We start from the raw sequence: 72,089 nt of genomic DNA, 5'->3' as shown, positions 1-72,089 counted from the left end.
TATAGTCCAACAGCTTGATTTGAAGTCACAAGTTTTCAGAGTACTGCTCCTTCATCAGATGTAGTGTGAGCAATCATACAGTTGTTATCAGGCAGAAGTGGTGAGATGATGGTCTAATGGTATTATTGCTGGACTGTTAATCCAGAGTCCCAGGTCATGTTCTGGGAACCTGGGTTTGAATCCTGTCACAGCCGATGGTGGAATTCGAATTCAACAAAATTTGGAATTAAGAGCTTAATGATGTTCATGAATCCATTGTCGATTGTTGGAAAAACCCATCTGATTCACTAATGTCTTTCAAGGAATGAAATTGCCATCCTTACCTGGTCTGGCCAACATGTGACTCCAGACGCACAGCAATGTGGTTGACTCTTAACTGCTCCTGGGCAATTAGGGATGGGCAATAAATGCTGGCCTAGCCAGCAACATTCTCATCCCATGAATAAGAAAAGTAAAAGAAGGTTTTTGTCACTGGTTACCACTCCACAGATCAGTTATCTACTTGTTGCATCCCCTACCCTCCCCACGCTGCCACTTTGCCTACAATAAACAGCACCATCCCTCTGGAACCCTCAAACTGGGCCTCTTCTGGAGTAGTGTGTAGTTCTGGCCACCCTGCTATAAGGACACTTAAATTTGCAAGGTTCAGAAACCATTTCCAGGATTTTGCCAGGAATGGAGGATTTGAATTATAAAAAATAGGCTTTTTATAACAGATGAACTTTTGCCAGTGGTGCACTGGAGATTGAGGGGTGACTGTATAGAGTTTTGTAAAATCATGAAGGTCATAGATAAGATGAATAGCACAGGTATTTTCCCTTGGATGGGGGAGTTCAAAACTAGGAGGACTGTTTTCAAGGTGAGAGGAGAAAGATTTAAAAAGGACATGAGGGAAAATGTTTTTTGCACAGACAGTGGTTCGTGTGTCGAATGACCTGCCAGAGGAAGTAGTATAGAATATACTGTATTGTCACATATACTCCAGTACAGGAGTACAGTGAAAAGATTTTACAACGGCTGCCTTTTGCTGGCGCCATCTTAGGTATAGATATTACTGAGTAAAAACAAATGTTATATACAGAGATTTTGAAGGGGAGCAGAAGCATTACTTACAATGAATAAAAATGTGGTAGGTACAACATTATGAAGAGGATAGATATTGCAGCCAGGAAAGAAACAGCAATAGTTCCGCACGCAGCACTAAGTCCAAGTCTACCAATTGTCGTGACTCCGGCACTCAGCAGCATTAGGACAGGTCCGTGCCGCGCAAGTGCAGTACAATGTCCTAGGCTGACGTGATGGGGAGTTCCTCAACCGTGGGGACTGCTGGGTAAAATTACTGCCATTGACATCCGTATAGATTGATTGTAATTTTCTTCTTGTTATGAAGTAGGATAGTTAAATAATTATTTATAGAAATAACTTACCATGACGCCCATCTCAAACTGATGTGACAATTCAACACACAACTTCCTTCGTTGAAATCTTCCAGCATTTCCACAACACAATTCCAGCTGGTGACAAAGCAGGTGATAATTGTTGCAAACTGATGAGGAGAAGTTATTGGATAAGCTATTGTTTCTCCAAGTTGAGGAGATACCAGGACCAGATAAGTTGTAACCAATGATAGTCAATGAAGCGAAAGAGGAAATTGTGGAGTCGTTGGACTCTCAGCCCTCCCTTAACTCAAGAGAAGAACCAAAACAATGGAGAGAGAGAGAGACAGAGAGACTATGTGTGTGTATATCGGGTGGCAGAGTGGCTCAGTGGTTAGGACTGCTGTGTCACAGCGCTAGGGATCTATTCAATTCCACTGTCAGGAAACTGTGTGCAGTTTGCACATTCTCCCCGTGTTTGCATGGGTTTCCTTTGGTGTTCCAGTTTCCTCCCACAGTCCAAAAACACGCAGGTCAAGTTGATTTGTGAGCTAATTCAGGCATAATCCTGCATTTCCTATGTTCTGGGTAGGTGGATGATCCAAGGGAAATGCAGAATGACAGGGATAGAGTAGGGCATGCATCTGAATGGTATGCTCTTCAGAGGGTCAGTGTGGACTCAATGGGACAAATTACCTGTTTCCACACAGTAGGGATTCTGAGAGTGCGTGAGATCGTGTGTACATGAGTTGTGTGTTTGTGTGTGTATAGGTATAGGAGAGTCTGTTTGTGTGTGTGTATTTGTGTGTCTGAGAGTTTATGTGTGTGTTTCTCAGAGTATGTATGTATGTGTTTACATGAGCATGTTTGTGTGTTTTGAGTGTCTGCATGCATCTGTCTTTCTGTGTGCATGCATAAGAGAGAAAATATGTTTATGTGTGAGAGTGTGTGTGCTGGAGTGTGCAAACTTTATGTACGTGAGCATGTGTGAGAAAGTGTATGTACACAAGTGTGTATGCTGTGTGTGTGTGTAGATGAGTATATGTGTACATGTATGTGAGTAAGAATATGTGTGTGTGTACATTAATGTTTGTGTGTTGTATGTATAATACTGTATATTTTGCATGTACATGAGTGGGTGTTGTGTGTATTGTTTGCATGTGTATAGATGGTTATGCATGTAATGTATGTTTTTGTTGCTTGTGTAAATGATTGTGTGTATTGCTCGTAAATAGATCAGTCTGTGCATTGTGTGGGTGGATGGTGCGGGAGTAAATGGGTCTCTCTGTACTACACCTAGTTATCCTTGCTTCTTCGGATTGCATGCAAGGAGATAGACAAAATAAAATGAAGACACGGGATCAAGATAACTGAACTGAGAGACCAGCAAGCAATGCATTTCATTTTCCTTCTCAAGTAGAATGTGCTCTCATTCACTTAAATTTCATTGTTCTGAGAGGCAGATTGCTTATTCACTGTGACAGGTTTTTGTCAGGCAATATCAGGCTGTGTGTTGGATGGGAAATACAGGCTCATTTTCGTGGAATCCATTAAATGTTGTAATTTAAGAGAACAGGGTCGTAAATTTGATTGGAGCAAATTCAAATCTTCCAGGAACAGGGCAGAAAATATGAGAATTAAATTCCTCACTAATTTTCCATCAGTGAAATGACAATGAGAATAGATTGCTAGCAGTAATGCATTAGAAATCAGGACACCCCTCAGTTCTCCTTAAGTGATACATTACTGTGTAAATTTTGGAGGCTATAAAACATTATATTTGGAAAAGACATTGTTGACCCTGTTAAGAGCTCAAACTATGAAGAAGAATCAGGTATAAAGTTGCTGACAGTTTATAAATATCGATCAAATAATGTGCAATGTTAACTGGCCATTTAAAACTCAAAGGTTTCAACTTTACTTCTTTTAGTCAGAGAGAGTGTGTTCAAGATTTACCTCATTATGGTTAGGTTTGATGTTGTATGAAATCAGTTAAATACCAAAATACATATCAAGGCCATTTGTGATCATAGCATAGCAGGAACACATTTTTGAATAGAAATCCTGAATGTTACTGAAGCTCGATCAAAATCATACCAATCTCACTGACGATCATAAAAACCTCATACAGAAGCAGCAGTTACTAAGGTTATTTACAGGAAAGTAAAACAGGCACATACAGTTTGGAAAGAAAAATGTTTTGAGGTCTCTTTAATAAACTGCAAACGAGTCAGGGAAAATTCTGAGGAATCTTGCTTTGCCTCCCTCTTGTCTTACAGCCCAGACTGACAGATTCCACAGTCCCTCAATAAAATAAACAAATCTTGGGTGATAATCTAGGAGGGTGTCAGAGACTGTAACACATTGAGGGGTACTGCGGAAACCTTCTGAGAGACCTTACAAGCTGTTCTAGAAATTGTCATCCTTCAGCATATTTTTCAATATTTCTCACATTATAAACAGATAAAAAAAAAGTTGTTAATTAATTAATACCTAATACAGTTTATGTTATATTATATTAGATTCCCCATAGTATGGAAACAGCCCTTTTGCCCAACAAGTCCACACTGACCCTCCAAAGAGTAACCCACTCAGACCCATTCCCCTACCCGACACTATGGGCAATTTTGGCATGGCCAATTCACCTGACCTGCACATCTTTGGATTGTGTGAGGAAGCCAGAACACCTGGAGGAAAACCACACAGATATGGGGAGAATATGCAAACTCCACACAGGCCCGAGGCACCCGAGGTGAGATAGTTTTCATAATCAACACAGGACATATTGTGTAGTCAAATCTAATTACAGGTCAGAGCAGAATTATACTGAAGCTGTTCTTTTGGAGACTTTTGTTGAATGATTCCTTTAGCACTGTGTGAATACTGGAAGAAACTAATTTTTATTAGGAAGATGAACAAATGTATCTATGGAGCCAATCAAGCATTCACCATTGACCACAGACTGTCTATTTACTCTATATATTTACCTGCCCTGGGGTTTTTTGTTAATCTGTGTAAGGACTGTGTGAGGAACATGGACAAATAGCATTACATTATAAGTGGCACAACACTTATCATGGAACCCAGTAAGTGTGATACTTCACAAAGATTAATGTCTCAAACCTAATCAATAGAAATTAAAGTACTACGATGGCATTATGCAGAAAGTATAACCAATAGATTATTCAGTATCTCTGCATGATTGAAAAGATAGAAGGGATAAAAGAATAGTTTTAGCAGTGGTACATGGGAAGCTAGTATTGAACTGAATTAGCTGTATTGGCACTGTCTTCATTGTCACCACTCTCTGGATGAAGGCATTTCTTCTCAAAGACCATTTGAGATGGACAAGTGCAGGCCCAGCCAGTGATAGCCACACCCCAAGAATGAATGAAACAAAACAGACAGAGACAGGAAAATTTCAGGCTTTTGCCCGAAATGTCAATTTTCCTGCTCCTTGGATGCTGCCTGACCTGCTGAGCTTTTCCAGCACCACTCTAATCTTGCCTCCGATCTCTAGCATCTGCAGTACTCACTTTCACTTAGGAACAGGAGAATGTTAAATACAACACTGAGAACAAACAAGATGGAGAAACAGTAAGATAGAGAGAAGAGAAAGAGTTTGAGATTAAAGAACTGGTCCAAGAGGAGAAATAGGATTAAAGTGGTGCTGGAAAAGCAGGCAGCATCCAAGGAGCAAGAAAATCGATGTTTTGGGCAGGAGCCCTTCATTAGGCATGAGGCTGGAAGCCTAGGTCATGAGAATGGAGCTGGGCTGGAAGTTTGGAACTGGGGTAAGGTGAGGGGAAGGGAAATGAGGAAACTGGTGAAGTCCACATTGATGCCCTGGAGTTGAGGGTTCTGAGGTGCAATTTGAGGGGTACTTCCTCCAGGCATCGAATGGTGAGGGACTGGCAGTGGAGGGGGTCGAGGACCTGCATGTCCTTGGCAGAGTGGGGGGAGGAATTGAAATACTCAGCCATGGGGTGGTGGGGTTGATTGGTGCAGGTCTCCTGGAGATGTTCTCTGAAGTGCACTGTGAGAAGGTGCCCAGTCTCCCCAATGGAAAGGAGACTGCATCGGGAGCAACGGATACAATAAATTACATTGGTGGAAGTGTAGGCGAACCTTTGATGGATGTGGAAGGCTGCTTTGGGGCCTTGGATGGAGGTGAGGGAGGAGGTGTGGGCGCAGGTTTTGCAATTCCTGCGGTGGCAGGGGAAGGTGCCAGGAAGAGAGGGTGGGTTGTTGGGTGGCTTGGACCTGACCAGGCATTTACAGAGAATGGTCTTTACGGAAGCCAGATAGCGGTGGGGAGGGAAATATATCCCTGGTGGTAGGGTCCATTTGTAGGTGGCGGAAATGTCGGCGGATGAGGCGGTTTATGTGGAGGTTGGTAGGGTGGAAGGTGAAGACTGGGGGATTCTGTTCTTGTTGCGGTTGGAGGGGTGGTGTTTGAGGGTGGAGGTGCAGGATGAGGATGAAATGCATTGGAGGGCATCTTCAACTATGTTGGAGGGGAAATTATGGTCTTTAAAAAAGGAGGCCACCTGGTGTGTTCTGTGGTGGAACTGGTCTTCCCGGGAGATAAGACAGAGGCGGAGGAATTGGGAATACGGGATAGCATTTTTAGAGGAGGTAGGGTGGGAGGAGGTGTAATCCAGGTAGCTGTGGCAGTTGGTGGGTTTGTAAAGAGTTGAGTCGATCTCCCATCCTCAGCTTGCAACCGCATAGTTTGGGAACCCTGCAAGATCTCCCATCCATAGCTTCCAACCTCATACTTCAGGATCCCTGCACCACCTGATTCTACCTCCTTTCCAAGATTCACAAGCCTAACTACCCCGGCTGACCCATCGTCTCAGCCTGCTCCTGCCCTACCAATCTCATCTCCACCTACCTTGATACTGTCCTATACCCCCATGGTCCAGGAACTCCCCACATATGTTCAGGACACATCCCATGACCTCCAACTCCTCCAAGACTTCTGATTCCCTGGCCCCTAATGCCTCATTTTCACCATGGATATCCAATCCCTCTACACCTCCATCCACCATGGCCATGGCCTCCAAGCCTTCCATTTCTTCATCTCCCGACGTCCCCACCAGTACCCTTCTACTGACACTCTCATTCGTTTGGCTGAACTGGTCCTCACCCTCAACAATTTCTCTTTAGAATCCTCCCACTTCCTCCAAATGAAAGGGGTAGTCATGGGCCCCAGCTATGTCTGCCTCTTTGTTGGCTTCATAGAATAGTCCATCTTCCATAGTTACACCGACACCACTCCCACCTCTTGCTCCACTACATTGATTACTGCATTGGCACCACCTCGTGCTCCCGTGAGGTGGTTGAGCAGTTCATCACTTTCACTAACACATTCCACCCCGACCTTAAATTCACATGGACCATCTCAGACACATCCCTCCCCTTCCTGGACCTCTCCATCTCCATCAATGATGACCGACTCAACACCAACACCTTTTACAAACCACTGACTCTTACAGCTACCTGGATTACGCCTCCTCCCACCCTGCCTCCTACAAAAATGATATCCCGTATTTCCAATTCCCCTGCCTCACCATATCTGCTCCTAGGAAGACCAGCTCCACCACAGAACACACCAGATGGCCTCCTTCTTTAAAGACCGTAATTACCCCTCCCACATAGCTGAAAATGCTCTCCAACACATCTCATCCACGTCCCGCACCATCGCCCTCAAACACCACCCCTCCAACTGCAACAAGGACAGACCCCCCTGGTTCTCACCTTCCATCCCACCAATCTCCACATAAACCACATCATCTGCTGATATTTCTGCTACCTTCAAATGGACCCCATCACCAGGGATACATTTCCCTTTCCACCCCTATCCACTTTCCACAAAGACCGTTCCCTCTGTAACTACCTGATCAGGTCCACGACCCCTACAACCCAACCTCTCTTCCTGGCACCTTCCCCTGCCACCGCAGGAATTGCAAAACTTGCACCCACACTTCCCCCCTCACCTCCATCCAAGGCCCCAAAGCAGCCTTCCACATCCATCAAAGTTTCACCTGCACTTCCACAAATGTCATTTATTGTATCCGGTCTTCCCGAGCATTCTCCTTTCCATTTAGGAGACTGGACGCCTTCTCGCAGAACACTTCAGGGAACAACTGCAGGTCACTCGCACCAATCAACCCCACCACCCCGTGGCCCAACATTTCAACTCCTCCTCCCACTCTGCTGAGTATATGGAGAATCTGGGCTCCCTCCACTGCCACTTCCTCACCACCTGATGCCTGGAGGAAGAATGCCTCATCTAACGTCTTGGAACCCTTCAACCCCAGGGCATCAATGTGGACTGCACTAGTTTCCTCATTTCCTCTTCCCCCCACCTTACCCCAGTTCCAGCTCAGCACCATCCTCATGACCTGTCCCACCTGTCAATCTTACTCCCACCTATCCGCTCCACCTTCCTCTCCGACCTATCACCTTTACCCCTTCCTCCATCCACCTATTGCAATCCCAACTGCTTTCTCCCCAGCCCCACCTGCTCCCATTTATTACTCCACTCCTGAGGCTTCCAGCCTCATTCCTGACTAACGGATCCTACCCGAAACATTGATTTTCCTGCTACTCGGATGCTGCCTGACCTGCTGTGCTTTTCCAACACCACTCTAATCTTGACTCTAATCGCCAGCATCCCCAGTCCTCACTTTCGCCAAGAGGTGAAACAGTTTTTTTCTATTTGTGAAGAAAAAAAGAGACAGTAACTGTTTTAATTTCATGTTGAGCTCTCTGCTCTCTTTTTTGCCAGAGGAATTTAATACATTCGCCGCTCCAGTAAATCCACGTGGTTATTGTGTCAGATTATTGTAAGGCAAACAGGACTTACTCATTACCGTCAGCTGGATTCTATTCCCACTGATATCTCCCCACACATTACAGTCATAGACCTCAGTGAAACTGGGCTGCACGTTTCTGATGGTCAGACTGAAGCTGTTGTTCAAGGGGCCCCTGGAAGCTTGGAATCACTCAAAAAATCCTGGGCTCCATTGTATGATGCTCCTCACATCATGTGTTAAAACCCAGAACAATGTAACCTGTTTTTGAATGTGCTACCAGTGAACATCAGTGTGTGTCACTGCAGCATTCCTCATGGTGCACGGTAACCAGGCAGCATGAACCTTGGTGACCTATTCCAGGATCAGAGACTGGAGAAGAACTGGGACATTTGGACCTTCAGAATAAAAAATAACAATAAATTAATATCAGTCTTTGATTGTTCGGTCTTTCCCCCGAACTTCTGGGTGACTGAGGGAAATGGGGTAAACTCGGGCAGATTGGAGACAAATGTGAGGGTCACAAGGTGTAGAGGGCATGGAGCCAGTGGGTAGAGGGCATGGAGCCAGTGATGGTCCCACGATCAGGCCGAGGGAACTTCAGTTCAGTTAATGAGTCAGGGTGGGTCCCACTGGAAGGTTGTGTCCCCTTGTCCAGCAATATTCCATCCCACTTCAGAGGAAATGGAGGAGGAGATGCAGCACAAATTTTAAGGAACACCATTCTGGGTGAAGAATGAAAGACTCCAGCACAGCAATCTCTGATTCTGGATGGAAGATCAATTTGGTGATGGTACCAAGATAAGGAGGAAAGTGAGATATCAAGAGGAGACGGAGTGTCTGCAGAGAGAGAGAGAGAGACATGTGAATTGGGCAATTAATGGCAAATGGAGTATAATTAGATTAGATTAGATTACTTTACAGTGTGGAAACAGGCCCTTCAGCCCAACAAGTCCACACCGACCCGCCGAAGCGCAAACCACCCATACCCCTACATTTACCCCTTACCTAACACTACGGACAATTTAGCATGGCCAATTCACCTGACCTACACATCTTTTGGACTGTGGGAGGAAACTGGAGCACCCGGAGGAAACCCACGCAGACACAGGGAGAATGTGCAAACTCCACACAGTCAGTCACCTGAGGCGGGAATTGAACCCGGGACTCTGGCGCTGTGAGGCAGCAGTGCTAACCACCGTGCCACCATGCCGCTTGGAAAATGCAAAACTGCCTATTTTTCAGGAAGAGTAGAAATAATTGAATAGGTTGACCATAAGAATTACATTAGTGGGAACAGGAGTAGGTCATTCAGTAGGTTCATGGCTGAGCTGACATTACTCACATCTACTTTCCTACCCTTTCCTGGCAGCTGATCAAGAGTCTATCGATCTCAGCCTTAAATATACACAAGGACGCTGCTCCCACAGCTCTCTTTGGCAAGGAATCGACTGACTCCCAACTCTCTGAAAGAAGAAATTCTTCCTCTTCTCAGTCTTCAATTGGTGCTCCTTTGTTCTGAGACTGTGCTCTCTGGTCGTAGACTCTCCCATGATGGGAAATGTTCTCTCAGCATTTACCCGATCAGGCCCCTTCAGAGTCCTGTATGTTTCAATTAGATCACTTCTCATTCTTCTAAATTCCATTGAGTAGAGTCCCAAACTGTTCAGCCTTCACTCATAAGCCAATCCTTCCATCCCACAGATGATCCTTGTGAACAATCCCTGAACTGTCTCCAATGAAACAATGTCCTTCTTTAAATATTGGAACAAAAACCGCTGACAGTACTGCAGATGTGGCATCACCAGCACATGTTACAGATGCAGTAAGAATTCCCTTCTCTTATAGTACAACTCCCTTGAAATAAGGGCCAACATATCATTTGTCTTCCTGATTAGTTGCTGCTCCTGTCTGCTAGCTTTTATATTACCTGCACAAATTTCCTGAAGTCCCTTTGTATTGTAGCTTTCTGCAATTTTAAATAAGAACCTTTTTTTTTGGTTCTCCCTTCCAAAATGAGCAACTTCACTTTTTCCCAGATTATACTCGACCAGATTCTTTTTCCCAATTTCTTAAATTACCAAATCTCTCCATAAAATGTTTCTGTCTTTCACACAAAATGCCACTTCATGTATTTTCATAATTTGGAAATATTTCTGCAGTACATTCACTTTCTCTTAGTCATTAATATAAATTGTAAACAGTTGAGGTCCCTGCACTGATCCCTGTGGAACCCCCACTGATCATGGGTCACCAGCCTGAAAAAGAGCCCTTACTCTCCTTCACTGTTTCCTGTCCATAAGCCAATTCTGAAGCCATGCCAATATACACCTTCAATTATTATCCAAGCACAACAGATTTCCCCACTATCCACTCTTGTTGAAACTTTCTTGAAAAACTAATGAATTAGTCAAACATGATATTTCTTTTATAAAGCCACACTGACTCTGCTTGATCAGATTATGTTTTCCAAGTGTTCTGCTGATAATAACTGATAACAATAATTTTCCAACTATAAATGTAAGGCTAATTGCATGATGTGTACGCAGCTTTATTCTCCCTCCAAAGGAACAGAGACATGTCCTGACTGTATTTTAGAATGAAAAGAAGATTTGAAACCTATCAGCCTCGTTGGGCCTTGATAGGGTGAATACAAAGAGGAGGTTGTTTCCCCTTCGGGGAGACTCTGGGACCAGACGGTGAAATCTCAGAAGGATGAGTGTCCGATTTAAGATGGGATGAGGAGGAATTTCTTCTCCCTGAGAAAGTGAATCTATGGAATTCTTTACTGCAGAGGGCTGTTGATGCTGGGTCATGAAGTATATACAAGTTTGAGAGAAACAAATTTTTAATGAGTAACAGAATTAAGAGTTATGGGGAAAAGGCAGGAAAGCGGAGATGGGGTTTAGCAGAACAGCCACGATCTCTTTCAATGATGGAGCAGGTTTAAGGGGCTGAATGGCCGAATCCTCCTCCTTTATCTTCTGGTTTTAAGGTCCAATTGAGGCATTTAACAGGGGACTGGATGATTATTTAAACAGAAAGAATGTGCTGAATTGTTGATGGCCCTGTTTGAACATCAAAATCTCTCAGGTCAATCCTCCCAGAGATTGGTGCCGGTCAAACTAGCTTCCTGGAATCTGCCCCAAATCCCTCATGACTGCCCCTTGGATTGATCCATGCAGCAACATTCATTCAGCAAACTCTGAGTCAGGTGGTGACCCCACATAGTCAGATCTGGCAAACAGTTCAACCTGAGTCCCATCACCAGTGAGTCTGCTTCTGTCCTCCCCAAGCATGCACCTCCCAGGATGTGACAGTGGATAAAACAAAGAAATTAAAGAGCATTCAGGAAGATTGTGATTGGGGTCACTTTAAGCAACATTGCGCAGAGATCGAAACTGAGAGCCTTTGTTGGTTTCACTCAAATCCACATCAACACTCAGTGAACCTTTAAAAAGAAATGCTTTCTTAAATGTCTGTGTGGGTGTCAAATGATTGAACCAGGTTTGTGTTGGTGTTTCCCTCTGCAGGACAACGGGAGATGGGAATGGGGCAGAGCTGCCTGTTAGATGAAGCTGCAGCTCATGTTGCAGCTGGATAGAACTTTAGTTCAGTCACATTTGGAATATTGTATACATACTCAGTGAACCTTTAAAAAGAAATGCTTTCTTAAATGTCTGTGTGGGTGTCAAATGATTGAACCAGGTTTGTGTTGGTGTTTCCCTCTGCAGGACAACGGGAGATGGAAATGGGGCAGAGCTGCCTGTTAGATGAAGCTGCAGCTCATGTTGCAGATGGATAGAACTTTAGTTCAGTCACATTTGGAATATTGTATACTTTTCTGGTCAGCACACTACCAGAAGGATGTGAAGGCTTTGGAGAGGGCATGTAGGTGCAGGACTCGATCTCAGATTCAGAAACATAAAGTGTATTAAAACTGATTGCATTGGGTTCAGAGGTCTGTGCTTTTATTGTTTCACTCTGTAAATAAATAACACTGAGTAAAGGTTCCCTGCAGTTTAATAATGGGGTTGGTGAGGTTGGAAACTGAATAGTGGGGCTTATTAGACATCTGGCTCAAAGAGTTGATATTGTCACAATGGGCCAAAGGGCCGCCTTCTGTGCTGTATTGTTTGATGGTTGAACATATTCTTTCTTTCTGTCTGAGACAGGTTCCTGTCCCATTCTCACTTCATTTCATTATTTGTCTTCTCAGCCCCGGGGGGTGGGTGGGGGGAGCGGGGAAGGGTAGCATGGAGCACGGGCTTGACCCTAAACCTGAGCATTGTACTCATGCTGGGATTGGAGCCCCAACTAGCTGGGGAAGGGGGAAGGGGGAGGGGGAAAGGCTGGAGTAGGAGGGTCAAGTTGGAATGGGTCATCGCAGAGTATGCCATTGGGCACAGGGTACTCCCAAAGCAGATTTGACACATCCCATCCTCAATTAGGAGCTAGAATAGAAGGCAAAGGGCAGGGACTCCATTTTATTTATTGTGTAACTGCCCCAACTTTAAATATTACACAGTGGCAGGGCCTTATAAAACCCACTCCTTGTGAAGGAGGCACAATTGAAATAATTGAATATTTTGAAGGACTAAAGTAAGAAAAGAAATATTCCAGATGTACTCAGAGAAAAAGTGGTGAAGATGCAAATTTTAGGGGTGACAGACATTGTTTCCCCAAAGCCTGATCAAGAACACCTTTTGCTCTGTGTTCAGTCGGGGGAGGAGCTTGTTCACGGTCGCTGAGTAACATTCCCTTTGACCCGGGTTTGTTAATCTGCCCTTGAGAGTGTTGATGTTAGTCTGATCAAGCTTGCTACATCGTAGTTAAATAAATTACACATAACATGGAACATAGAACGTCACAGTGCAGTACAGACCCTTTGGCCCTCGATGTTGCATCGACCTATGGAACCAATCTGAAACCCACTTAAGCTACACTATTCCATTCTCATTGATATGCCTATCTAATAACAATTTAAATGCTCTTAAAGTTGGCAAGTCTACTACTGTTGAAGGCAGGGCGTTCCATACCCCTACTACTCTCTGAGTAAAGAAACTACCTCTGACATCTGTCCTATGTCTATCACCCCTCAATTTAAAACTATGTCCCCTCATGCTAGCCATTGCCATCAGAGGAAAAAGGCTCCAAACCTATCTAGCCCTCTGATCATTTTATATGTCTCAATTAAGTTGCCTCTCAACCTTTTTCTCTCTAATGAAAACAGCCTCAAATCCCTGAGCCTTTCCTCATAAGACCTTCCGTCCATACCAGGCAACACCCTAGTAAATCTCTTCTGAACCCTTTCCAATGCTTCCACATCCTTCCTGTAATGCGGTGACCAGAACTGTACGCAATACTCCAAATGTGGCCACACCAGAGTTTTGTACAGCTACAGCCTGACCTCATGGTTCTGAAACTCAATCCTCCTACCAATAAAAGCTAACGCTGTATGCCTTCTGAACAAACCTATCAACCTGGGTGGCAACTTTCAAGGATCTGTGTACCTGGACACCGAGAAGTCTCTGCTCACCTACACTCCCAAAAATCTTACCATCAGCCCTGTACTCTGTCTCCCTGTTTATCCTTTCAAAGTGAATCACCTCACACTTTTCTGCATTAAACTCCATGTGCTACCTTTCAGCCCAGCTCTGCAGCTTATCTATGTCTCTCTGTAACCTTCAACATCCTTCATCACTATCCATAACTCTACCGACCTTAGTATCATCTGCAAATTTTACTAACTCATCCTTCTATGTCCTCATCCAGATCATTTATATAAATGACAAACAACAGTGGGCCCAAAACATATCCTTGCGGTATCCCCTGAGTATCTGAACTCCAGGATGAATATTTCTCAACAACCACCACTCTCTGTTTTCTTTCAGCTAGCCAAACTGCTATATTCCTGAAGAAGGGCTTATGCCTGAAACGTCGATTCTCCTGTTCCTTGGATACTGCCTGACCTGCTGCACGTTTCCAGCAATACATTTTCAGCTCAAATTGCTATATCACCCTCAATCTCCTGCCTCCACATTTTGTGCAATAGCCTACCATGTGGAACCTTATCAAACGCCTCACTGAAATCCATTTATACCACATCAACTGCTTTACCCCAATCCACCTATTTGGTCACCTTTTCAAAGAACTCAATAAGACTTGTGAGGCACAACTTAGCCTTCACAAAATCATGTTGACTAATCAACTTAGTCTTCCGTAGATGATTATAAATCCTATATCTTGTAACTCTTTCCAACACTTTACCTACAACTGAAGTAAGGCTCACAGTTCGAGAATTTCCAGGGTTGTTTCTACTCCCCTTCTTGAACAAGAGAACAACATTTGCTATTCTCCAGTCTTCTGGCACTATTCCTGTAGACAATGACAACTTAAAGATCAAAGCCAAAGTCTCGACAATCTCCTCCTCCCAGAGAATCTAAGGATGAATCCCATCCAGCCCAGAGGACTTATCTATCTTTAACTTCCAGAATTGTTAACATGTCCTCCTTATGCACCTCAATCCCATCTAGTCTCGTTGCCTGTATCTCAGTTTTTTCCTCGACAACATTGTCTTTTTTTAATGTGAATACTGATGGAAAGTATTCATTTAGCACTTCCCCTATCTCCTCTGACTCCACGCACAACTTCCCACTACTATGCTCGATTGCCCCGAATCTTACTGTAGTCATTCTTTTATTCCTGATATAGCTATAGAAAGCCTTAGGTTTTTCCTTAATCCAATCCACCAATGACTTCTCATGTCCCCTCCTGGCTGTTCTTAGCTCTTTCTTTCAGTCTTTCCTGGCTAACTTGTAACTCTCAGGTGCCCTAACTGAGCCATCACATCTCATCCTAACATAAGCCTTCTTCTTCATCTACACAAGAGATTCAACTTTCTTAGTAAACCACGCTGCCCCCGCACCCCCCCCGACGCTCGACAACTTCCTCCCTGCCTGACATGTACAAACTTCTCAAGGACCACAGCAGCTATTCCTTGAATAAGCTCCACATTTCAAATGTGCCCACCCCCTGCAGTTTCCTTCCCCATCCTGAGCATCCTAAATCTAGCTGAATCGTATTGTAATTGCCTTTCCCTCAGCTATAACTTTTGCCCTAGGGTGTATACCTATCCCTTTCCATCACCAAGGTAAACATAACCAAATTGTAGTCACTATCAACAAAGTGCTCACCTACCTCTAAATCTGACAGCTGGCCGAGTTCATTACCCAGTACCAAATCTAATTAAAGTGTTCGGCCACGGGAAAGTGTGGTAGTTTGGTGCATGTGTCCCAGAGATTTTCTCTGAAATGGTTCACAAGTAGGTGTTCTCTCTCCCCAATGTAGAGGAGTCCACATCGGGAGCAGCAGGTAGAGTAGGTGACGTGTGTGAAAGTGCAGGTAAATCTCTGCTGAATGTGGAAGGATCCTTTGAGGCCTTGGATGGAGGTTAAGGGGGAGGTGTGGGTGAAGGTTTTGCACTACTTGTGGTGGCAAGGGAAGGTACCGGGAGTGGGGGGTGGGTTGTTTTGGGGCACAGAAAGGGAATCACAGAAGGAATGTTCTCCCTGGAACACAGATTGGGGTGGGGACGGATTTATATCCCTGGTGATGGGGTATGTTTGTAGGTTGTGGAAATGGTGGAGGATGACACGATATATCCGGAGTTTGAGGGTGTGGAAGGTGAGGAGTAGGGGATCGAGCATATGGGAGGGGATATTGTGGTCTTTGAAGAAGGAAGCCATCTGGGATGTTCTACTGTGGAATTTGTCCTCCTGGGAGCAGGTGTGGCAGAGGCGGAGGAATTGGGAATAAGGGATAGTGATTTTACAGAGGGCAGGCTGGGAGTAATCCAGGTAGTTGTGGGTGTCATTGGGTTTGTACTGTACGTCCATGTTGAGTCGGTCACCGGAAATGGTACTGGAGAGGTCCAGAAGGGGAGGAAGGTATCTGAAATGGTCCAGGTGAGCTTGAGGTCGGGGTGGAAGGTTTTAGTGAAGTTGATGAAATGCTCAACCTCCTCATGGGATCACATTGTGGTGCCGGTACAGTCATCGATGTAACGGAGGAAAAGGTGGGGAATAGTGCTGGTATAGCTACGGAAGATAGACTGTTCCACGTAGCCGATGAAGAGGCAGGCATAGCTGGGACCCATGTGGTTGCCCAGTGTACTCTTTTGGTCTGGAGGTAGTGGGAGGATTCAAAGGAGAAGTTGTTGAGTGTGAGGACCAGTTCAGTCAATTGGATGAGAATGTCAGTGAAAGAGGACTGGTTAGATTGGTGTGAGATTAGATTACTTACAGTGTGGAAACAGGCTCTTCAGCCCAACAAGTCCACACTGACCCTCCGAAGAGCTACCCACCCAGACCCATTCCCCTACATTTACCCCTTCACCTAATACTACAGGCAATTTAGCATGGCCAATTCACCTAACCTGCACATATTTGGACTGTGGGAGGAAACTGGAGCACCTGGAGAAAACCCACGCAGACACGGGGAGAATATGCAAACTCCACACAGACAGTTGTCTGAGGTGGGAATTGAACCCGGGTCTCTGGCACTGTGAGATATCAGTGCTAACCACTGTGCCACCATGCTGCCCAGGGTTCCCGGATGATGTGGTTGGAGCCTGTGGGTGGGAGGTCCCCTGAGGTGATTGGGTTTGTGGATGGTCTGGGAGTTAATGGTTTGGTGATGGGAGATGAGGGTGTGTTTGTGAGAGGAAGTAGCGGAGAGCTTGGAGGCCTTTGTCAAGGCGGATGGATGTGTACCGGGACTGGATGTCTATGGTGAAGGTGAGGCACTGGGGCCAGGGAAATTAAAGTCATGGAGGAGTTGGAGTGTGTGGGTGATGTCCCCAACATAGGTGGGGCGTGTCTGTACCAAGGGGGAACAGGGTGTTGTCAAGGTATGCATGGATGTGTTCAGCAGGGAAGGAGCAGGCTGAGACAACTGGTCAACCGGGGCAGTCAGGTTTGTGAAGTTTTGGATAGAAGGTAGACCCAGGCAGTGCAGGGTTCCCGGATGATGCGGTTGGAGCCTGTGGGTGGGAGATCCCCTGAAGTGATTGGGTTTGTGGATGGTCTGGAAGTTAATGGTTTGGTGATGGGAGATGAGGTTGTGCTTGAGGGGGCAACAGGAGGAGGAGTCCATGAATTGGCGCTTGGCTTCACGGTGTAGAGGTCAGTGCACCAAACTACCACTGTACTCCTTTTCTCTGCTGGTTTGATGGTGAGATTGAGGTTGGAGTGAAGGGAGTGGAGGACTGCACATTGGGAGGGTGAAAGGTTGGACTGGGTGAGGTGAGCAGACAGGTTGATGCAGTCAATGTCCAGGCTGCAGTTGGAAATGAAGAGATCAAGGGCAGGTAAGAGATCAGCATGGGGAGTCAAGGTGGGTGGGTTGCTTTGGAGGTGGGAGAAGGGGGTCCTTGGAGGGTGGGTGGGAGTCCTGATGGAAAATGTAATCATGGAGTCAGAAGTGGAGGCAGTGGAATTGTTCGATTTTGCAACGTGTGTACAATTCATTGAACCAGGAGCATAGGGGGAATGAAGGTGAGGCCTTTACTGAGGAATGATCATTCATGGTCAGTGAGGAAGTGGACAGGGGGATGGTGAGATGGGAGATAGTTCATGGTGTGGGGCTGGAGGTGAGAGGTGTGACCTTGTGTGGGCTGGAGCTGAGAGTGGGGGTGGAGACTCTCTCAAGAGTGGGTGTGGTTATAGCATCATGGGTGATGTCACCAACAGAAATGATGCTCACCCTGAGGTTCAGGGAGTTGGAAGTGGTGCCTTCAGTGGCATCCACAGGGGGCGGAAGTGACATCGCATATGACACATGTGATGCCATCATTGATATTCAGGTGAGTGACGTCGATGGAGGTGGAAGTGGCTGTGGTGGCGTCAGCTACAGGGGCAGAAGTTAAGGAACGTGTGGCGTACGTGATATCATCTTTAAACATCCCAACAAAAGGAAATAAGCTTGATACCATCCAGGACAAAGCAACCGCTTGAATGACACCTTTGAATGTCATCTCCTCCCTCCACCACCGATGCTCAGTAACAGCAGTGTGTACTAGATACAAGATGCATTGCAGAAATTCACCAGATGTCCTTAGACAGCATCTTCTAAACTCACGACCACTTCCATCTAGAAGCACAAGGGGAGCAGATATATGCGAATACCACCCTCTGCAAGTTCTCTTCCAAGTCAGTAATAAAGCCAAGAAAATAGCAAAGAGGAGAAAATGTTCAAATCCATGACCAAGGCTGTTATAGCAAGAGACTTTGAAATCTCAGTGCAGACAGACAGAGTCACCAAGGTTTTGTGAAAATGAAAGTATTAATGACACATTGATTATCTTGTTGACAAAACAACAAGCAATGAGGAGAAAGGGCGATCTATCGATGTGGTACATTTTTATTTCTAAAGCACATCAGAGGTTATGCTGTCCAACAACAGCTCACATTGAAGGGAGGATCATTTTATCATGAATAGAGGATAGATTTACAACAACAAGCAGCAATGATAAATGAGTTGTTTCGGGCTGTAACTAGCGAAGCCTACCTTTCACTTGTTCATGGATATTGGGCATTAATAACGAGCCAGCATTTGTTGGCCATTCCAAAGTGCCCAGAGAGGAGACATACATTAATCAAATTAAACTGTGCTTCTGGAGTCAGAGACTGTCACAGGGTCAGTGCTGAGGCCTCAACTATTTACAATTTCTATCAATGAGTGTGTATAGTCTGGGAACAGTGTCCCGCAGTCAGCATCTGATAATCCTTATGTTCCAGGACCCAGGTATTGCACAGAAAGATTGATTCTGTAGTTTAGGTTTCAGGAGTTCCTTTAGGGCCTGTCAAATAACATTGAAAATATTATTAATTTCCAAAATTAATCTTTCATCAAATGCAGCAACAAAAGATAATTTCACATGTACTGGGTTATTTCAGGAGATAACTCAGTGATTCGTGCCTGGGAGCTCCCAGCCTTGTCTCACTAGCCAGTGGGGAATGTATATATCCCAGAGACAATGTCAGTCAAGGCTGCAGTTGGTCACAACACCTCAGGGTTATGAAGGGAAAATTGGAAAAGTATGTGTGTGTGTGTGTGTATGTGTGTCTCAGACATGACCACTAATGACCTGTGATCACATTGCACTCACTGCCCACTGTCAGTTCATACCATCACCAGGGTAACAAAAGATGGTCAATAAAAGCTGGTGCAGACAACCACACCCACATCCCCAGAATGATTACAATAAACACAGGGCCATGTTGAGTGATGGTTTATTTTTTATTCATTCATGGGATGTGGATGTCACTGACTGGGCCAGCATTCATGACCCATTCCTGAATTGCCCCTTGAACTGACTGTCTTGTTAGTGCCATTTCAGCGGGTTGTTTAGACTCAATTACATTGCTGTGGTTCTGGAGTCACATATAGACCAGCCCAGTTATAAGCAACAGGCTTTTCTCCCTGACAGATGCGTTCATTAAATGGGAAGTCATCGATAACCACTGACCAGGTTTCAATGGTCACCACGACGCTGGATTTTTAATTCCACTTCATTGGTTGTTGTGTTCAGTCACACAGTTAGTGGGTCAGGGGAGGTGTATGAGATATGGAGGACTCAATGAATGACAGGACACAAGGAATCTCAGGGGGATAGAGGGAGCTTGGGGAGTTTGTCCATAGTTAAAAGGAGTGGCTGGACAGGCTGGGAGTTTTTCACTGGAGCGTAAGACATTGAGGGGGTGACCTTAAAAATCAGGAGGAACATAGATAGGGTGAAGAGCAAAGATTGTTTCCTGAGGGTAAGGGATGCAAAACTAAGGCGCATATTTTTAAGGTGACTGGAGCAAGATTTAAAAGGGACCTGTGGAGCAATATATTCACACGGAGGGTGGTTCATAAGTGGAATGAACTGCCAGAGGAAATGGGAGATGCAGGTACAATTGCAACATTTAAAAGACATTTGGATAGGTACATGAACAGGAAAGATTTTATTGGAGATGGGCCAAACACACACAAATTGGACGAGATTAGTCTGGGAAAGTGGTTGGAATGAACGAGTTAGATCGAAGGTCTATTTCTGTGCTGTATGATTCCATGAATCTGTGGAAGGCCGGAGGTTTAGAGGGGATTTGACGAAAGGTGAGAATATAGAATTCACTGCCTGGGAGAGTAGTTGAGGTGAGAAACCTCAACCTTCAAAACTAAGTTGGATAAGCAATTGCAATGATGTAATATTCAAGGCTGTGAACGTAGTGGTTGAAGTTTGGACTAGTGGACGTTTAGTGTAATGATTGATGGAACAGACTCGATGGGCTGAAGGGTCTCTTTTGGACTGAATGATTCCATGATTTCATATGGTGATGACATCATCATTGCATCATAGCCTGTGACCTGAGAGTACAAAGATCTCTGACTCCATCTTGTATCAGATCACATGAAGCATGGGATTTACTGGAAATAATCCTGCTCTGTGTATCCCAATTGCTAATGTTAATCTGGACATTGACAAGACTGAGGAAGGTCATGTTTGCATATAACATGAGTCTCCTCCAATTTTTCCAGCAGCTGTACATAATAGTAGCGTTCAGACTCATGAATAACAAAATCCCCACACCCAGATTCTCATGTTCTTGGAGACAGTATAAACATTGCTGCATCAGGTAAACAACCCTGTCAGAGGCAAAACTAGAAACATACCTTAAAGCTCACTGTAAATAGAGCGATCCCATTGCTGCAATGGCTAACAGGAAAAAGAGAAATGTTAAAACCAGTGATGGCTTATTTAGAAATATTTCACATTCGAACAATATTTACTGCTCATGGGCAAAAGGGATTTCCATCCCTGGAACCAGATCCATGTTAACAGCCTCCTTCATTCATTGGTGTCAGCTCAGTGGAAAAACATTTGTTTTTGAGACTGGAGAGTTTGGATTGAAAGTGGAGTCCTGAGATGTGATTGTACCATCCAGGCTGCTCCCTCAGTACAGTACAGAGGCAGTGCAGCACTGTCAGCAGGACAGGCTTTTCAATGAGATGTCACACTGAAACCCTGTCTTCCCGAGCAGGAATACAAATGATCTTTTTGGTAGAATCCACTTTCCTAAAAGGGTTGTTAATCTGTGGAATTCTCTCTCCAAAAAAGTTGATGATGTTCCATCACTGACAGCATTTCAGGTTGGAATGGACAGACCTTTGGTTTCTCTGAGAATGTCTGGAATATGAGGAGCAGGTGGGAAAGTGGATTTGGGACAGATTATTCACCAGGACGTGTATTCAATGGTGGAGCAGCTTGGAGGAGCTGTCGGCTGTACACTTGCTCTTATTTCTTATGTTCTTATATTCTAAAGCAACATTGTTCTCCAGTGACCTTGCTGTGTTTATATCAGTTGCTCTCTTTCTGATAACAGTGACCACACCTCAAAGGCACTTCAGTCATTGTAACGACTCCTCAGCCATGCTGGGGTTGTGAGTGGAGTAATATAAATGGAAGAACTTTTTTCTTCTGAGAATTGTTGAATGCAGTGATGACAATAGTTGGCTCCTGAGGTTGGCAGTGACTGAGGAGACCAGTGATTGGCTTTGAGGGAAGAAGTGATAGCAGGGAGCCAGTAGGGCCAAGTGGCAGAGAATGAGACTTGAACTTGGAGGGTCCAGGAGGGGCTCAGTGTCTGGTGGTCTGACCCTGGGATTGGAAAGCAATGAGCTCAGAGAGTGGAGAACAGAAAAATCTCAGTAATCGAGTTGGGAATCCAATATGGTGAACATTCCTATTTGCTAGAAACTGAGCCCATTCCCACTGATGATGATTGGTGAATAGAAATGACAGTCAAATGAAGGGACCAATGGAAACTCAGAAGGAGAGCTCTTTGGGAATAGGGTGAATATTGTAAAGCCAAACGTTAATTGCAGTACTAGATATTTACCATGTAGGTTGAGTCAGAATCTGCTGGAGAATCCTTCACATTCTGTAATAAGAAGGAAACAATAAATATTGTGTTCAGTAATCATTATAAAATGAGAGATGACTGAATGCTGATTAGACAGAGGCAGGAATTAGTCTTGAAACATATCTATTTTCATGAAGGTGACTGATTTGGCAAACAGTTTCTGTCAGTGGACAGCTGACAATACAGCTGAGTGGAAGAGGAATATAGCTCCCAGAGAGAAGTACATTCCAGAAGGAAAATCAGGAATACTTGGACCTTAACATCCCGGTCAGACTCAACCTTGATTCTGAATTACACAAAGCAAGTTGGACCAGTATGTCTCATTTGGTAATTTGAGTGATTTAGTTTTCCTGCTGAAGGATCAGTTGCTGGTCACCATGAGGGATAATTGGCGATGAGCCATGTTAAGTTGCTCTCCAATAACCCCTTATGAGTGTCTGAGAGATGATGTAGGGATCTGGAATCAGTTGTCCTGGTTTCTCTCTGGAGACATGAGCTGTCAAGGAGTGGAAATGTTTTTATGTTTTGTATTTTTAAGTGTGGACTGAAATGGAAAATTAACTGGTTTAGAATCCAGAGATTGTTAATGGATTCCTGCATTTTATGAAATCAAGTAACCTGACTCTCATTGTAAGTGTTGTTTACACAGCTTCCTATTGGGGCAGTAGTGGGAGAGGGTTTACAGAGGAGGTCGGGCAGGAGTGTGGAGAGAGAGAGGGAGTCAGGATGGGAGGGAGGGGATGGGGCAGGAGGACAAGTAATAGTGGAGTTCAAACCAACAGCATGTAGCTGATTAGTCTGTGAACCCATGACCAGGTATTTATAACAAAAGACTTCTGCATTCCAATAACAATGTGAGTAGCTCACAGTGAGCTGAACAGGTTTGAGACTGTTACAAGATACAGAGAATTCATCAGATCTCCACCAGGTCAGGAGCTGTCTCTCTGTTCTCTGCAGTAAACAACCCTTTAACCCTGAAGAAAGGCAGCTGATTTCTCCTTCAGCAATTCCTGTTGGCTGCAATGTCTAATGAATCAGTCAGCGAGCTGCTGTGGGTTGAGAAATTGTGAAATATATTGTCACATGTATGTCAATATAAAATACGGTGAAATGTGTGTGCCATTGCTATATATAAGTGCTGTTCACATTAACTTCAAATAAAAATAAAGAAAAGAGAACTTTAAAAAGACCACAAACTTTGCTTCACTAATGCTACAGCATGCTGTCAAGAGTGTCCCCCTCCAGGCTTCCCAACCCACACTGCACCCCTGAGAGTGTCCTGCTCCAGGCTTCCCAACCCACACTGCACCCCCGAGAGTGTCCTGCTCCAGGCTTCCCAACCCACACTGCACCGCCAAGAGAGTCCCACTCCAGGCTTCCCAACCCACACTGCACCGCCAAGAGTGTCCCACTCCAGGATTCCCAACCCACACTGCACCGCCAAGAGTGTCTTGCTCAGGGCTTTCCAACCCAAACTACACCCCCTAAAGTGTCCCACTCCAGGCTTCCCAACCCACCCTGCACTCCCTAGAGTGTCCCACTCCAGGCTTCCCAACCCACCCTGCACCCCCTAGAGTATCCCCTCCAGGATTCCCAACCCACACTGCACCTCCAAGAGTTTCCTGCTCAGGGCTTCCCAATCCACACTGTACCCCCGAGAGTGTCCCGTTCCAGGCTTCCCCACCCACACTGCACCCCCGAGAGTGTCCCGCTCTGGGCTTCCCAACCCAAACTGCACCCACTAGAGCGTCCCACTACGGGTTTCTCCACCCACACTGCTCTCCCTAGAGTGTTCCCGCTCCAGACTACCCAACCCACACTTCACCCCCTAGAGTGTCCCACTCTGGGCTTCCCAACCCACATTGCACCCCCTACAGTGTTGCGCTCCAGGCTTCCCAACCCACACCGTGACTCCCAGAGTATTCCATTCTGGTCTTCCCAACCCATGCTGCACATCTTGGAGAGTCCCATTCTGGGCTTCCCCACTACACTATGCTGCCAAGAGGACTCCAGTACTTGCACGCTTTTCATGTGAACTGAAGAATTTGCATCAATTACAAGAGATTCCACTTTCTCATCGTGCAGTTGGTGTGGGACCAGGTAGTAGCACATCATGTGGGTTTATGCATATCATCCTCAGAAGAAAATATCTGAAAAGTAAGGTAGGAGGAAGATGAAGGGTTCTCACCAGAGCGTAGACTGTGTGAATCAGTGTGAATCAGTCAGGGAGCCGCTGTCAGTGTGAATCAGTCAGGGAGTCACTGTCAGTGTGAATCAGTCAGGGAGTCACTATCAGTGTGAATCAGTCAGGGAGCTGCTGTCAGTGTGAATCAGTCAGGGAGTCACTGTCAGTGTGAATCAGTCAGGGAGTCACTGTCAGTGTGAATCAGTCAGGGAGCTGCTGTCAGTGTGAATCTGTTCCCCCGTGCCTCCTGTAAATAAGCAAAAGCATCTGGAGAAGGAAGATTGAGAAATAGCATCTGAGCAGCAGAAGAATCAAGTTAGAAATCCATGTGGACCCAATCTTTCCCTCGGTCCATAATACCAATGTTTTTTTTATCTGTCTCTGTCATTCTGTGTGTGTGAAAGAGGGAGTTTATTTGAGGGTATGAGTTTTAACTGGAAGGTTATATGTCATTGTTTCCCTGTAACTAGATTCTATTGCTGTGTAAGAAATAGGTACTCGTGTTAAGGAGAGAAACCTGGTCTGTGCATTCTGTCACCCTGGGTCTAAAGGATAGGAAAATGAGGGACTTGCATGTGGTTTGTAAAAATTTTTAAAGTTTGTGACTAGTCCATTAATAGCTGGCCTCCATTTCCAGCGTGTTACCTCAGTGATGTGTAACAAAGGGCTTAAGACAAAAGGTTGGCTGTGTAGGAGAAATTGATTTGGAATCATAAGTTGAACATGACACCATGGGCGGCACGGTGGCACAGTGGTTAGCACTGCTGCCTCACAGCGTCAGAGACCCGGGTTCAATTCCCGCCTCAGGCGACTGACTGTGTGGAGTTTGCACGTTCTCCCCGTGTCTGCGTGGGTTTCCTCCGGGTGCTCCGGTTTCCTCCCACAGTCCAAAAGATGTGCAGGTTAGGTGAATTGGCCATACTAAATTGCCCGTTAGTGTTAGGTAAGGGGTAAATGTAAGGGTATGGGTGGGTTGCGCTTCGGCGGGGCGGTGTGGACTTGTTGGGCCGAAGGGCCTGTTTCCACACTGTAAGTAATCTAATCTAATCTAATCACCAGTTCCTCCTTGTTCCAGAAACATGTACAATGAAGAACAGTGAAGCTCACCCATCTGTGTCCTGTTGAAGGAGGGTTTCTGTAAGCTCCAGGGCGACACTGGTCACCAGCTGCTGTCAGTGAGTCTGTGAGACAAATAATCAAATATCACAAATAGGCAGCTGGGATGTTGTGGAGAACATTCCCCATAATGACCACATCTTTATAATTGTCTTTATTGTGGATTGGGGAACAAAATCAGAAAAGGATATTACTTTAAATGAAGGAAACTACAGAAGGAGATGGAAAAGACTGGCACCTGGCTTTCTCGAAGAGTGTGGAGCTGGAAAAGCACAGCTGGTTAGACAGCATCCAAAGAGTAGGAGAATTGATGTTTCAAGAATAAGACCTTTATCAGGAATGAGGCTTGTGGGCCAAGGAGGCTGAGAGATAAATGGGAGGCCAGTGGGGTTGGGGTGAAAGGAGCTGGGAATGCGAAAGGTAATTGAAGATGGGGTAAAGATGATCGGTTGGAGAGGAGGGTGGAGCAGATAGGTGGGAAGGCAGATGGATGGGTAGGTCTGTTCAAGAGGGCAATGCCCAGTTGGAAGGTTGGGACTAGGATTAGGCTGAGGGAGGGGAAATGTGGAAACTTGTGAAATCCACATTGATCCTTTGTGGTTGGAAGGTGCCAAGGTGGAAGATGAGGCATTCTTCCTGCAGGTGCTGGGTGGCTAGGGTTTGGTGATGGAGGAGGCCAGGACCTGCATGTCCTTGGTGGAGTGGGAAGGGGAGTTAAAGTATTTGGCCACAGGGTGGTGGGGTTGTTCAGTGTGGGGGCCCCAGAGATGTTCAGGGGAAACCACATCGGGTGCAAGAGATGCAGTAAATGACATTTGTGGAAGTACAGGTATGAGGAAGGATCCTTTTGGGCCTTGGGCGAAGGTGAGGGGGGAGGTGTGGGCACAGTTTTTGCACTTCTTGGTTTGGCAGTGAAAGATGCCGGGAGAGGAGGGTGGTTTAGTGGGGTGCATGGGCCTAACAAGGGAGTCGGGGAGAGAATGGTCTCACCGAAATGCAGATAATGATGGGGACGGAAATATATCCCTGGTGGTGGGGTCTGTTTGTAGGTGGTGGAAAAGACGGGGAATGATGCAATGTATCCAGAGATTGGTGAAGTGGAAGGTGAGGATCAGGGGGGTTTTGTCCTTATTGCAATTGGATGGGTGGGTTTCAAGGACAGAGGTGTAGGCAGTGGAGAAGATGCACTAGAGAGTATCATCAATCATGTGAGAGGGGAAATTTTGGTCTTTGAAGAGGGAGGCCGTCTGGTTGGAGCAAGGACAGAACCTCCCTGCTCTTCACCTTCCACCCCACCAACCTCTGGATACATCACATCATGCTTTGCCATTTCCGCCACTCACAAACAGACCCCATCAGAGTTATATTTCCCTCCCCACCACTGTCTGCAACTCTGAGACATCATTCCCTCCACAACTCCCTTGTTAGGTGCATGGCCCCCACCAATCGACCCTTCCCTCCCAGCAACTTCCCCTGCTATTGCAAGAAGTGCAAAATCTGTACCCACACCTTGTCCCCCACCTCCATTCAAGGCCCCAAAGGATCCTGCCATATCTGACAGAGATTTACCTGTACTTCCAAGCACATCATCTATTTCATCCGTTGCACACAATGTGGTCTCTTCTACTTCGGGGAGACAGGACACCAAATTTCAGATCATTTCAGAGAAAAGCAATGGGAGACCCATACTGACCAATCCCACCAAAGGACATGCAGATCCTGGGCCTCCTCCATTACTAAAACCTAACGACCTGATACCTGGAGGAAGAACGCTGTGGGATCCGCCAACCACACAGAATCACGATGGATTTCACAGTTTCTCCATTTCCTCTCCCCCACTGTATCCCAGACCCCACTTTCCAATTCAGCACCACTATTTTGAATGGTCCTACCTGTCCATCTTTCTTCCCACCTATCTGCTCCACCCTCCTCTCCAACCTGTTACCTTCACACCCCACGTTCATCTATCTATTGCATTCCTGTTATCTTCCCCCCAACCTCACCCCCCTCCCATTTATCTCTCAGACGCCCTGTCCACAAGCCTCATTCCTGATGAAGGGCTTATGCATGAAACATCGACTCTCCTGCTCCTCAGATGCTGCCTGACCTGCTGTGCTTTTCCAGCACCACACTCTTCGACTCTGATCTCCAGCATTTGTAGTCCTCAATTTCTCTCACCTCAATTTCTGTCCCACCATCTGGCTTCAGAATACATTAATATTCTGTGATTTAATCTGGTCAAGCAAAATCTAATCAAGTTGAGTCCGCATTGCTTCATGAAAGGAAAACTGTGTCTAATTCATTACAGTTTTAACAGGAAGTCCCACTAGAATGGATGGACATTAGCTCCACACTTCAGGCTCTCTGTCTGTATTCCTGATGAAGGGCTTTTGCCCGAAACGTCGATTTTACTGCTCCTCGGATGCTGCCTGAACGGCTGTGCTCTTCCAGCACCACTAATCCTGAATCTGGTTTCCAGCATCTGCAGTCATTGTTTTTACCTAGAACTGGTAATGTGTTTTATTTAGATTTTCAAAAGATATTCAATAAAGAATGGTTCTGAATGGGGTATAACAGATGTCAAAAGGTCTGTATCTGTTAGCTGGTGGACTACAGGAGTCTGTTTCTGTGTCTGAAATTCCAAGCATTTTTGGGGTCGCCGTTTACAGCATTGCCGTCCTGAGGGGTAGGTTCAAGCTGCAGCTAAAAGCCCAGGGGGAACCTACCACCTTCATTCTGTTGGCTGTGTGTTCACCACCTTTCATGGTCAATTCTGTTCATCAGACAACTGACCTGCTCTAACCATTTGCTTATTAATCACATCAGGAATCTGACTATAAAATGGAAATTTGGAACAGAGAGAAATACCAGCCAAATATTGCGGTAATGATGGAATTAGTTTGCTTACCATTTACATTTTCATACACAGCATTCTGGTCTTCAACAGGGCTCCTAAATAAAAGCTACATATTAGATTTATTTACCATAGAACAACATTGTAATCTTCACACTCTCGAGGCTAATGGATTTTACACTTTTCATCGTGAACTTTTGAGACTAGCTTCGAGGTGAAAGGATGACCTCACAACTTTGAACATTTGTTAAAAAGAGCAGAATTTGTGTGAACAACAAGTGAAAGAATTTGAACAAAGGGTAGTGATAAACGGCTCCATTTCGGAATGGCAGGCAGTGACCAGTGGGGTACCGCAGGGATCCGTGCTGGGACCACAGCTTTTTACAATATATGTTAATGATATAGAAGATGGTGTCAGCAATAACATTAGCAAATTTGGCAGGGTGAAAAGTGATGGCAGGGTGAAAAGTGATGAGGATGTTAGGAGATTACAGGGTGACCTGGACAAGTTAGGTGAGTGGGCAGATGCATGGCAGATGCAGTTTAATGTGGATAAATATATGGTTATCCACTTTGGTAGCAAGAACAGGAAGGCAGACTACTACCTCAATGGAATCAATTTATGTAAAGGGGCAGTACAGAGAGATCTGGGTGTTCTTGTACACCAGTCAATGAAGGAATTCAAGAATTTTGACCATTGAAGAAGCAGCAATATATGTCCACCGGAGGATGGTGATCAGCTTAGAGGGAAACCCTGTAGGTAGTGGTGCTGCCGTGTATCCAATGCCCTTGGCATAGACTCATAGAGTCATAGAGTCATAGAGATGCACAGCATGGAAACAGACCCTTCGGTCCAACCTGTTCAGCTTAAAAATACGGGGTAGACCATTTAGGACAGAGCTCAGGAGAAACTTCTTCACCCAGAGAGTAGTGGCTGTGTGGAATGTTCTGCCCCAGAGGGCAGTGGAGGCCCACTCTCTGGATTCTTTTAAGAAGGAGTTGGATAGAGCTCTCAAAGATAGTGGAATCTAGGGTTATGGAGATAAGGCAGGAACAGGATACTGATTGGAATGATCAGCCATGATTATATTGAATGGCGGTGCAGGCTCGAAGGGCTGAATGGCCTACTCCTGCACCTATTGTCTATTGTCTATTGTCTAACAAAATCACAGGGCATTCTGGGAAAGTTGGCAAAGTTGTTGTTGTTTCCAACTGTGGAAGGGAGAGATTTCTTCAAGAAATTTGTTGCACTTCCATGTTGCTTCAGACTGAGAAAATACTGAGGGAGAAAACTGCTCCAACTCACTGGGATGCTGCCTGGGATAAGCACATGCAAATCTGAATATAGACTTCAGAATGTTGTTATATCTTTTGGAAGGACACAGATTGCAGGGCTGCAATCAAAGTCTTAAAAACTCTTTCAAAGGGCAATGAATGAGATGGCAGCAGACAATTGAGGGAATGAAGAACAAGGCATTGTGGATACAAAATACAACAGAAAATCTTGAGTCCAGACACTGAGGAAATCTATTCATCCAGAGGGTGGAGAGGCTCTGGGAGTCAATCTTGTGACTGTGGGAGGAAACCGGAGCTCGGAGGAAACCCACACAGACATCGAGAGAATATGTAAACTCCATGTTGACATTCGCCTGAGGTAGGAATCAAACCCAGGTCCCTGGCACTGTGAGGCAGCAACATTAACTACTGAGCCACCATGTCCCCCATGCCTGACCCAATCAAAGCTTTCTGACTGTCAACAGCAGGAACCTATGTCCTGGCACTGGAGGACATGTTATACCGGAGATGAAGCAAACTGGCAATGATTTGGCATCTGGATGTGTGGCATGGTCTCGACAGTCACTGACCCATGATTTACAATGGATCTGTGTGCTGCAGTGGAAATATCAGCACTCACTAAAAACAATCATCCCCAATGTCGAAAACAATAACAGTGCAGTGACAGAATCAAACCCAAGAAGAAATGACATTTACCCTTGTGTGGAGTCCTTTACTGATGAGCACAGGTTTCGTTTCCAAAGGTAAAATGTGAGCAGGACAATGCAGATTAAGACAGCGAGGCCCAGAATGGTGCCAATGATTAAAGTGGGATCTGAAGTCCGGGGAATACCATGGGAAGATTCTTCTGTAAAATATTAGAATGTCACACACACAGTCACTTCAGTCTGACAAATGTTCAAGATCGTCAACAACATTAATTTTGAGCTCCTCAGGTTAGGCACCACCCCTTCTGACTCCCCAAAGCTTGCCCACTATCAACAATGCACAAGTCAGAAATGTGATGGAATATTCCCCACTTTGCCTGGATGAGGACAACTCCAACAACACTCAAGAAGCTTAACTTCATCCAGGACAAAGCAGCCCAATTGACTGACACCACATCCACAAACATCCACTCCCTCCACCACTGAATCTCTGCTACACATGATCTGTAAGATACACTGCAGATAATCAGCAAAGATCCTCAGATAATATCTTCAAAATTCACAACCTCCTCCATCTAGAAGGGCAAGGGCAGCAGCTACATGGGAACACCACCCCTGCAATTTCCTCTCCAAGCCACTCCCCATTCAGCCTTGGGAATATCTGGCCTTGATGACCATTCTGCCCTTCCATGATGAAGCACAGCAGACGGGTGCTCCTTTCTCTGGTCACACCAGTGTTCCCTGCCATTGACTTACCAGTTACATTGAGCTGGCTCCCTGCTCCATAGATGTAGCTCCACACACTGCAGCTGTACACAGCAGTATCATTGAGCGTCACATTCACAAGGCTCAGAGTGTAACTGTTCCTGCTGACATTCCTGGAAAGCTGAACACGATCGTGGAAACCCTGGGTCTTGGTGAGGGTGCCATTCACAAAGTGGCTTATCATCCACTCCCTGCTGCTGCCAGGTCGCTGGTAGTGCCAGTGGACATCAGTGTCAATCACACTGGCATTGTACATGGCACACTGGAACTCGGCAGTTTCACCCTCTGCTACCTTGCTGACCACTGGATCCTGAATGAGGACTGGATCAACCAATGGATCTGTTCATTTTGAAGATAAAAAATAGGATTATTGGATTTGTAACATTTTATAAAATCTCCTCCTGGTTAAATGATGATTTGCTGAGGATGAACTGAAGCTTCCTGTGTGGATATTGCTGCTTGTAATTTGAGAAGGAATGATTTGAAACATATCCATCACTGAATGCTTTCCAATTTGCTGCTGTGAATCATTTTGTGAATAAATTATCGAGAGGAGAATTTCACGATGCTCACAGCTGACTGATTTGAATAGTCTGAGCAGCCATTTAAAATGTTTCATTCTCACAGAAAACCAAAAGAATAAAGTCAAAAGTTTCAACAGCCTGCAATCGATTCTCCCTGAGGACACCCTCTCTCATTCACTGTTGTTCCATTCGATTCTATCTCCTAACACTGCAAGGCTGTGGGGAGAGAGCAGGACATTGGCAGTTGGGAATGATGCTCATTTGAAGAGTCAGTGCAGACAGGATGGGCTGAATGGTTTCCTTCTACACTGGTAATTTTCTGTGATTTTCTGATTCTGTCCCTGAGCCAGATAGACCCTGACTGCACTTGCCTGGAATTGAGTCAGTAATGGGCAAAGTGAGGCCCTTCTGATTGGTACCTCAGACTTTCCCTTCCACTCCTGACCTGGGTTATTATCCCAGAGTCGGGGAATCCTTGGAGTCAGGTCCCAAACTCAAACCTGTGACATTGGGCACACTGTTAGAAAGGTCTGGGATCCACACCATCCTCACCTGCAGTCACAGCCTCCTGTCTCTGATCCATGATTCATCTCCAATTCCCAAATCCATGAGGCGGGAGCACCCTCTGGAGAAATGTTTCCAGGGAACTTTCCCCTTCCCTGATGTGACACAATGTCTGCAGCTCAGACTCCAGCTCCTCAACTCGGATCCAAACTTCCTCGAGCTGCAAACCCTTCCTCCAGATGTGTTCACTCTGGATCCCATTGGGCTCAGAGGGGCCTTCATTGAAACCTGTAAGATCCTGAGGAGACTTGACCGGGTTCCTCTTCAGGGAGAATCTAGAACTAGGGTCAGAGTTTAAAAATAAGGGATTGCAGGTTGAAGACAGAGATGAGGAAATGTTTTTCTCAGTGGGCTGTGAGTCGTTGGAATTCCCTTCATCAAAAGACAGTGGATGCAGAATCTTGAAATTTTTTTTAAGGCAGAGGGAGGGAGATTCTTGATGACCCGGGGGTGAAAGGTGACCAGAGATTTGTAGGAACGTACAGTTGAGATTAATATCAGATCATCCATCATTTAATTGAGTGGTAGAGCAGGCATAATGGGCTGAATGGTCTCCTCCAGTTCCTATGTCCCTCTGTCTGGGTCTCTTGGACTAAGGGAATGAATGAAAGTCATAAGGAGAGTAATCCGGTTGGGATGAGGAAGGGTTTAGCTCAGGACAAGGACATCAGAGGGGCAAGTGGGAGCATCATTGAGCAGAACAGGAGCTGCAGAGGATTGTGGGAAATGACAGCCTAAAGACTTGAGAGCTGTAAGTTTGAAATTTCACAGATTACTTACTCACATCTTAATGAGTTCCACTGGAGCCCAGTTTAACCTTTAGTTTAAATGACTTTGAGAAACAGATCCAGTTTTAATGTGGAACTGACTCATGGAAGTGAATGTCTGTGTAATACAACAAGTTTCTACAAAACAACTCCCTTTGTATTCTGTTAAACTCTCCAACTAAAGATAAATACAGGCTGATGGAGTATTGGTGAGCTCCTGTGTGCAGCCTTGGCACCAAACCCTTCACTACATGTGTGGAAGTTAGAAAGTTACAGAGTCATCATTTCCATCTTTTACTTGTTTTTCATGGCATACATTTTCATGACTCAAATGTTAAACATTCCATTGCTAAGAGGACTTATTGAAGTATCAATTGCATGTCTGGCCTCTCACAAAATGAGACAGGATGTCTCAGTAGGGGAGCTGGCTGACTCTCAGAGAACTGAATCCTCTGGAACCATACATGTGGAATCCATTTGCAGCCTTTGGCAAAGGTATTTGTCCTCCCTGGACAAGACTGACATCCTTGGCCATAACTCTATTAACTGCCTCCTGCTCCCATTATCTTGCTTCCTCTCTCGATTAACATAGGTATGTGAATCCCACATTGAGAATAAGTAAAGCTCTCCTGTTTTAATCTCTTCCCATCAACACACATTGATGAAGAATATAATAATCAGTCCCTGTATTCTATCCACTCATTATCACAGGACAGTGACAATAACTGGGCATTGTAACATATTAATTGCCTATCTTAAGTAATGTAATGAAAATCAACCATGTGAATTATAGACCGTTTGTTTAATTCTGTTAAAAATTACTGCCTTTGTGTGTAGAGCCGAGATTCGTAGAGAAGTGTCACCACAAATTGATAAAGGATTACTTCTGGTCGCATTAAGAATCTCTTGCCGGTTGTCTGATAATAAAGCATCTAATGTTGTCCAGAAACTTGTGTCGTCCAGATTTGTAGAACAAAAAGGACATCAACACATGAACACAGTGCTAGGTAATTACAGAGTCACCCCTTATACCACCCAGACCTCTTATGGGCAACAGCTTCCCCAAACAAGACAAGAACTGTTTGCTTCTTTATTGAATGTACTTACAAACAAGTCATAAGACAATAATACATAACAGTTCCAGGCTAACTGAGAGCTGGAAACATATCACCTTAATTCCTGATGTTCCCATCAATTGTTGTAAAAACCCATCTGATTTATTAATGTTCATCAGGAAAGGAAATCTGCCATCCTTACCTGATCTGGCCCACATGTAACTTCAGACACACAGCAATGTGGTTTGTTCTTACTGCCCTTTGAAATGAACAGGCAAGTGACTCAGTTGGAGGGCAATTAGGGATGAGGAACAAATACTGCCCTTGCCAGTGATGCCCACACCCCGTCAGAAAAATGGAAAACAATTCCCTGATGAACCACAACCTGCGCTTCCACACTAACATGTCCATTAACTGGAGCAGTGATCAAATACTGTGGCTACAACAGCAGGTCGAGGTGAATAGCTCACACTCTGCCTCCCACAGCCTGCCTGTCAACAAAGCAGAAATCAGGAGGATGATGGAACAACTTGCCTGGATGGGTGCAGTTCCAACAACACTCATGAAGCTTCATGCCATCCAGAAGAAAGCAGCCTGCCTGATTGACACCACAACTCACACCTTCAACGTTCACTTCCTTTTACACTGATGTACAGTGTGTACCATCTACAAGATGCCCTTCTGTAATTCACCAAGGCTCCTCCAACAGCAGCTTCCGAACCCACAGCCTATCCCATCTGAAAAGACAAAGGCAGCAGGTACATGGGGCAGCATCTCTTTCAGGTTCCCATCCAAGCACTCCCCCTCCTAACTTGTGTAAAGTCGAAATTTTTAGCTCAGGAAAGCAGCTCACCATGACCTTCTCAAAACATACAAAATATGACCTGGAGTAGGCCATTCAGCCCATTGTGCCTGCACTGCCTTTCAACACAATCATGGCTGATCATCCAACTCAGTCCATCATTCCCATGTTCTCCCCTTACCCTTTGAACCCTTTAGCCCTCAGAACTATATCTAACTCTCCCCTGAAGACATTCAATGTTTTGGCCAAAGCTGCTTCCCGTGGCAGAGAAGCCATTTCTTCTCAAGGACCATTCATGATGGACAAGTACCAGCCCGGCCGGTGATGGCCCCATCATAAGAGTGAATGAAACAAAGCCAGACAGAGACAGGAGAATCCAACACTGAAAATAAATGAGATGGAGAAGCAGAAAGACAGACAGAAGAGAAAGAGTTTGAGATTGAGGAACTGGTCCAAGAGGAGAAACAGTTTAATCTATCTGTGAGTAAAAGCGGAGAATTGTTTTATGTTTATATCGAGCTCTCTGCTTACTCTTTACAAGAGGAATTTAACACATTCTCCTCTTCAATAAATCCATGTGGAAATGGTTGCTGTATCAGATTATTCTAAGGGAAAGAACACTTACCTGTAACAGTCAGTTGGGTTCCATTCCCACTGATATCTCCCCACACTTTACAGTAATAGACCCCAATGTCATTGGGCTGCGTGTTAGTGATGGTCAGAATGAAGCTGTTATTGGAGGGCTCTCTGGAAGACTGGAATCGCTCAGTAAATCCTGGGCTCCATTGTGTGATGTTCCTCATGTCATGTGTTAAAACCCACTCCATCTTATTTCCTGGTTTCTCCCGGTCCCAGTGAACGTTGGTGCGTGTCACTGCAGTGTTCCTTATGGTGCACTGTAACCGAGCAGTGTGACCCTCGGTGACACGTTCTAGCCTCAGAGACTGGTGAAGGACTGGGACATTTGCACCTTTAAGAGAAAACATCTGAATAAATTAAAACTCATCTGAACTTTCTGAAGGACTCCAATTTAGAGTTAATGAGAAAGGACAGATGATAAGAGGATCAGAGTGAACCAGTGGGGTTAATTATTCAAAATATATATGACATTATAGACCATAAGGCCGCAGGATATAGAAGCAGAATTAGGCCATTCAGCCCATCAGGTCTGCTCTGCCATTCGATCATGGCTGATATGTTTCAATCCCATTCTCCTGCTCTCTCTCCATTGATCCATTTGCTCATAAGAGCCTATCTATCTTTGTCTTGAATATACTCAATGACTTGACCTCTGCAGCTCGCTGCAGCAATGAGTTCCACAGATTTACCATCTTTTGTTTGAAGAAATCCCTCTTCATCTCAGCTGTAATTGATCATCCCTTCACTGTAAGGCTATGCCCTGCATCCTACTCTCTCCAACAAACATCTTCTCCAACTCTACTCTATTCAGGCCTCTGAGTATTCTGTGATGAGACAAACTGTATTCACTCCTCATAATGTGGTCTCCTCTTCATTTGGGAAATGAAACACAGACTGGATGCCCCTTCTCAGAACACCTCCATTCTGTCTGCAAAAATGATCCTAACCTCCCAGGTGCTTGCCACTCCAACACACTGTCGTGTTCCCTGGCCAACATCTCTGTCTCAGTCTTGCTGCAGTGCTCTTGTGAAGCTCAGAGCAAGCTGGAACAACAGCACCTCATTTTCTACTTGGTTACCCTGCAGCCTTCTGAAATTAATATTGAGTTAAACAATTTTAGAGACTGAGCACCTTTCTCCATGCTTTCCCCCTCCTCCATACACCAGGCCTTGTCATTACACAGTCAGCTACAGCACACTACCCATTGTCAGTTACTAATTGTTCCATCATCAGCTGTTCATTCCTCCAGACTGACCATTACCCACTCCTTTGTGTGTCCAACAGTCCTTCTCTCACACTGGGCTCTATCTTCATCTATCGTTTACCCTGACCATCCTCCCCACCCCATCTTCTGTATAAAAATCATCATTTTCCTCGGTGCCATTTGTTCTGTACAAGGGTCACTGGACCCGCAATATTAATTCTGATTTCTCTCAACAAATACTGAGATTTTCCAGCAATTTTTGTTTTTATCCCCCGAAATGGAATCAGAAGCAGTCTCTGACTGTTATTGCTTGAAACACAATGTATTAGTGAGGAAATAAAGACCATCCCAAATACCAGGAGATGAGCAATAGACAGTGGTCTGTCAGGTGGTCACTCCATCTGAAACCAGAATGAAATTTTGCAAACTAGCTCATGAAATACCAATGGCAGCTCATTTAAGGATGAGGAACACACAATCTAATATATTAAAGCACTTTTATTGGTCAGGATTATATAAAGATGTTAAATTTTAGCAGACAAGATAGTCCATGTCAGGACTTGGGGAATCGCCAACCCTCAATTAAAGCTTCACCCTTAATTCTGATCGTAGCTTTTGAAGAACCGTTTAGCAGGGTCTTAACAGAGTGTGTAGGAGCCCGACTGCAACCCAGGAATGGCAACCAATGGGTCACTGCAGTGGTTAAAGAAGGCAGCTCAGCACCACCTTCTCAAGGGCAATTAAAGATGGGCAATAAATGCTGGCCCAGCCAGTGACACCCACATCTCACAAAACAATTAAATAAATTACTGAACCTGAGCTCAGCTTCCTCCCCACAGATAATCCATTTCTGAGATCACTGTCCATCACCTTCTCAATCTTCTTGATCGCAAACTGATCTCCAATTCATTCATTGGGTAAGAGGTTATTACTGGAGGAGATTGCCATGTAAACTCTACTTACTGGTGATATTGATTTGGCTTCCTCTCCCATAGATCCTTCCCCAGACTGAGCAGTAATAGACCCCAGTATCACTGAGCTGCATGTTTGTGATGGTCAGAGTGAAGCTGTTACTGGAGGAGTCTCTGGAAGACTGGAATTGCTCTGTGACACCTGGGCTCCATTGTGTGGAACCATTTCCTGGATGTGTTAAAACCCGTTCCATAATTTGCTTTGGGGACAGTCTGTACCAGTGAACATCAGTGTGTGTCACTGTGGCGTTTCTCATGGTACACTGTAACCGGGCAGTGTGACCCTTGGCAACACGTTCCAGGCTCGGAGACTGGAGAAGGACTGGACCAGTGAAACCTTTAAAGAAAAATAACAATACATTATTCCTACAAGAACAGATTCTCTGTTTTGCCGTATTGAAAGATCTGAAAGGGTGGTAGGAGTTTTGAGTTAAACAGAGAGAACACGTAGTTACACTGAACAATTGAGATACATCTGTGACCGATTCAGATAAAAAATCCATCAACATTAACAGAAATAACTATAAAAACAGTGTTAAATTATATCTCTGAACTTTCGTCAGAATCTGATCAACATTTTGTACATGCCCATTTTCTACAGCAGAATCAAAACTCAGGTCCATTTCCATCTGGAAGGATAAGAGCAGCAAATAGATGAGAACACCACCCCCGGAAAGCTACCCTCCAAAACACTCATCATCCTTTCTTAGAATGCATCATTGTTTCTTTGTAGTGATTGTAATGAGGTCAGCCAGGTGGATGTCACAGGACATGAGTTCCCTGATTGGGACTGCTAACCTGGTCCAATCAGGGAGCCCTGGCTGACAGTAAAGAATAGGAGTGTCAGAGGTTCTGTTTGCTATGGACAAGGTCAGACCCCCTCAAAACATTTCACGAAAGTGGCTCAGACCCTAAATTTGCTCATTGCTTTAAGCAGGTATAACATCGATATTCCAGGAGGGATGCAGTTGATCAAACCACGTAGTTTTAAACAAAATAAAATGTATTTACTAGATTACTGAATGAAACACAAACAAAAGAGAACAGAATACAGAATAACGTAACCTATCTGAAAACCCAGAAGACCATACCAACGTCATGATGCTGTTCCAAATATTTGCAACAATTCCCATAAACACATCTTGGCACAAAAGGTAAAATCAAACACATCAAAAATCAAACAAAAGGTAAAATAAAATACAGGAGAGATGTCAGAGAGAGGATCAGCATGGACCTGCTTCCTTTGGTCCAGCAGGTTTTACAACTGCCTGACTGCTTTTAGTGAATAGCCGGACTACTAAAACCAAATCAAATCAGAGAGAGTTCTGTATCACCTTTCCCCCTTAATAAAATGTCCTATCAATAAGCAAAGAGTCCACTGAAACTTACAGATTGGAAACAGGCCCTTCGGCCCAACAAGTCCACACTGACCCGCCACCCACCCAGACCCATTCCCCTACATTTACCACTATAGGCAATGTACCATGGCCAAATCACCTAACCTGCACATTTTTGGATTGTGGGAGGAAACCAGAGCACTGGAGGAAACCCATGCAGACACGGGGAGAATGTGCAAACTCCACACAGAGAGTCGCCTGAGGCGGGAATTGAACCCGGGTCTCTGGCACTGTGAGGCAGCAGTGCTAACCACTGTGCCACCGTGTGCCCACTGTTTGTCTTTCTTTAACAATTCAGTAGGTGGAGCAGCCACAATGCTAAATTTAGTATGAATTTGCGATAATTTTCAACGTTGGAATCATAGCACTGCTATTTTTGTTGATGGTATGGGAAAATCTCCAATTACCTTGTGTTTTCCATCCCATGGGGTTATTTGTCCATGTCCAATAACATGGCCTCGAAGGTGACTTGGCCTTTGGAAAATTGACTTTTGGCTATGTTTGTCACCAAGCCTGCCTTCTGAAATCGATCGAACAATTCTGATCAATGTTGCAAATGTTCCTTCCAGGTGTGAATAAAAATCACCAGGTCATCTTTTTTATCGGCAGCAGTTGGAGTGGGAGGAGCGACAGTGAGGACCAGAGGCCCGACAAAAGGTAAGTTTTAAAAAGTATAAAGGTTTACCTCGCGTATAGGCGGAGCGTACACTGAGCAGGAGCAGACATGGGACTGCTGGGTAAGTAAGGCTTTATACTTGGATGGTTGCTTTACCCAAAACACTACTCAGACAGTGTCTCCCACCTGTACTGCACCTCTAACCAAAGAAAATGTTGCGTGCACCAATTGGTGAGGTGACTGGTTTCTTTATTTTTAGTTTTTTCAGTAATTTTGTTGAAAATTTAGAATAGTGGGAATGGAGGTTAGGGTGGTTGAATGTTCCTCCTGCAGAATGCGGGAAGTAAGGGTCACCACTACTGTCCCTGCTGACTTCATCTGTGGGAACTGCATCCAACTCCAGCTCCTCGTTAATCGCATTAAGGAACTGAAGCTGGAGCTGAATGAATTTTTGATCATTTGGGATGTGGAGGAGGTTATTGAGAGGAGTTACAGAGAGGTAGTCACACCTCAGGTAAAAGAAGAAGGGAGATGGCTTACCGTCAGGGGATGGAAAAAGAATTGCAGACAGTGCAGGGATCTCCTCTGGCCCTTCCTCTCAACAACAAGTATATAGTTTTGGATACTGTTGAGGGGGATGACGTATGAGGGGCAAGCAATGGGGCACAGGTCTTTGGCACAGAGTATGTCCCTGTTGCTCAGAAGTGAAAGGGGAAGAGGAGCAGAGCAGTAGCAATTGGGGACTTGATAGTTAAGGGGATAGATAAGAGGTTCTGTAGTAACGAGAGAGACTCACGTTTGGTGTGTTGCCTTCCAGGTGCCAGGGTCCATGGTGTCCCTGACTGTATTTTCAGGATTCTTGCAGGGGAGGGGATCAGCCCCAATTTGTGGTCTACATAGACACTATGACATAGGTAGGAAGAGAGGTGGGGATTTAAGCCAGAAATTCAGGGAGCTAGGGTGGAAGCTTAGAGCTAAAACAACAGAATTGTTGTCTCTGATTTGTTGAACGTGCCACATGCTAGCGAGGCAAGACATGGGGAGAGAGAAGAGTTGAACATGTGTATACAGGGATGGTACAGGAGGGAGGGTTTTCGTTTCCTGAATAATTGGGGCTCTTTCTAGCGTATTTGCGACCTCTACAAAGAGGATGGTCTTCACCTGAAACAGAGGCGTACAAATATTCTGGAGGAGAAATTTGCTAACGCATTTCAGGTGGGTTTAAACTCATTCAACAGGGAGATGAGAACCAAATTTGTAGTTGGAGTGTACTGGAGGCTGAAGTGAGAACTAAGATTTCAAGATCCAATAAGCTACCGGCAGGCAAGGAACACCCAGAATAAGGTGGGTGAACTTGCAGCATGGGTTGTTACCTGGGCTTTTGATGTTGTGGCCATTTTAGAGACATGGATTGAGTAGGGACAGGAATGGTTCGTGCAGGTTCTGGGATTGAGATGTTTCACAAAGAACAGAGAAAATCATAAAAGAGGGGTTGGTGTGGCACTGTGTGTCAAGGACAGTGTTATGATTGCAGAAAGGATGTTTGAGGACTCCTCTACTGAGGTAGTAAGGGCTGAGAAACAGGAAAGGAGAGGTTACCCTGTTGGGAGTTTTCTGTAGGCCTCCAAATAGTTCCAGAGATATGGAGGAAAGGATGTTAAAGATGATCCTCGATAGGAGCAAAAGTGACAAGATAGTTATCATGGGGGACTTTAACTTTCCAATATTGACTGAGATTACTATAGTTCAAGTACTTTAGATGGGTCTGTTTTTGTCCAATGTGTGCAGAAGGGTTTCCAGAGACAGTACGTAGACAGGCCAACAAGGGGCGTGGCCATATTAGATTTGGTACTGGGTAATGAACCAGGCCAGGTGTCAGATTTGGAGGTATGTGAGCACTTTGCTGATAGTGACCACAATTCGGTTTACCTGAGTGATAGAAAGGGAGGTATATACTGCAGGGCAAGAGTTATAGCTGGGGGAAAGGCAATTACGATGTGATTAGGCAAGATTTAGGATGCATGAGAGGGGAAGGAAACAGCAGGGGATGGGCACAATTGAAATGTGGAGCTACTGCTCGTCCTTGAGAATTTCATACTGGTCAGGCAGGGAAGAAGTTTCCGAATGCAAGAGCCGTGGTTTACTGAGGAATTTGAATCTTTTGTCTAGATGAAAAGGCTTATATTAGGATGAGTTGTGATGGCTCGGTTAGGGCACTTGAGAGTTACAAGTTCACCAGAAAAAGACCTCAAGAGAGAGTTAACAAGAGCTAGGAGGAGACATGAGAAGTCATTGGTAGATAGGATCAAGGAAAACCATAAGACTTTCTATAGCTATATCAGGAATAAAAAATGCTTCGAGTAAGATTCGGGCCAATCAAGCACAGTAATAGGAAGTTGTGCATGGAGTCAGAGGAGATAGGGGAAGCACTAAATGAATGTTTTTCGTCTGTATTCACATTAGAAAAAGACAATATGCTCATGGAGAATACTGAGATACAGGTTACAAGATAAGATGGGAGTAAAGTGCATAAGGAGGGTGTGTTAGCAATTCTGAAAAGTATAAAGATAGATAAGTCCTCTGGGCCAAATGGGATTTATCCTAGGATTCTCTGGGAAGCTAGGGATGAGATTGCTGAGCTTTTGGTTTTGATCTTTATGGCGTCATTGTCTACAGGAATAGTGGCAGAAGATTGGGGAATAGCAAATGTTGTTCCCTTGTTCAAGCAGAGGAGTAGAGACAACCTTGGAAATGATAGACCAGTAAGCCTTACTTCAGTTGTGAGTAAAGTGTCAGAAAGTGTTATAAACGATAGGATTTACAATCAATGAGAGATGGATAAGTTGATTAGGGATAGTCGATACGGTTTTGTGAAGGGTAGGTTGTGCCTCATAAACCTTATAGAGTTCTTTGAGAAGCTGACCAAACAGATGGATGTGGGTAAAATAGTTGATGTGGTGTACATGAATTTAAGTAAGGCATTTGATAAGGTTCCCCACAGTAACGTATTGCACAAAATACATGGGATTGCATGGATTGCATGGGATTGAGGGTGATTTAGCGATTTGGATAGAAATTGGTGAGCTAAAAGAAGACAGAGGCTAGTGGGTGATGGGAAATATTTATCCTGGAGTTCAGTTGCTAGTGGTGGACCACAAGGATCTGTTTTGGATCAACTATTGTTTGTCATTTATATAAATGACCTGGATGGGGGCATAGAAGAATGGGTTAGTAAAATTTACGGATAACACTAAGGTCGGTAGAGTTTTGGGTAGTGATGAAAGATGTTGTGGTTTACAGAGAGACATAGATAAGCTGCAAAGCTGGGCTGAGAGGTGGCAAATTGAGCTTAACGGAGAAAAATGAGGTGATTCACTTTGGAAGGAGTAACAGGAATGCACAGTACTGGGCTAATGGTAAATTTCTTGGTCGTGTAGATGAGCAGAGAGTTCTCTGTGTCCAGGTACATAGACCCTTGAAAATTGCCACCCAGATTGATAGGGTTGTTAAGAAGGCATACAGTTTGTTAGCTTTTATGAGTAGAGGGATTGAGTTTCGGAACCATGCTGCAGCTGTACAAAACTCTGTTGTGGCCACATTTGGAGTATTGTGTACAGTTCTGATCACCGCATTATAGGAAGGAAATGGAAGCTTTGGAAACGGTTCAGAGGTGTTACCTGGTATGGAGGGAAGATCTTACGAGGAAAGGCTGAGGGACTTGAGGCTGTTTTGATTAGAGAGAAAAATGTTGAGAGGTGACGTAATTGAGACAGATAAAATAATCAAAGGGTTAATTAGGTTGAACAGCGAGAGCCTTTTTCCTCGGATGGAGATGGTTAGCATGAGAGGATGTAGCTTTAAATTGTGGGGTGACAGATATAGGACAGATGTCTGAGGAAGGTTCAAACCTCAGAGAGTAGCAGGGTCAGGGAGTGCACTTGCCAAATTTAAGGGCATTTAAATAGTCATTGGATAGGCAAATGGATGAGAATTGAATAGTGTTGTTTAGATGGGCTTCAGATTGGTTCCACAGGTCGGTGCAACATTGAGGGCTGAAGGGCCTGTATTGCACTGTAATGTTCTATGTTCTATGTTCTATCTGTATATATTTGACACAATTAGATAATCTGGCAATGGATCGTCTCTGAAATGTGGCTGAAACATTTTTCATACCAAATGGCATGACTACAAACAGATACAGTCTATTTGGTGCTATGAAAGCCAAAATTACCTTTGTTCTTTCTGACAAAAGTACTTGCCAGTAACCTCTGAGCAAGTCCAACTGAGAAATATAAGTTGCTTCTCAGCACAGTCTTCCAATGGTGGAATTGGATATGCAGTCTTTGTAAGTGCATTGACCTTGCAATCGTCCACACGTACCCATTTGGCACCATTACCATGGATGAGCTCCAGTCACTGGAACTCACTTCGATTACGTTATTTTGGAGCATGCGTTCAATCTCCTTTTCAACCTGTGCTAACTTTAGAGGGTTAGGCCAACAAGGATGTTGCTTACTTGCAACAGCATCTCCTATATCTACATCATGTATAATTAGGAGAATCTGAGGACTGCCGATTCTGGAGACCAGAGTCGAGAATGTGGTGCTGGAAAAGCACAGCAGGTCAGGCAGCATCTGAGAAGCAGATGAATCGACATTTCAAGCATAAGCTTTTCATCAGGAATGAGGTTTGTGGGTTGGGAGTGCTGAAAGATAAATGGGAGGGGGTGGGGCTGGGGCCAAGTCAGCTGAGAATGTGATAGGTAGATCATGCATTATTAGGTTTGTACTTCCTAGCTTATTTCCACATATCTTCCCGTACGGTCATATCTCTTTCAGATCGATTTGATTTCTCTCTGGAAAGTAACACAATAATTTATCTCAAATTTTGACACCTTCTTGATTGTCCAATTTAATTTGAGGAATGTCCAGTTAAGAAGCCACTGAACTTGGTTCTTCACTCTGTGTTGTAACCAATAACACATTGTCCTCTCTCTTTGCTTCCCTGTCAAATGACGTTTTGAGCATATTTGCATGACACATTCTGTGAGATTTCTTTCAGTTTGGAGTCCTGAGCAAATAGGGGGTTCAGCTCATTCAATTTCCTTTTGACTTGATAAGATCAACTAAACCTTGCTTTTAAAGGTTCAGCTCACCTGAGAAGTTACAGTAAAACTTTATCTCCTGCAGCAACATTGCACGTTTTTGATTTTTTTGTCTTCTTCATGTTTCATTGTATGCTGTGATACTTTTAAATGCTGTCTCGCCAACTCTCCCACTCTATTTAATCATTCTCAAAAAATTGACACATAGTCCAAATATGTGGTCTCTGAATTATGACTTAACAATTTCTCCTTCATTAATTTTAGTGGTCCTCTCACCTTAATGCCCAAAATCTAATTCAAAGCATCTGAATTTGGTTGATTGTTTTGATGCATCTCTGATTGCAAGAAGTACAAATGGAATTCCCTTCTCCCAATCAACTGGGTAGTCTTGACTATAAGCCTTCAACATGGTTTTTATTGTCTGATGACACCTTTCGAGCAGTCCCTGCGACGCAGGATGGTATGCAGTAAATTTGAATTGTTTTAGTCTTCAGCTGTCCATAACTTCCTTGAATAAATTAGACATGAAGTTTGACCCCTGATCTGATTGCATCTCTGTGGGAAGTCCGCAACTAATGAAACATTTTAATAATTCCTCCACAATCCTTTTAGCTGTGATACTGTGAAATAGAATGGCCTCTGGAAATCGAGAGGACACACCCATTATTGTTATCAAATACTGATTCTCACTTTTTGTTTTAGGTAGGGCTCCTATGCAATCAATTAAGACTCTTGGAAAAGTTTCCTCAAATGCAGGAATAGGTATTAAAGGTGAGGGTTTTATTATTGTATGTGGTTTTCCGATTACCTGACATATATGACATAGGAGAAAGTGAGGACTGCAGATGCTGGAGATCAGAGTTGAGAGTGTGGTTCTGGAAAAGCACAACAGGTCAGGCAGCATCTGAGGAGCAGGAGAATCAACGTTTTGGGCAAAAACCATTCATCAGGAACCTTTATGACATGCCTGGCAAAATTCAATGAGATCCTTGTGCAATCCAGGCCAGTAAAAATGTTTTGTATGTTAACTTGATGTTTTCTCACTCCTTAATGACCCTCTAGTAGCAGCTCATGTGCTGCTCACAACACCTCCATTCTATAACCAAGTGGCAATATGACTTGATGAACTTCTGCCCATTTCTCATCTGCCTGAATTCGTGATGGTATCCATTTCCTTAATAAGCCATCATATTAAGGTCATAACATTCAAGGATACATTCAAATTATTTTTCTATTTATGTCTTTTGATACAATTGCTCTAAATGTTCATCTTTCTGCTGTAACTCAGTTCATTTATCTGAACTAAAGATATCCGCATTATCATCTACCTGCTCTCGGTTTGTGTCCACCATCTGAACAAACAGGGTCTCTGCTAATTCCACTTCAAGTTTCTTCTCTGAAATTTTTGCTCTTTCTGTTTCAACTGGTGACTTTGTGACCTCATTTCCACACAGTCAGGAAAAATCCCAGGATATGTGTCCTGCAGTCATTCAGTTGCTTGAGTTTCTACTGGCTGTCCAATCACCGTAGGTCACACTCCGACCTGTGAACTAGCTTTATCATTAGTAAGGACAAATTGTATTCCTAGAGCTGAGAGTTTGTCCAGTACTCCCACCATGATTTCTGTATTCTTCACTGGACACTCTCAGCTCACTTTACATAATTGTGCACTTCTTGTTTCACCTTGAATTCCAGCTACTAGCACCTTTTCTGGCAATAGTCCTTCAGAACTACATATATATCCTCATCTTTCAGCATCACAGCTTGAGAGAATCCTGTATCTCTTAATATCGTAACCTTTTTACCTGCTGCTCCTGTCCTATGCAGGTAAACTTTACCTTTGCAGGTATAAGGTTAAGAAGATCTGGCACTTCCTCCTTAACCTCCAACCAGCTTGTACATTCTGGTGCAGCTTTCTAGCCTCCACTGTGCTTTCCATTACCACAAAGTCACTGGCTTATCCTATTTTTGTATATTTGGCTTCCCAGTGTTTTTCCTAACCCTCCAACACTGTGATTTCATGTGGCTTACTTTATTGCAGTGAAAATACTGAAGCTTTTTAATTTATCATTCCCCTTCAAGGATTTCCATTTTAACCTGTGGGAAGTTATCCCTATGATCATCACCAAGATCTACCTTTCCCTTCCACGTAAGGATTTATCTTTTCCCCAATTTCTGTCCTCCACTGATGGAAATTGCTTTTCAAAGCAAAACTTTGATTTATGGCCAACTCATATTCATCAGCCAATTCAGCTGTTATCTTGCCTTTTTAACTCTCTGCTCTTCCACATGAGTGCTCATTACTTCAGGAAGTGAATTTTTAAACTCCTCCAAAATAATTGTCTCTTGAAGAGAGTCATACATTTGCTCTTTTTTTAATGCCTTTATCCACCTCTCAAAATTACTTTGTTTGTATGTTCCCTCCTTACATTCCTGAAACATTGCCTGTAGGCTTCTGGCACAAACTCATCTGCACCTAAGATGGCTTTCTTCACCTCCTCTTATGCCCCAGATAGCTCCTCTGATGGTGATGCGAATACCTCACTCTCTCTACCTGCAAATTTGTTTGGATCAACAAAACCCACATGGTCACTGGTCATCACATTTGTTTATCGACCTTTTCAAATGAGTTCAAAAAGACTTCCACATACTTCTCGTCAAATTTTGGCAAAGCTTGAATATATTTAAACAGTTCTCACCAGGCCTTTGACTACCATGGGTTTGCTCATTCTCACGCTCTTCCTCACTCAGCTTACCTTCAGCCCTCAGCTCCATTCCTTTCAGCTCACTTTCCTGTCTTAGCGCAAGTTTCTGAAGTTCAAGCTCTCCCTCTTTCTTCCTTTCCTCCTTCTCCTTTCCTCTCTCTTCTCTCTCTCTCCCTTTCTCATGTAATTTCTTCATCTTCCCTCTCTATTTCTCTCTCCTTTTCTCTCTCTTTTTCTCTCTCTTCTCTTCTTCTTTTTGTTCAATAATGTGATCCATTCTTTTTCTTATTGTTCTGCTAAAGTGATTTGTTCTTTAACCTTTCCTCTACTTTTAATCAGAATTCAAGCTGTCTCATTTTCAATTAAATTTTAGCCATCCCTAAAGATTCCAGCAAATGTAAATGCTGAGTAATTGATGTAATTATCTCTCGTTTCTTCACAGAAGGAGGCAGCTCCAACCTCAGCTTGTCTGCTAATTCCAGCAGCTTGGCCTTAACCACATTTATTAAAAATCCCCAAGGTCACTTCTTCCAAACCTAGAAAACTCTTGGTGACTGAAAGAGCCATTGCTATCCCAAGCACTGTTTAAACCAACCAAATTCAACACCTGGAACAAAGAACACTAACACCTCCCACTCACTGCCTTCGAGTCCAACAACCCTAATCCCAAATCAGACCTATATAACAAATCCTGCAAAGAGCCCCCAATCGGCTATGGACCAGGCCAGACACCCTCAAAACATTTCAAGAAAGTGGGCCAGACCCTAACCTTGCTCATTGTTTTAGGCAGGTGTGACATGGATATTCCAGAAGGGATGCAGTTCGTCAAACCAAGTTGTTTTAAACAAAACAGAATTTATTCACAAGATTATCGAATGAAACACAAACAAAACAGAACAGAATACAGAATAACGTAGCTTGTCCAAAAACCCAGCAGATTATCCCAACTTAATGATGCTGTTCCAAATATTTGCAATAATCTCCATAAACACCTCTTGGCACAAAAGGTAAAATCAAACACGGCGTCTCAGAGAAGTCAGAAAGAGGATCCGCATGGACCTGCGTCTTTGGATCCAACAGGTTTTACAATTGCATGACTGCTTTCAGTGAATAGCCAGACTGCCAAAACCAAACCAAACCAGAGTTAGCTGAGCTGGGAGAACTGGCCATTCTCCTTTCATTGTACCAGTGTTTATGTTTTAAACATAAAAGCCTTTTGTCTGAGGCAGTATCTGTTAGCTATAATTAAACTGTCCCTAAAACCCATCCAAGCCCAGACTTTTCAGATATTGTGTCTTTACGATGTCTGCGAAAAACAGGTCCAAGAACAACAAAACCTGCTAAAGGAGCATCATCATCACATGATCATTCTGAGAGCTGGCTCTGAGGGAGATGGATCAGTGTCAAGGAATCTGCACATGTAAATGAAGGGTGACTTGGTGATGAGATACCAGCTTCTGTGGAGTTACTTCATCTGTAATGGTCACTGTGTCAAAATCGATCCCGATTGACTGGGTTAATTCCGATCGGGATGTCGCTGATCAGTTTTACAGGATTCTGAAGGGGGAGGGTGAGCAGCCAGAAATTGTGGTACATATTGGCACCAATGATATAGCCAGGAAAGGGATTGAGGATCTGAAAAGTGACTACAGAGAGCTAGGTTGGAGGCTGAAGAGCAGGACGAGTAGAGTAATGATCTCAGGTTTGCTGCCAGTGTCACAAGATAGTGAGGTGTGGAACAGTCAGCGAATGCAGCTTAACACATGGCTGTGAGGCTGGTGCAGGAGGGAAGGCTTCAGATACCTAGACCATTGGGATGCCTTCTGGCAAATGTGGGACCTGTACATGAAGGACGGTTGCACCTGAACTGGAGGGGCACAAATGACCTGGGTGGGAGATTTGCTCGTGGGTTTGGGAGGGTTTAAACTAGTTTGGCAAGGGGGTGGGAATCAGACCTACATATCTGCAAGGAGGTCGGTTGTAGACGGGGCAGTGACAGCATGTAGTGAATCTATGATGAAACAAAGTGATCGGTTAAAGTGTGTCTGCTTTAACGCAAAGATTGTCAGAAATAAAAGTGATGAACTTAGAGCATGGATCAGTACTTGGGGCTATGATGCTGTGGCCATAATGGAGACATGGGTTTCATCGGGGCAGGAATGGCGGCTAGATGTTCCAGGGTTTAGAACATTCAAAAAATACAGAGAGGGTGGAAAAAGAGGAGGGGGTGTAGCATTGCGAATCAAAGAGTGCATCACAGCTACAGAAACAAAGGCTGTTGAGGAAGGTTTATCTACTGAGTCAGTATGGGTGGAACTTAGGAACAGCAGGGGAGCAACTACCTCATTGGGGGTTTTCTACAGACCCCTAATAGCAGTAGAGAGATTGAAGAACTCATAGGCTGGCAGATTTTGGAAAAATGCAGATGTAGCAGGGTTGTTATGGGTGATTTCAACTTTCCGAATATTGCCTGGAACCTCCATAGTGCAGATAGTTTGGATGGAGCCGTTTTTGTCAGGTGTGTTCAGGAGGGTTTCCTTACTCAGTATGTCGACAGACCAACAAGGGGAGAGGCCATTTTGGATTTGGTGTTCGGCAATGAGCCAGGATAGCTGTTAGATCTTGCGGTGGGAGAACACTTTGGTGACAGTGAACACAACTACCTCACATTTACCATAGCCTTGAAGAGGGAAAGGAGCAGTTACTAAGGGAAGATATTTAATTGGGGAAAAGGAAATTACGACGCTATCAGACAGGAGTTGGGAAGCCCAGACTGGGAGCAATTGCTCCACAGAAAGGGCGCAGCAGACATGTGGAGACTGTGTGAGGAGCAGTTGTTGTGAGTGATGCACAAATTTCTTCCTCTGAGACAGGTAAGAAGGGGTAAGCTTAAGGACCCTTGGATGATGAGAACAGAGGAGCTTCTCGTCAAACAGAAGAAGGCAACTAATGTAAGGTGGAGGAGGCAAGGATCTAGCACATCTTTAGAGGATTACAGGCTTGCTAGAAAGGAGTTCAGAAATGGACTGAGGACAGCCAAGAAGTGGCACAAAAAAAGGCTTGGCGGGAAAGATTAGGGAGAACCCAAAGGCATTTTACTCATATGTGAGGAATAAGAGAATGATCAGGGAGAAAGTAGGACTAATCAGGGATAGCATAGGGAACTTGTGCATAGAGCTGAAAATGTGTTGCTGGAAAAGCGCAGCAGGTCAGGCAGCATCCAGGGACAGGAGAATCGACGTTTCGGGCATAAGCCCTTCTTCAGGAAGGGCTTATGCCCGAAACGTCGATTCTCCTGTTCCCTGGATGCTGCCTGACCTGCTGCGCTTTTCCAGCAACACATTTTCAGCTCTGATCTCCAGCATCTGCAGTCCTCACTTTCTCCTCAACTTGTGCATAGAGTCTGAGCAGATAGGGGAAGCCCTAAATGAAATTTTTGCTTCAATTTTAATTAAAGAAAGGGATTTTGTTGTGAATGAGAACTTTGAGGAGCTGCGATACAGGCTTGAGCAGATCAAGATTCATGAAGTCGATGTGCTGGAAATTTTGGCAAACATTAAGATTGATAAGTCCCCAGGGTCAGACCAGATTTATCCTAGGCTGCTCTGGGAAGCGAGAAAGGAGGTTGCTAAGCCACTGACAAAGATCTTTGCCTCCTCACTCTCCACAGGAGTCGTACCAGAGGATTGGAAGGACGCAAATGTTGTTCCTCTATTCAAGAAGTGTAATAGGGAAATCCCTGGCAATTACAGACCAGTCAGTCTTATGTCTGTGGTCAGCAAGATTTTGGAAAGAATTCTGAGGGATAGGATTTATGACTATTTGTAAACGCAAAGCATGATTAAAGGCAGTCAGCATGGCTTTCTGAGGGACAGGTCATGCCTCATTATTCTTATTGAGTTCTTGGAGGTGGTGACAAGACAGGTCAACGAAGGTCAAGCACTGGATGTGGTGTATATGGACTTCAGCAAGGCATTTGATAAGGTTCCCCATGGTAGGCTCATTCATAAAGTCAGGAGGTATGGGATACAGGGGGATTTAGCTATCTGGATTCAGAATTGGTTGGCTGACAGAAGGCTGAGAGTGGTTGTAGATGGAAAGTATTCTGCCTGGAGGTCAGTGCTGAGTGGGGTCCCGCAGGGGTCTCTTCTTTGGCTTCTGCTCTTTGTAGTTTTTATAAATAACATGGATGAGGCCGTCGAGGGTTGGGTAAGTAAATTTGCCGATGACACAAAGGTTGGAAGTGCCGTTGATAATATCGAGGGATATTGCAGGCTGTAGCGCAACATAGGCAGCATGCAGGGCTGGGCTGAGAAATGGCAGATGGAGTTCAACCTGGATAAATGTGAAGTAATGCATTTTGGAAGGTCAATCTCAAATGCTGAATATAGGATTAAAGACAGGATTCTTGGCAGTGTAGAGGAACAGAGGGATCTTGGTGTTCAAGTACATTGATCCGTCAAAGTTGCCATCCAAGTGAATACGGTTGTTAAGAAATCATATGCTGTTTTGGTTTTCATTTACAAGGGGATAGAGTGATAGAGCTGCAGTTCTACAAGTCCTTGGTGAGACCACAATTGGAATACTGTGTCCAGTTCTGGTCACCCTACTATAGGAAAGATACAGAGGTTTTGGAGAGGGGGTGCAAAGAAGGTTTACCAGGGTGCTGCCTGGACTGGAGGGCATGCCTTATGAAGAGAGGTTGACTAAGCTCTGACTTTTCTCTCTGGAGAGAAGGAGGAAAAGAGGTGACCTGATTGAGGTAGACAAGGTAATGAGAGGCATGGATAGAGTCAACAGCCAGAGACTTATCCCCAGGGCAGGATTGACTGGCACAAGGAATCATAGTTTTAAGATATTAGGAGAAAGGTATAGAGGGAACGTCAGAGGTAAGTTCTTTATGCAGAGAATTGTGAATGCATGGAATGCGTTGCCAGTGGTGGTAGAAGCTGAGTCATTAGGGACATTTAAGCCAATGTTGGACATGCACATGGACAGCAGTGAATTGAGGGGTGCATAGTTTGGTTATTTTATTTTACATTAGGATTGATCCTCGGCACAACATCATGGGCCGAAGGGCCTGTTCTATACTTTTCTATGTTCTAAATCCCGGAATTCCCTCCATCAGGGCACTGTGGATCTACCTACAGCACATGGACTGCAGAAATTCAAGAAGGCAGATCACCACTAGTAATAAGCAACAATAATATTCACAATGACAGTGGTGATAATAGTAATGAAAATGGTGATGATGATGATGGTATTGGCAAAACATTTAGAAATGTCTCGTATGATCCAGCAGAGTCAGCATGACGTCGTGAAAAATAAATAATGCTGGACAAATTTATTGGAATTTTTTGATGAGGTGAGAAACAGCATAGATAAAGGGTATCCAGTCGATCGTGCATTTGAACTTACAAAATGCTTTATAGAATCCCTGCAGTGTGGAAACAGAAACTTCAGCCCAACAAGTCCATAATGACCCTCTGAAGAGTAACCAACCAGACCTTATCTTATATTTATCCCAGACTAATGCATTAAACCTACACATCCCTGAACACTTTAGCATGGTCAATTCACCAAACCTGCACATCTTTGGAATATTAGAGGAAATAGATGCAGATACAGGGAGAATGTGCAAACGCCACACAGACAGCCACACAAGGTTGGAATTGAACCAGGGTCCCTGGTGCTGCAAGGCAGCAGTGCTAACCACTGAGCCACTGTCCCAACCACTTTTGGTCAGGTACCACAAATTAAACTACTTAATACGAAGAGAGTCCTCAGTGTAACAGGGAGTAAAGACAGAGGATTTACTGACTAAACAATGGCAGAGAGTTGGGTTAAATTTGGCATTTTTGGGGGGGGAGTTCTCAAATTAAGCGGCTTATACTGAGGTTCCTACTTCTTAACAATTCAAAACTATCACCTTTCATCAGAAGAAAATGTTTTATATATTTAACATACGCCAGGACTCGGTGAATTATAAAAATCAGGCTTTCCATGTAAATGTGCCTCTTTGAACTGAAAAACAATACAATTCCATCAACCTCTAAGCACCCTAATGATTTCAATGTTTACTTTGTCTGCTTATAAAAGCTCACCCAGTGCAAACAATTTCCCATTCACAATCCAAGAACTGTTTCTGTCAGATAGATTTCTTCTTGAAAAAAATGATTGTCACTCCAGCAATATTGTCATTGTAATCTTTAAATCCTCTCATACACACAAAGCCCAAAGACTACATGTCACTAGTTCAGAATCCAAACTCAATGCAAAATGATATTAAAATTAAACAGAAACCATACACCTCTCATCAGCAGTTAGTCTCTAATATCACAAGTCATACTAAATCTGTCACTGAATCAACACTATTTTGTCTATTTTCTGTCCTCCAATCCAAAGTCAACAAATAGCAGGTTGATTAATGACAATAAACTTGACATTGGTTGTCAGCTAGACAGATTCTTGAAACAAGCAGAAAATGTGATCAACATCTGCATTTGTATTTGAAATTAAAATACCTCCCATTAATCTTAAACATACATTTATTCACAGACAGGGTAACCTGGTTCTGCAGAAATAGTTCATGCTGTTTGTCAAAAAAAAGCTTGAAAGAAAGACCACCCCAGTGCAGCAAGGATATCACATCAGAAGTCAGAATGTGCTGACATCTCAGAATTTCTTCAGTTTCATGTGAATTGTGCAAAATTAGTGCTTTACTTTTACTACAAAACTTTACAGAATGGTTTCTGAACATTTCATGGTTTATTTCAATGAAAGAGTATACTCCCAAATCTGTCTGCTCCTGCACACCATTAGAATTAAACTTTTAAATAAAATTGTCTCCACTGCTCTCATTTCTCCACTCAATCTGAATATCCTCACATCTGTCTGCATTATATCTGATCTGCTATTGGCTGCCCACTCACCCTAAATGGACAAGTAAAAGAGAAAGCCCCAGGAATGGGGACTGAAACCAGGCTCTCAGCAATATTCAACACGAAGCTCCAGCTAATTATGTTGGGAACTCCCAGAATATTATGATCATTCTTCCCCAGTCAGGTGGCTCAGATGGCTGGAGTATAATGTAGAATAATGACAACATCTCAGCTTCTATTGTCTATTCTATCGCAATCTCAGCTGTGGAGCTCATGGAGAGCGAGCCCTTCCCCTTTCCCTGTGCTCAATGCGGTGTGGTTCCCTTTACCCTGGATCAAACCAATTGTCTCTCAAATGGAGAGAGATGTGTGTACCCCTTTGTCCTGTACGGTTGATTCCTAATCCCTGGGAGATTCCCCTGCAGATGTGGCACCTCACAGAGCAATCTCCCTGACTCTGCACATCCAGCCCAATGGCACTGACACTCTTGTCAGTTGAATGGAATTAATATAACACAATCTCCAGGATAAGGCTTCACATTTCCACAAAACCCTCCTCCCATTGTTACAAAAGTATCCCCTTTCTCCCCACCACCTAAGAACACTGAACCTGAGCTCAGCTTCCTCCTCACTGTGAATCCATTCCTGAGATCACTCTCTATCACTTACTCAATCTTCTTGATCACAAACTGATCTCCAATGCATTAATTGGGCAAAAGATTATTGTTGGAGGTGATTGTCATGTCAACTCTACTTACTGTCTACAATGAGTTGGCTTCCACTTCCATAGACCTTTCCCCAGACTGAGCAGTAATAGACCCCAGTATCATTGGGCTGGACGTTTGTGATGGTCAGAATGAAGCTGATATTGGAGGCGTCTCTGAAAGGCTGGAATCGCTCAGTGAACCCTGGGCTCCGTTGTGTGGAGCCACTTCCTGGATGTGTTAAAACCCGCTCCATAATTTGGTCTGCGGACAGTCGGTACCAGTGAACATCGTTGTGTGTCACTACAGCGTTCCTCATGGTGCACTGTAACCGGGCAGTGTGACCCTCAATGACACGTTCCAGACACGGAGATTGGAGAACGACAGGACCATTGATACCTTTAAAGAAAAAGAAAACAAGATGTTTATTCCCACAAGAGCAGATTCCCTGTACTACCATATTGAAAGGATCTGGCAGAGTGGTAGGAATTTTCAATTAAATTGTGAGAACACGTTGTTATACTAATCCATAGAGCTGCATTTGTGACTGAATTATATCAAATAAAATCCGTCCACATAAACAGATATAATTAAATAAACAGTGTGTGAAATAATATTTCTTAATTCTGTTGAAAATCTCTTCGACATTTTGGATACATCAATGTCTTCTGCAGCACGATCAAAACCCACATTCACTTCCATCTGGAAGGGCAAGGGCAGCAGATACATGGGAACTCCACCACCTGCAAGGTCCCCTCCAAGCCACTCACCATTCTGACTTGAAAATATATCACCGTTCCTTCAGTGCTGCTGGTCAAAATGCTGGAATTCTCTCCCTCAGAGCATAATGGGTCTATGTGCAGGACATGGACCACAGTAGTTCAAGAATGCAGCTCACCCCCAGCAATAGCGACAATAATAATTCCATGTTGTCTAAACTTCTGGAGCAGCCTCTCATGTGGAACCTTCTTGAAGGCCTTACTAAAATCCATATAGATTACATCTAACCCCCTGCCCTCATCAACCTTTCTGGTCACTTCGTCAAGGAACTCAAATAAATTTGTAAGGCATGATCTCCCATGCACAAACCCATGCTGACTACTCCTAATCAAACCCTGTCTTTCCAGATGTATGTACATCTTATCCCTCAGAATCTTCTCAAGTAACCTGCCTCCCCCAGATGTTAGGCTTAACTGGTCGATAGTTCCCAGGTTTCTCTTTGCAGCCCTCCTTGAATAAGGACACACCATTTGCTACCCTCCAATCTTCCAGAACCTCAGCCTTGGCAAGCGATGGTGCAAAGATATCAGCCAGGGCCCCAATCCTGCCACCGGTCTCCCACCCTGAAATACGGGCACATTCCTTCAGGGAAATGGCTTGGCTGGAAAGCTCGCAACTTCGCCCACAAACATAAAATGTCCAAAGGAAGTTGAAAGGCTGCACTGGGGCGAGACTGGGTGCAGAGGAGGTTCACGAGGATGATTCTGGAATTGAGGCGGTTGACTTATGAGATTGTGTAGACTGGGATTATATTCATTGGAATTTAGAAGAATGAGAGGGAATCTTGTGGAAGAATAAAATTATGAAGAAAATAGATCAAAGTAGAGAGGATGTTTCCATTGGTGGCTCAAACTAGGTCAAGAGGGCGCAGCCTCAAAATTAGGGGGAGCAAAGTTTTGACTGAATTGTGGAGGGTGGTGAATCTGTGAAATTTCCTGCACAGTAAAGAAGTTGAGGCTTCCTCGTTGAATGTTTTTAAACCTAAGATAGATAACTTTTTGGTCAGGAAAGGAATTAAGGGTTATGTTTGGAGGGTGGGTAAGTGGAGCTGAGGCCATGAAAAGATCAGTCATGATCTTATTGAGTGGCGGAGCAGGCTCGAAGGACCAGATGGCCGACTCCTGCTCCTGGTTCTTTTGTTGAAGAAACAGAACACTTGCAGGAACAGATTTCTGGGATCTATCAGTCGTGTGTGGGAACCAGAGCACTGAGTAAAGAAAATCGGTCAGTAAGGGTTGATGTGACACCACAAACAAATGAAAGGGGAGCTGAAACTCTCCTGGAAGGTGAAGATAATTCAGAGGGAGGATTTGTGATGATGTTCCCCGTTGAGGATCAGAAAGAAGACCTTGAATGGAATAAATTCGCAGTCAGCTAATACTGAGGAAGGATCTGCATTATAGATTGGTTAGTAAAGTGACATCAGATGGGATCTGGAGGAGTTTCTAAATTGGATACAAACTTGACTGGAATGGAGGAGACAGAGGGTGATGGTGGAGGGGTGCTTTTTAGACTGGTGGCCTGTGCCCAACAGTGTTCCACATGGATCGGTGTTGAATCCACTTCTTTTCATCATTTATATAAATGAATTGGGTATGAGTGTCAATGGTTTGGTCAGTAAGTTTGCAGATGATACCAAAACAGTGGACAGTGAAGACGTTTATCTTAGTATCCAATTGGACCATGATCAGATGGGCCAATGGGCCAAGGATTAGTAGATGGAGTCAATTTAGACAAATGTGATGTGTTGTATATTGGTAAGGCAAACCAGGGCAGGAGCTATACACTTAATGGTGGGACCCTGTGTCAGGATTGTAACACGGTCAGCCAGGTAAACCTCATGGAATATGAGTTCCCTGACTGGGGCTATTAATCTGTTCCAGTCAGGAAGCTCTGGCTGACAGATATGAACAGGAGTGTCAGGGGTTCTGTCTGCTCTGAGAGCTGGCTCCGAGGGAGCTGGATCAGTGTCACATACTAAATAAAGGGGGTGCTTGGTGACAGAAAACTGTCCAGAAGGCCAAGTGGCAAACATGATGCCTTGAGCTACCTCATGCTGCCAGATGAATCCACTGATGATACTGTCACTGCAAGAGTCCGTTCTCATTTATAAACTTTCTGGAAACCCTTCTGGTCCCACCGCTGACCAGACCTGACTGTGGACACTAAAAGATTCAATCCTGGCTCAACTAAAACAACTGATGTTGTTGGGGGAAGTCAATGGGGAATTATAGGCCAGTCAGCTTGACATTGGTGGTGTTGAAATTGCTGGAGTCAATCATTAAGGATGGACTAATTGAGCATTTGGGAAGTAGTAACAGAATCGGTCCCAGTCAGTGTGGATTCATTAAAAGGAAATCATGCTTGGCAAATCTCCTGGACTTTTATAGAGGATGTAACCAGTAGAGTGGACAAGGGTGAAGCCATAAATGTGTGTCTGGACTTTCAGAAGGATTTGACAAGATTCCAGACATAAGATTAGTCAGGAAAGTTAAAGCTCATGGTATTAAAAGGAATGTATCTACATGGATAGAAAACTGATTGACAGACAGGAAGCAAAGAGTTGGAATAAAGAGGTCCTTATCAGAATGGCAGGCATTGCTGAGTGGGATAACGCAGGATTCAGTGCTGAGACCCCAGCTGTTCACAATACACATTAACGATTTGGACGAAGAAATTGAATGCAATATCTCCAACTGCGCAGATGACACTAAGCTGGGTGGCAGGGTGTGCTGTGATGAGGATACTAAAAGGCTGCAGGGTGCTTTGGACAGACTGCCAGAGTGGACAAATGTAATATAATGTGGATAAATGTGGGGTTATCCACTTTGGTTGTAAAAACAGGAAGGCAGATTCTGATCTGAATGGTGGCAGTTTAGGAAGAGGTGAGGTGCAATGAGACCTGGGTGTCATGGTGGAACAGTCATTGAAGGTTGGCACACAGGTACAGCAGGCAGTGAGGAAAGCTAATGGCATGCTGGCCTTCATAGTGAGAGGATTTGAGTATCGGAGTAAGGATGTCTTGCTGCAGTTACACAGGGCCTTGGTGAGGCCATGCCTTGAGTATTGTGTGCAGGTTTGTTCTTCTAGTCTGAGAAGGACATTCTTGCTTTTGAGGGTGCCCAGTGAAGGTTCACCAGACTGATTCCTGGGATGGCAGGAGTGACATATGAGGAAAGACTGGATCAACTAGGCTTGTACTCACTGGAATTTAGATGAATGAAGGGGGATCTCACAGAAACATATAAAATCCTGATGGGATGGACAGGCTAGATGTGGAAAGTATGTTCCGAATGTTGGGGAATTTCAGAACTGGGGTCACAGTCTAAGAATAAGGGGTAAACCATTCAGAACAAGGATGAGGAAGCATTTCTTCACTCAGAATTGTGAAACTGTGGAATTATCTCCCTCAGGAAACTGTTGGGGCCAGATATATTCAAGAGGGAACTGGACGTGGCCTACAGCTAAAAGAATAAAGGGTCTGGAGATAAAGCAGGAATGAGATACTGAGATTGTATTATCAGCTATGATCTTTTTGAATGCTGGTGTAGGCTCGAAGGGCTGAAAGGCCTACTCCTGCTCCTATTTTCTATGTTTCAGTAGGTTTGCAGATGACATAATAATTGGTGGAGTAGTGGATGGTGAAGAAGGTTGCCAAAGGATATAGTGGGATTTTGATAAATTGGAAAGTTGTCTGGTGAAATGGCAAATGGAGTTTCAGCTGGACAAGTGTGAAGTGATGCATTTTGGGAGGTCAAATGCGAGAAGAAAGACTAAATAAATAGCAGGACCCGCAGGAGCATTGATATCTAGAAGGATCTTGGGATGCAAGTCCATAGCTCCCTGAAAGTGGCAATACAAGTGGCTAAGATGGTAAAGAAGGGAGATGGCATGCTTGGCTGCATTGGATGGTGCATTGAGGATGAAAATTGGCATGTCAATTTCCAGCTGTATAGCACTTTCGTTCAGCCACATTTGGAGTATTGTGTGCAATCATGGTCACCACACTATTGAAAGCATGTGGATACATTGGAGAGGGTGCAAAAGAGGATTACCAGGATGCTACCTGGATTGGAGTGCATGAGTCTATAAGGAGAGGGTGGACAAACTTGGATTGTTTTCACAAGAGAATCAGAGACTGAGGGACGACCTGGTAGAAGTTTATAAAACTATGAGAGACATGGATAGGATGGATAGTCAGAGTGTTTTTCTCAGGGTGAAAATGTCAAACACAGGTGGCGTGTAGGTTTAAGGTGAAGGGGGTGAAACTTAAAGAAGATGTGTGAGGGAAGTTTATTACACAGAGAGTGGCAGATGTCTGGACTGCACTGCCAGGGGATGTGGTAGAAATAGATTCAACAGTTGCACTTAAGAGACATTTATGCAGACACATACACAGGGACGGAATAGAGGGATATGGACCATGTGTGGGCAGATGGGATTCATTTAGAATGGTTTCATGATTGACACTGAGTTTATGGGCTGAAGGGTCTGTTCCTGGGCTGGACTGTCACATGTCCCATGCTCTAGAGAGCAGGATGCTGCACCACCCCCTTAACACCCATCTCAACTCCCTCTCCACCCTCACCCACACTACAATCACTAATGAGACTGAAACACTGGACACTAATACCCTGTTTGTCAGCTGATCCTAGTGAACCATCCCCCATTATCATGGATGGACACTTTATTTATCTCAGTCAGTAATATTTCATATCGAGAAAACTATTTCTTAGCAAACTCAACAAACTGTCAGAAAATTGATCCAAATCACTGACTGCCTGTATGAGGGAAATGTGAGCACAGAGCTCCTCACATCAACAATGCTCCTTCCCAGGCCAATTAGCAGCACCACACAGAGTCCCTCTGTCCCCACAATCCAGACCAACCATCCGACTGCCTCTTTCCTCTTACAATGGGGAGCCAGCTCCTGCCTACTCCCTGTTCCAGATCCTGGAATCCAGATTCACTCCCAGCCCCAACACTGAGCCACCACTAATCAGCATCACAACTGATCTTCGTGTGACTGTGCATCTCACTGTCTCTCCCCCTACTTACTCTCGCAACTCTCCACTCCTTTGAGAAACATTGAGTCCACATTCTGTTGGAAAATCTCAGACACACATTGCAGCACCTGGCACTGCTCTCTCTATGTCCCCCTCTGACTGCTTTTCTCATCAGCTTCCTCCCAGCACCAGTGGTTTCTCCTCCAGACTCTGATCATCTCAGTGCTGTCCCCAGGGCACCATTCCTGAACACCTTACATTCATCATTTCACCCTCAGAAACCTGGTCAACATTTCCATCTCCCCCATCACTGCACTGTTTCACTCCACCTCCTCCAATCATCACAAGGCTGTTCCCACTTTCTCCAAATGTCTGTCCAACATGAGGACTCAGTGAAGATGAAACATCCCCTTCAGCTCAGCGAACAGCCACACTGTACTCACCCTCATAGATACTCCTGAGGCTACACCCAGCGAGGGGCAACTTTGGGGAATGACCGAACCTGAGCTGACCTTCCTCCCTGCAGTGAATCCATCCCTGAATCACTCTCCATCACTTCCTCAATTATCCTGATTGCAAAGGCACCCCTATTCATTCATTTGGAAAAAGGCCATTGCTGGAAGAAAATTGTCATGTAAACTCTACTTACTGTTTACAATGAGCAGGCTTCCTCTGTCTTCGATCCTTCCCTGCACTGTGCAGTAATAGATCCCAGTGTCATTGGGCTGTACATTTGTGATGGTCAGAATGAAGCTGTTACTGGAGTTGTCTCTGGAAAATGAGATTCGAGTAGTGAGCCCTGTGTTCCATTGTGTGGAATACTTTCTTTCACGTGTGGATAACCACGTCACATGACTCCCTGGTTCTTGTCTGTACCAGCGAACATCGGTGTGTGTCACTGTGGCATTCCTCATGGTGCACTGTAACTGGGCAGTGTGACCCTCGGTGACACGTTCCACTATCAGAGACTGGAGAGGGACTGGACCAGATGCACCTTTTGAGGAAAAACATCAAGAATATAAGAATCATTTGTTCAGGTCACAATGTGCCACAATGTTCAAAGGGAACACGTTCTGCATTAAATATGGATCTGGTTAAAAATTGAATCAATGAAACTGGAGCAGATCAAACCAACCATGTTTGTGTAATTAAATAACTTTAATAACTTTTGTGTAAATATTTCAAGAAGAGCAACAGGGTCAGAGTGTACAGTGATGTTGCCTGAATAAAGGGCAGCTCCTGATTACAGCTCCCAGCCTCAGGCTCTTCCCACTCCCTGTCCTGATCCCCTGCCCCCACCCCTTCCCCACATCCTGTGCCCCCACCAGATGCTCCAAGCTCCTCACGTCTCCCGGTCTCTTCTCCCTGACCCCAGCCCTATCTGGTGACCCACTCATTGGTCAGAAACTGCAGCATCTTCAGGAAATATCCCACATTCCCTCCTCATCCCACTCACTGCTTTCCTCGGAATGATCACCTTTCCCTGAGTCTGACCCCTTGCAATCCTCCCACTGGCATGTACACAGTTCCCTGTGTATTCATTGGGACTGGGTATCCCTGGCACTGTGGATCTCCTAATTGCTAACTGATCCCATGTCTCCATGTGCCCAGGAGCTGCTGACAGAACTGGAACCCAGTTTCTCAGATGCATGTATCTTGCAACAGCTCTTAAAGTGCCTGTCCCACTCAATCCCACCGTCCATCTCTGGCCCAGGATACACTTGTTATCATCTAAGACCAGAATGTTCCCTGGATGGATGGGACATTTGGATCAAATCTCTTTTCAGCTTTTCCTTCTCCAAGGGGAACATTCCCAATCACTTTGACTGGTGTTGTTATGGTCCCAGTTGATGTTAATTTTGGACAAATTTGATTCCAGACTGAAATCTGGCTTGGATTCTTTTTTGTTTCAAACTAGCAAGTGTTCCACTGAGAAAAAATACACACAATGCAGCAGACTTGGTTTCAACAGGAGGAAAAGATTTTTTGAGATTTTTATGAAGTGTTTTTTGTGTGAATAGAACTGAAAAAGAATATAATGTACCAAGCTATATTCATAAAAGCACTATTTTTAAGACTGAGAAACACACAATGAAATACAATACTTTAGCAATCACAACAGTATTTCTTGACATAACACACACATTAAAGAAAATACCCTTCTGTATCAAGCCTATTGGGGTTGACATAACTCCAAGAACTGTTTCTGTCAGCTCTGTAAGCTCTCACTTCAGAACATCATTCACTCTGTCTTAAAGTTACAGTGTATGTCTTCAACTTCACAACATTGGCAATTACATTTTAGTTGGGATAAAACCATATCCCATTAATCTCAAACATACATTCAGTACAGACAGGGCGACACAGCTCTGCAGAAATAATTCATGCTGTTTGCAGAAATAAAACCTGGAAGAAAGACCATTCCAGTGCGGCAAGGAAATCATATCAGAAGTTAGAAGTGCTGACATCTCAGACTTTCTTCAGCTTCATGTGAATTGGGTGAAATTAGTGTTTTATTTTTGCAACATAACATTAAGTAATGGTTCTTATACATTCAATAACGTTTTTCAATGAAAGAGTAAACTCCCAGCTCTGACTGCTTCAGCATACCATTTAGAATTGCACTTTTAAATAAAATTATCTTAACTGCTCTTATTTCTCCATTCAATACAAGTATCCTCACATCTCTCTGCATTACATCTGATCTGCTATTGGCTGCCCATTCTCACCCAATGGGTCAAGTAGAAGAGAAAGCCCAGGAACTACCTGAGCCAGGATGGGGACTGAAACCATACTCTGAGCAATATTCAACCCGAAGCTCCAGGTAAATATCGTAGGAACTCCCAGAATATTATGATCACTCTTCCCTAGTTGACGTCTCGAATGGCTGAAGTCTAATGTAGAATAATGCCAACATCTCAGCTTCAATGCCAGTCTCAGCTGTGGGAGCTCATGGAGACCAAGCGCGTACCCTTTCCCCATGCTCAATGTGGAGTGGTTCTCTTTGAACTGGATTGAACCAATTGTCTCTGGAATGAAGAGAGATATGTGTGCTCCTTTGTGCTCTATGGTCCATTCCCAATCCCTGGGAGGTTCCCTTGCAGATGTGGCACCTCACAGAGCAATCTCGCTGACTCTGCTCACCCAGCCTGATGGCACTGACACCCTTGTGAATTGAATGGAATTAATATCACTCAATCTCCAGGATAAAACTCCACATTTCCCATAAAATCCTCCTCCCATTGTCACAAAAATATACCCTTTCTCTCCACCACCCACCAACATTGAACCTGAGCTCAGGTTCTTCCCCACAGTGAATCCATCCCCAAGATCACTGTCCATTACCACCTCAATCTTCTTGATCACAAACTGATCTCCAATTCATTCATTGGGCAAGATGTTATTTTTGGAAGTGATTGTCATGTAAACTCTACTTACTGTCTACAATGAGCTGGCTTCCACTTCCATAGATCTTTCCCCAGACAGAGCAGTAATAGACCCCAGTGTCATTGGGCTGAACGTTTGTGATGGTCAGAATGAAGCTGATATTGGAGGGGTCTCTGAAAGGCTGGAATCGCTCAGTGAATCCTGGGCTCCGTTGTGTGGAGCCATTTCCTGTATGTGTTAAAACCTGCTTCATAATTTGCTCTGGGGACAGTTGGTACCACTGAACATCGGTGTGTGTCACTGTGGTGTTCCTCATGGTGCACTGTAACTCAGCCGTGTGACTCTCGGTGACAAGTTCCAGGCTTGGAGATTGGAGAAGGACTGGACCAGTGATAGCTTTAAAAAAAAAGATTACAATATGTTTATTCCCACAAGAGTAGATTCTCTGTACTGCCGTATTGAAAGGATCTAACAGGGCGGTAGGAATTTTCAGTGAAATAGAGAGAACACTTTGTTATACTAATTCAGGGAGCCGCATTTGTGACTGATTCATATCAAATAAAATCCATCAGCATAAATAAAAATTATTAAACAAACAGACTGTTAAATAATATTTCTTAACACTGTTGTGGTTCTGTTCGCCAAGCTGGGAATTTGTGTTGCAGACGTTTCGTCCCCTATCTAGGTGACATCCTCAGTGCTTGGGAGTCTCCTGTGAAGCGCTTCTGTGATGTTTCCTCTGGCATTTATAGTGGTTTGTCTCTGCCGCTTCCGGTTGTCAGTTCCAGCTGTCCGTTGCAGTGGTCGGTATATTGGGTCCAGGTCGATATGCTTATTGATTGAATCTGTGGATGAGTGGCATGCCTCTAGGAATTCCCTGGCTGTTCTCTGTTTGGCTTGTCCTATAATAGCTGAAAATGTGTTGCTGGAAAAGTGCAGCAGGTCAGGCAGCATCCAGGGAACAGGAGAATCGACATTTCAGGCATAAGCCCTTCTTGTCCTATAATAGGAGTGTTGTCCCAGTTGAACTCATGTTGCTTGTCATCTGCGTGTGTGGTTACTAAGGATAGCTGGTCGTGTCGTTTCATGGTTAGTTGGTGTTCATGGATGCAGATCGTTAGCTGTCTTCCTGTTTGTCCTATGTAGTGTTTTGTGCAGTCCTTGCATGGGATTTTGTACACTACATTGGTTTAGCTCATGCTGGGTATTGGCAACCCAAAGGACTAGCCACACTACCATACATCAAGAGCATTTCCGAACTGACAGCCAGACTACTGCGACCACTAGGACTCATAACAGCACACAAACCAACCACGCAGCACTCTCAGACAACAACTCACCAGAACAACACTACTATTATAGGACAAGCCAAACAGAGAACAGCCAGGGAATTCCTAGAGGCATGGCACTCATCCACAGATTCAATCAATAAGCACATCGACCTGGACCCAATATACCGACCACTGCAACGGACAGCTGGAACTGACAACCGGAAGTGGCAGAGACAAACCACTATAAATTCCGGAGGAAACATCACAGAAGTGCTTCACAGGAGGCCCCCAAGCACTGGGGATGTCACCTTGACAGGGGATGAAATGTCTGCAACACAAATTCCCAGCTCGGCGAACAGAACCACAACAACAAGCACCCGAGCTACAAATCTTCTCACAAACTTTGAATTTCTTAACCCTGGTGAAAATCTCATCAACAGTTTGGACTTGTCAATGTCTTCTGCAGCATGATCAAAACCCACATTCACTCGCATCTGGAAGTACAAGGGCAGCAGATACATGGGAACAGCATCCCCTACAAACTCCCATCCAAGTCACTTACCATTCTGATTTGAAAATATATCATTGTTCCTTCAATGCTGCTGGGTCAAAATGCTGGAATTCTCTCTCTAAGGGATTTATGGGTCTACCTGCAGGACATGGACTGCAGTGGTTCAAAAAGGCAGCTCACCCTCAGTACTAGCAACAATAATAATGATAGTGATGATGGTGATGGTGATGGTAGTGGCAGAACATTTAGAAATGTATAACATCAATCAGCAGAGTCAGCATGGCGTTACAAAGGATAAATAATGCCAGAGCTGAAAATGTGTTGCTGGAAAAGCGCAGCAGGTCAGGCAGAATCCAAGGAACAGGAGAATCGACGTTTCGGGCATAAGCCTGAAGAAGGGCTCATGCCCGAAATGTCGATTCTCCTGTTCCTTGGATGCTGCCTGACCTGCTGCGCTTTTCCAGCAACACATTTTCAGCTCTGATCTCCAGCATCTGCAGTCCTCACTTTCTCCTCAAAGATAAATAATGCCAGACAAATTTACTGGAACTCTTTGATGAGGTAAGAAGCAGGATAGATAAAGGGGATCAAGTCGATGTCATGCATTTGGATTTTCCAATCATTATTGATAAGGTACCACACATGAGCCTAGTCAATAAGATGAGAATCCTGGTATTGGAGATAGTATGGACAGAGGATTAGCTAACTAAACAGTGACAGGAGTTGGGATAAAAGGTGCATTTTCATGGTAACAACCTGTAATTTGTGAAGTGCCACAGGGCTCAATGCTGGGGCCACAATTATTGACAATCGATATTAATGACTCAATGGAGAAAGTGAATCAACTGCAGCAAAGTTTGTGGATGGCACAAGAAAAATGGGAAGACAAGTGGTGAGAGTAACACAAAGAGTCTGCACAGAGCTATAGACAGGTTCAGTGAGTGGGTGCAATATTGGTGGATGAAATGTGCTGTGGTAAATACAAGGTCATGTACTTCAACAGGAAGAAAATGAATCAATTTCTTCATTCAAGATGTGAACATTGCTGGCTAAGCCAGCATTTATTGCCCATGCATAGGTGCTCAGGGTGCAGTTAAGAATCGGCTCTTTTGCTGTGGGTCTGGAGTCATATGTAGGCCAAACCAGTAAGGATGGCAGTAAATCAGATGGGTGTTTCCCGAGCGATCATTTCATGGTCATCATCAGATGTTCAATACCAGATTTTTAAGGAATTCAAATTCCAACTTTTCTATGGAGGGATTTGAATATGGAGTCTCAGAACTTTCCCTTCGTCTCTGGGTTAATAATCTAGTGATGATCCCACTTGGTCATTCCCTCCCATGAGGGGAAAGACTGCTTGACAGCCCAGCACAGAGGGACTGGGAGGGTTGGAGAGTGTGTATGAATCACTGAAAGCTAACATCCAAGTTCAGCAGGGAGTAAGGAGGGAAGATGGAATATTGGCCTTTATTTCAAAGGGAATGGAGGATAACAATAGGGAGACTTTGTTACAACTATTCAAGGCACTAGTTAGACCAGAGCTGGAATAATGGGGGCTGTTGTGGGCCCCTGAATATTGGCCTTTATTTCAAAGGGAATGGAGGATAACAATAGGGAGACTTTGTTACAACTATTCAAGGCACTAGTTAGACCAGCAATAAAGTTTCAGCTTTGATCTCCAGCGTCTGCAGACCTCACTTTCTCCACTAGTTAGACCAGAGCTGGAATAATGGGGGCTGTTGTGGGCCCCTTATCTGTGGGAAAATACACTGACATTGGAGGCAGTCCAGAGAAGGTTCACTAAGTTGATCCTGGATGTGGAGGGATATTCTTATGAAGAGATGGTGAGTTGGTTGGGTCTGTACTCATCTGGGTTTAGGAGAATATGAGAAGAACTTAGTGAAGCATATAAGATATTGAAGAGGCGATATAGAGAGTAGTTTCCCCTTGTGGGAGAGTCTCAGAATCAAAGTTATAACTCAGAATACTGGGTCACACATTTCAAACAGAGTCAAGGAGAAATTTCTTCTCTCAGAAGGTTGTGAATCTGTGGAACTCTTTCCCACAGAGGGCTGTCATGGCTGGGTTATTAAGGATATTCAAGGATGAGATAGACAGCAATTCAATTAGTGAGAGAGTCAAGGGTCATGGGGGAAAGGCTGGAAAGCGGGTTTGAGGGTTTATCAGATCAGCCATGATCCTATGGAATGGTGGAGCAGGCTAGATGAGCCAAATGGCCTCCTTCCATTCCTGTGTTTTACTGTCTTATCTTATTACAATATCCATTCTCATGATCAGACAGACACAGCCATCCTCAGAACCTGACCCTGAATCCTCACAACTGTTTCACTGCCATGTACACAGAATTTCTCAGTATTCACTGACACTAGTAATCACCTGATTACTGACTAACCCTGTGTCTCCCTATGCCCATGGGCTGCTCAGAGACACAAGGTCCAGCTTCTCACATGTACACTTCATATACCAGCTCCCAGACACCTTGTCAAACCAATCATAGTCATAGAATCATAGAATCATAAAACCCTTCAGTCCAAACTGGTCCATGCCAACTAAAATATCCATGCACACTGATACACTTCTATAAGACTCCCCCTCAGTCTCCTACACTCTAAAGGAAAAAACTCCAAGGTTGCCCAATCTTTCCCTATCACTCAGTCACTTGAGGCCTGGCAATATCCTTGTAAATTTCTTCTGCACTCTTTCCAGTTTCATAACATCCTTCCTGAAGCAAGGTGACCAAAACTGAACACAATACACCAAGTGTGGCCTCACCAACATCCTGTACAACTGCAACAGAACTTCCCAACTTCTGGGTTAATAATCTAGTGATGATCCCACTTGGATGCCCTGATTGATGAAGGCTAGTGTGCCAAAAGCCTTCTTCACTGCCCTGTCTATTGTGACTCAGCTTTCAGAGAAACGTGTACCTGAACTCCAAGGTTCCTCTATTACATAAGGCTCAACCATTCACCATTACTACATTACTACATTTCATAAGGCTCAACCATTCACCATTAATCTCCAAATTTGATTTGACTTCCCAAAAAGCAAGACCTCACACTTACCAATATTAAACTCCATTTGCCATTTCTCAGCCCACTTGCCATCCGTCTCACGGGTTGGTGACGGTTTGCCATGGCAGATTCGTCACTGCCGATTAGCCACTGCTGGTTCACCACCAGCGTTTCTCCACTGGGGTCGTTTGACCTCTGGAGACTATTCACCACTGGAAATATATATATGTACTGATTGTTTTCCCACCTACCTGTTCTTCCATACTTCTCAGTCCCCTTTATTTATACAACTATATAGTACATATTGATAAAAAAAGAGGTAAAATAAATATCATTTTATTGGTTTATATATAAAAATGAGTTACAAAGACTTGTGGTGGCAAATCGTCCTCAGTGGCCAATGGGCAGTGGTGAAGCGTCCTCGGCGGTGAAAGGGCAGTGGCTAATCAGTGACGGTGAATGGTCCCATCCTGCCGTATCACACCCTGGAATATTAGCCTATTCCTTTTCCCCAAATCAGGAAAGGGCTGGCAGCATGTTTATCCCAAATAATCATTTTCATTAATCTGATTGTCAACATTTCTCTTCCTCTCATTTATCCCTGGAACAAGATCCCTTTCATTGGCATCACCTCACACTGTATTCTCCCCCTCACTGACCAACTCTCCACAATATCATTCATATATCTGTATATCCCCTGGGTCAATTGCATATATCTCTTCAATATCCCCCTACTATACGGATAAATAATTCCCTCTCACACCCACCTGCTAACACAAACTCTCTCATCCATGGTGTAATAAATTTAGACTCACTTCTGGGAAATGCCATGGCTAGACGAAGGCTTGCAGCATCACCCACAAATATAAAAGTCCAAAGGAGGTTGAAAGGATATACTGAGACGAGAGAGGATGCAGAATCACTGGGTTGATTCTGGAATTAAGGGGGATGGCTTATGAGGAGAGACTGAGTAGACTGGGATTATATTCATTGGAATTTAGAAGAATGAGGGGGAATCTTATAGAAACATAAAATTACGAAGCAAGTAGATAAGATAGAAGTAGAAAGGATGTTTCTATTGGTGGGTGAAACTAGGACAAGAAAGAATTGCCTTAAAATTAGGGGGAGCAGATTTTGGACTGAATTGAGGAAGAACTTCTTCAAGCAGCAGGTTGTGAATCTGTGGAATTCCCTGCCCAGTGAAGTAGTTGAGGCTTTTGCATTGAATGTTTTTAAAGCTAAGATAGATAACTTTTTAATTAGTAAAGAAATTAAGGGTTATAGTGAGAGGGCGGAGAAGTGGAGCTGAGGCCATGAAATGATCAGCCATAGAGTCATAGAGTCATAGAGGTGTACAGCATGGCAACAGACCTTTCGGTCCAACCCATCCATGCCGACTAGATAGCCCAACCCAATCTAGTCCCACCTGCCAGCACCTGGCCCAGAACCCTCCAAACCCTTCCTATTCATATGCCCATCCAAATGCCTCTTTAATGTTGCAATTGTACCAGCCTCCACCACTTCCTCTGGCAGCTCATTCCATATATGTACCACCCTCTGTGTGAAAAGGTTGCCCAGTAGGTATCTTTTATATCTTTACCCTCTCACCCTAAACCTATGCCCTCTAGTTGTGGACTTCCCGACCCCAGGAAAGAGACTTTGCCTATTTACCCTATCCATGCCCCTCATAATTTTGTAAACCTCTACAAGGTCACCTCTCAGCCTCCGACATTCCAGGGAAAATAGCCCTCTCTATAGCTCAAATCCTCCAACCCTGGCAACATCCTTGTGAATCTTTTCCGAACCCGTTCAAGTTTCATAACATCGTTCCAATAGGAAGGAGACCAGAATTGCATGCAATATTCTAACAGTGGCCTAACCAATGTCCTGTACAGCCGCAACATGATCTCCCAACTCCTGTATTCAATACTCTAACCAATAAAGGAAAGCATACCAAACACCTTCTTCACTATCCTATCTACCAGCAACTCCTCTTTCAAGGAGCTATGAACCTGCACTCCAAAGTCTCTTTGTTCAGCAACACTCCCTAGGACCTGACAATTAAGTATATAAGTCCTGCTAAGATTTACTTTCCCAAAACGCAGCACCTCATATTTATCTGAATTAAGCTCCATCTGCCACTTCTCAGCCCATTGGCCAATCTGGTCCAGATCCTGTTGTAATCTGAGGTAACCCTGTTCACTGTCCACTACATTTCCAATTTTGGTGTCATCTGCAAACTTACTAACTGTACCTCGTATGATCGCATCCAAATCATTTATGTAAATGACAAAAATTAGAGGGCCCAGCATCGGTCCTTGTGGCACTCCACATCTTATTGAATGGTGGAGCAGGCTCGAGTGGCCAGATGGCCTACTCCTGCTCCTGGTTCTTATGTTCAAGAACAGAACACTTCCAGGAACAGGTTTCTGGGATCTATCTGTCGTGTTGGGAACCAGAGCGATGAGTAAAGAAAATCCATCAGTAAGGGTTGATGTGGCATCGCAAACAAATGAAAGCCGAAACTCTCCTGGAAGATGAAGATAATTCAGAGGGAGGATTAGTGATGATGTCCCTCGTTGAGGATCAGAAAGCAGATCAGAAAGCATACTGAGGAAGAATCTTTGTGGTAGATTAGTTAGTAAAGGGACATCAGTTGGGATCCAGGAGAGCTTGCAAATTGGATACAAACTTGACTAGAAGGGAGGAGACAGAGGGTGGTGGTGGAGGGGTGCTTTTCAGACTGGAGGCCTGTGCCTAGCACTGTTCCACATGGATTAGTGCTAGATCCACTGCTTTTCATCATTTTTATAAATTATTTGAATGTGAATGTAGGAGGTATGGCTAGCACGTTTGCAGATGACACCAAAATAGATGTTATGGTGGACAGTGAAGATGGTTATCTTTGAGTCCAATGGGACCTGGATCAGATGGGCCAATGGGCTAAGGATTAGCAGATCATGTTCAATTTAAACAGACCTGAGGTTGTATATATTGGTAAGGCAAACCAGGGTCGGACATATACAAATAATGGTGGGACCCTGTATGGGGAGTGTAACGAGGTCAGCCAGGTAGACTTCATGGAATATGAGTTCCCTGATTGGGGCTATTAGCCTGGTCCAATCAGGAAACCCTG

At 44.3% G+C, this 72,089-nt stretch overlaps 1 protein-coding gene across 1 annotated transcript; it reads right to left on the bottom strand.

The window, feature by feature from the left end:
* Window positions 1-18,652: 18,652 nt before the first annotated feature.
* LOC122553153 (basement membrane-specific heparan sulfate proteoglycan core protein-like) lies at window positions 18,653-64,452 on the bottom strand. The gene is made up of 12 exons (XM_043696741.1): window positions 64,188-64,452; window positions 61,399-61,743; window positions 55,018-55,362; window positions 37,549-37,893; window positions 35,368-35,712; window positions 31,022-31,369; window positions 30,315-30,465; window positions 28,377-28,420; window positions 25,460-25,533; window positions 22,144-22,185; window positions 20,918-20,960; window positions 18,653-19,058 (listed from the first exon to the last, which is right to left on the bottom strand). The coding sequence occupies exons 1-11, from the start codon at window positions 64,450-64,452 to the stop codon at window positions 20,919-20,921; spliced, it is 2,346 nt and encodes a 781-aa protein (XP_043552676.1). The 3' UTR covers window positions 18,653-19,058; window position 20,918.
* Window positions 64,453-72,089: the final 7,637 nt, after the last annotated feature.

Source organism: Chiloscyllium plagiosum, chromosome 9, assembly GCF_004010195.1.
Source record: "Chiloscyllium plagiosum isolate BGI_BamShark_2017 chromosome 9, ASM401019v2, whole genome shotgun sequence".
Taxonomy (NCBI): Eukaryota; Metazoa; Chordata; class Chondrichthyes; order Orectolobiformes; family Hemiscylliidae; genus Chiloscyllium; species Chiloscyllium plagiosum.
Note: the sequence above shows the minus strand (reverse complement) of the source record. Positions and strands in the feature narration are given on the sequence as shown.

What these genes read in the sequence shown, in the direction of transcription:
- LOC122553153 (XM_043696741.1), bottom strand. Translation starts at nt 64,452, where the DNA reads ATGAGGAACACCACAGTGACACACACCGATGTTCAGTGGTACCAACTG. An exon ending in AAGCCAACTCATTGTAGACA is followed by an intron (nt 37,894 to 55,017) that starts GTAAGTAGAGTT and finishes TTTTCTTTAAAG; the next exon opens with GTTTCACTGGTCCAGTCCTT. An exon ending in TGTGTATGAAAATGTAAATG is followed by an intron (nt 25,534 to 28,376) that starts GTAAGCAAACTA and finishes TTTGTCTCACAG; the next exon opens with ACTCACTGACAGCAGCTGGT.